The sequence below is a fragment of the Orycteropus afer genome, unplaced genomic scaffold (assembly GCF_000298275.1).
Source record: "Orycteropus afer afer isolate SDZICR_OR568_19922 unplaced genomic scaffold, OryAfe1.0 scaffold00420, whole genome shotgun sequence".
NCBI lineage: Eukaryota > Metazoa > Chordata > Mammalia > Tubulidentata > Orycteropodidae > Orycteropus > Orycteropus afer.
The window spans coordinates 1,056,938-1,111,922 of NW_006922007.1; the positions used below are offsets into that span (position 1 = coordinate 1,056,938).

The 54,985-nt window shown below is 53.3% G+C and overlaps 2 protein-coding genes across 2 annotated transcripts; one reads left to right on the top strand and one right to left on the bottom strand.

Moving 5' to 3' along the window:
* Nucleotides 1–21,692: 21,692 nt before the first annotated feature.
* On the top strand, nt 21,693–46,258 carry SMTN (smoothelin). The gene is made up of 20 exons (XM_007953927.1): nt 21,693–21,743; nt 26,711–26,859; nt 27,139–27,232; nt 27,313–27,391; nt 27,469–27,566; nt 28,583–28,934; nt 29,001–29,042; nt 29,638–29,709; nt 29,795–30,316; nt 30,510–30,682; nt 35,259–35,411; nt 35,499–35,574; nt 38,094–38,258; nt 38,374–38,436; nt 38,683–38,749; nt 40,505–40,678; nt 40,879–40,996; nt 41,461–41,612; nt 42,574–42,642; nt 46,108–46,258. The coding sequence occupies exons 1-20, from the start codon at nt 21,693–21,695 to the stop codon at nt 46,256–46,258; spliced, it is 2,820 nt and encodes a 939-aa protein (XP_007952118.1).
* Nucleotides 46,259–46,776: 518 nt separating this feature from the next.
* Nucleotides 46,777–49,260, bottom strand: SELENOM (selenoprotein M). The gene is made up of 5 exons (XM_007953931.1): nt 49,141–49,260; nt 47,731–47,766; nt 47,496–47,530; nt 47,036–47,114; nt 46,777–46,935 (listed from the first exon to the last, which is right to left on the bottom strand). Exons 1-5 carry the CDS (start codon nt 49,258–49,260, stop codon nt 46,777–46,779), a joined length of 429 nt encoding a protein of 142 aa, XP_007952122.2.
* Nucleotides 49,261–54,985: the final 5,725 nt, after the last annotated feature.

Genomic DNA, 54,985 nt, shown 5'->3' on the forward strand with positions numbered 1-54,985 from the left:
CTATGAGTCGGAAATGACTCGACAGCACTTAACAACAACAACAACAACAAAATACTTCGTACATTCCACATTCATATTATTAATGGATATTTGCACCTATTTCTTTCCATTTTGAGTCATGCCCCAAAAGCAGATGAAGGTCCCAAAAGCTTTACTTCATCCGTGTCTTTAAAGTCAACTCTACTTTGAGGAGGCAACTCTTGCCCAGTCGTATTCTGAGTGCTTTACAATCTGAGAGGTTCATGTTCTCATACTATATCAGTGTTTCACTGCTTTTCATAGCAGCCAACTTTTTCAGAAGTGGACGATCCTGTCCTTCTTCCCAGTCTCTTAGTCTGGAAGCTCCACTGAAACAAACCTGTCCATCATGGGTAACCTGCTGGTACTTGAAATGCTGGTGGCATAGCTTCCAGCCCCACAGCAACATGCAAGCCACACAGTATGACAAACTGACAGACAAGTGGTGGAGTCCTTTTAGGAGAAGGTAATCCAGAGAAGTTTCTGATATTTGCAAAGGGATTTTTCCTAATACCCATGGACTCCCAAGAGTAGGAAAGGGTTCTGGAATTGAACTCATTCCTGTGGCTTCCAGCCAAAAAATAGACAGGCATATAGGGTGAACATTTACATCAGGTAGATACATTCCTTGGAACAATTGATTGAGGGAACAGAAGGGCAGTGTTTGCACAGGGAGATCAGTCAGGCAGCAGGAATGCATAGGAAAGGACACAGGGAAGAAGTAACTACAGAGAGGAAGTGGGAAGAGAGCTGTTACATTGTGGGGGAATTGCAGTCAATGTCATGAAACAAAATGTGTATGAACTGCTGCATGGAAAACAGCAAATTTTCTCTGTGAACTTTCACCCAAATCACAATTTAAAAAAAAAAAGAGTAGGAAAGGGTGACTCCTCCACAATCCCACCCCCCACCATCCGTCCAAGCCACCAAAGCCTGGTTAGACCCACCTGCTTTTGAAAGAGAGCAAGCCTCTTTTGGAGGGCCTCTGAGCATTTAAATCTCTTTCCATGGACACAGAAGACAGTGTTTTCAAACAGCACCCTGAGATTGCTCATGTGTCCTGCTCAGCATTTTCCCATGAGACCTGAGGCTCTTTTCTGAGCTTTAACCTCTTGCTCGCCTCCCAGCCCCTCAGCTGTGTTGTATATCAATTAGCGGGTGACTAATTGCTGCTTAATTGCAAACCGGCTAACCCACTACCAGCTCCCACCCACATGGCCCATATGGATCACACGCATCCTCCAAGGGAAGGTTTTTGTCAATCTCATGGTTCATTAATTCCATAAATGTGTGTTGAACCCCTCTTTGGGGCCAGACCATGTTCCAGGTGCTGGGGACTCGAAAGCTGTGTGCATGGAGGCCACAATCTGTTGTTGTTGTTGTGTTCTGGCTCATAGTGACCTAATATGTACAACAGAATGAAATTCTGCCTAGTTCTGCATAATCCTCACAATCGTTGCTATGTTTGAGCCCGTTGTTGTAGCCACTGTAGCAATCCATCTCATTGAGGGTCTTCCTTTTTTTTTTTGATGACCCTCTACTATACCAAGCATGATATCTGTTCTGGTTACCTAATACTTCTCTAACAGAAATACCACAAATGGGATGGCCTTAACAAACAGGAGTTTATTTTCTCATAGTTTGGAGGTTTTAAGTCCAAGTTCAAAGTGCCAGGCTCTAGGAGCTGTGTGAAAGCCCCTCAACCGTGGGCTTCAGCTCTGCCTCTTGCTCTGAGCCTGCTGAAGCTACAGGCATCTCTTCACCCAGGCAGCTACTGGCTGCTGAGGGTAACAAGCCCAAGGCCGACAAATAAAATGGCATAGTTTCAATGTTACCAAACCACACGGCAGGCCATCAGTTCAAGTCCATTGTAAGCCCCAAGGTTGACAAAGCATGGCAGGCTGCTGAACAATGACACAGCTACATGCAGGGCCCAAGTGTGCCATAAGCTAGAGACTATCCCCAAGGCTTCTCCTTATATACAGGAAGCAGACCATATCCCAAAGGCAGCTACTCAGCTGTTTGTGGTAGATCCCACCATGGAGTTGATTGCCAGTCTCATCATGGGGAATAATTACCACCAGCTGCCCAGCCACTCAACCAGGCCCAGCCAAGCTGACATACAAATTTAGCTACCACAATTCCACCCCTTGTCAACTTGGCACCTGTACAGACCTTCGTTGGGTGGCATCTGTACAGATCTTTCTCACTAGGTGGCTCCAGTCCCCTAGTTCCTCTAAATGGAGACCTTACCACCCTGGCCTGGCAGGCCGCATTCCTCTGCCTCCTGGGCATGGCAGCCCTGCCCCCTCACTCTTGGGCAGCAGCTATGACTCCATCCCACTGGCTCACATGAAGAAGCAGCCCCACACTCCAGAACCGAGTTGGTGATGGTCTAACTCTTCGCAACCTAGGGGGCTATGGTGGTTCCACCCCCAGATGCCATGGTCCTACCCTTTTAGGCTGAGGCAGTTCTGCTTCCCCATTCCTTAGTCTCTCCGCTTCTGCCAATTAATGCCAGAGGGCAACCCACTCCTCTGGAAATCTTTTTGCCCAAACAACACTTAGCTTTCTTGCTCCGTGGGCTGGCCAACCAGCTACTCTATTTTATGCTGGTGTCTTCACCAATTAATGCCTGAAGGCAACCCACTCTGCCAGGAAGCCACCTACCAGTTGGCACCCAGCTTTCTTCTCCATGAGCCAGTAAGCCTGTTGATGTTTAATGCTGGTCTCTGGGCTCTGCTACTGCCATCTTACATGCTGGTCTCTCTGCCAGTATCTCTCTGCCAGTCTCTTGGCTCTGCTTCTGTCATTTCTCATGCCACATGCCAGGTTCTCTCTGCCAGGGTCTCAGGTGAAGGACACATTCCACTCCTGTTTCCACATTTTAAGTATCTGTCAGAGCAGCACCCCACTCCTGGTACCAAATGTGTTAGGCTGGGTTCTCTAGAGAAGCAAAACCAGTAAAGCTTATATATACATATAGAGAAAGAGAAATTTATCTTAGGAAAATGGCTCACACAATTATAGAAGTCAGCAAGTCCCAAGTTCTTGGATCAAACATCAAGCTGGAGGGTCTTTCTGACTCATGCAGCTTCAGGGGCTGACAAGCTCAAGGTTGGCAGGCAGTGTACTGGCTGTTGACTCCAATGAATGATGAATCCAAGATCTCCAGGCCGAGTGTGTGGATTGTTCGCTCACGGATAGTTATAGCTAGCACAACAGGATCCCAATCCACAGAAGAGTGTCTGTTTTCTAGCATGTTCCTAAATATATTGGAAGCAGGCCATACCCCTAGGGAAACTCCCTTTCAATGGATTGGCTGCTCAAAACATACACATCGGATCCCATCATGGGAATAACCCACATCACAACTGCTTAAACCACACAGAATTGTGGTCCAGCCAAGTTGACACACAGCTCCAACCATTACAGTGTCCTTCTCCAGGGATTGGTCCCTCCTGATAATATGCCCAAAGTATGAGAGATGAAGTCTCACCATCCTAGCTTCTATGAGCAGCCTGGCTGTACTTCTTCCAAGACTCAATCTAGAGGGAGACAAACAGCAATAAATAAATTATTTCAGATAAATGCTACGATTGAAAAAAAAGAAGAAAATACAATTCAGAATAATGGGGGAAGCTTCAGATGGGTGTTTGAAGAAGGACTTTCTATAGCATTGATGACGTTTGAGTTGAGAGAGTAGTGGTTAGAACCCAGCCAGTGGAAATGAGGAGAAAGCTGTCCAGGCAGAAAGAATGGCAAGGACTAAGGCTAGTAGGGAGGAACCAAGATGGCTTGTCTGAGTAGTACATATCAACTTAGCACAGATCAGGGCATGCTGCAGGAGGTGCTCACTCATGGGGCACATCTCTGCCAGGGCAGGAGTGTCCCTGGATCCAGTTAGCATCCTGACTCCTCCCCTCCCTCATCCCTACCTGCAGGCATTCACTAAGCCCCACAGCACTGTGGGCCAGGTCCTGTCTACAGACATGTTGTTGGGTTTGGTCTGCACAGTGTTTTGACTTTTGTTTTTAAATTCATTCTTAACATTTAAAATTCAGGATATTTCAAGTGGCAATCTGTGTTTTCATTTTTCTGCAAACCTCAAGCCTGGGTCTGGATTCCCTACCCCCCTCCCCAGATTCAGGCTGTCTTGGAGTTTCACTACTTCCTCTACTTCATTTCCTGTCTGGTTCCCAGCTGAGGGGTGGAGGTTGAGTTTGGACCTTGTGAAAAGAGAGCCCTTGTTACCACCAACGACCAATCAGGTTCCTGAACTCTGACCAATGAGATGATTAGCCCCTCTTTCTGGGCACAGGGACAGAAGGAAACCCTGCCCTAGTGCCTAAGGCATTTTACTGCTAACCAGAAGGCTGGCAGTTCAAACACACCATCCACTCCTCAGACACAAAACACATCGTAGGACTGTGCCTTCCTCCTCCAGGGCTGGGGTGGGCCAGCCTCTAGAGAACTGGGTTCCTGTCCTGGCTTGCCCTGCTGTCATAACTGTGGGTTCTTGGGTTGGTTCATCATCTGTCTGTTGACATTAGGTTAACTAAATGTAGTGAGGACAGATTTTGAAGAGCTTTGAGTGACCGGGCAGGGAGTTTGCTCTGGATTGTAGGGAGTGGGAGCCACTACAGGTTCTTGAGCAGGGGAGTGACAAGCTGAATAAAATATTTTATAAAATATATTTCCTGTGTGCAGAGAAAAAAGGTCTGGTGTAGTGAGGGCAGGAAGTAAGGCTTATGCAAATTAAATCTTGTCACTCCTTGGCTCAAAAACCTCCCATGGCTCCCTGCAGCCTTCACAGTGAATTTCTTCCAATGCTTGCTTCAATGCTCCATGGTCATGGTCTTGAAATTCTTGATAATTTTTTTTTTTTTAATTTTTTTTGTGATTTGGGTGAAAGTTTACAGAGCAAATTCATTTTCCATACAGTAGTTCATACACATTTTGTCTCATGACATTGACTGCAATTCCCCACAATGTAACAGTTCTCCTCCCACTTCTTCTCCGTAGTTAACCTCTTCCCTGTACCCTTCCCTCCCATGCACTCCACATCACCCCCCAAGTTGTCTTCCTGGGCAAACACTGCTCTTCTGTTCTCCCACGATTGATCCTAAGGAGTGTATCTACCTGATGTAAACCCCATATGCCTGTCTACTGTTTGGCTGGATGCCACAGGAGTGAGTTCAGTTCCAGATCTGAAAGATAACTAGTCTTAATAATTTTTGAACAAAGGGCCAGTGTTTTCATTTTGCACCTGACCCCACAAATTATGTAACCAGTCCTGCCCATAGGGAACCCTTAGTGTGGCCCCTGCTCTTCCTTCTCATCTGCACCTCACTCTACCTTGTCCTTCAACCTCCACTCACACTGTCCTCTATTAGTTCCTGGAGCTTGGTCCTGCCTCAGCACATTCACACAGTCTGTTCCCCCTGCCTGGAACACCACCTCCTACCCCAAGACCAACGCAATTCTCTTCTTATCAAATACCTTCTTATCCTCCAGACTTAAACTCCATTATCTTCTCTTCAGAGAAACATCTCTCACCTTCCAGGATTACCCATTCAAAATAAAACAAAATATAATAATAACTTAAAGCAGGCCCTCAGTTACATACTCCACAGCACCACGCAGCTCCTCCTTACAGAACTCCCCACAATCTACAATGATAACTTTATACGGGGGTCTGCTCACTGAGTCTGTCTCCCTCCCAGACTGTGAGCTCTATAGCACTTGTGAACCTCAGTTTGACTATGACAAGAGGATCAGAGAACAGGGGAAGGGGGCATGAAGCCACTTCTCACCCATCTTGGACTTTCCCTTCTGGGTGGGTGGGAAATTTTCAGAATGCCCAGACCACACACTCAGCAGGGTCTGCTCTGACCCTGGCCTTTCCCCAGCTGGAGCCCATCATTTCCAGACCCTCCTGACCTGCCCCTTCTCAGGGGTGGGACAATCCAAGAGGTGGGGTGGAAAGGGGATGCATTTTAGAGAGTCAAGCCTTAAGCTAAAGAAGGCAATAAAGCAGGCATTTCCGACTTCTGATAGCAGAAAAATGGTGGGTGTTTGGGGGCTTTGTGCTTATAAAGGTTTCTGAGTGACTCATATCCAACTCGGAAGAAAGATCTGGCAATCCGCTTCCAAAATATCAGCAATTGTGAGTAACAACTGGCATCTTGGGAGCTTGCAAGCAGCCATCTAGATGCAAGGATGGGTCTCTCCTCAGATCCAGAGCAAAGGAGAATGAAGAAAACCAAAGATTCATGGAAACAATGAGTCCTAGCGACTGGTACACTATGCAATCCACAGCCTATATGACTATGACGCCAGAAGAACTAAATGGTGCCCGGGTACCTCTGTCAACCACTTAGAAGGGGATCTATGTAGGAGATCCTGGATAAGAGGGAGAACAATGTGGAACAAAATTCACAATCATTTGGGGAAAAAAAAGGAGTGGGGGACCAGATTTGCTGGTCTAATAGAGCCTGGTGGAACCACTGAAACTATGGCCCTTAGCTGCCCTTCAGGTCTGGAATTGAATCCACACCTGTGGCTTCCAGCCAAACAAAAGACAGGCATATGAGTTAAACATTTACCTGAGGTAGATACACTCCTTGGAGAGAACATCATGGGAGAAAGAAGGGCTGTTTATGCACAGGGAGACAGTTCAGGGGGCAGGAGTGTATGGAGGGATGGACACTGGGAAGAGGTAACTATGGGAAGGAGGTGGCAGGGGAGCTGTTGCTTTGTGATAAACTGTAGTCCATGTCATGAGACAAAGTGTATGTGAACTGCTGTATGGAAAGTGTATTTGCTCTGTAAATTTTCACCCAAATCACAAATAAATAAATAAATAAGAACATTTAAAAAAAAAAAAAAATCAGCCATTGAAAATCCTATGGAGCACAGTTCCTCTCTAGCACTTATGGAGTCGCCGTGAGTCGGAACTGACTTGCTGGCAAGTGGTGGTTGTTGCTGTTTTTAATATCCCACTGGGACAAACATGTCCTTTTCTTAACTAAGTAAATAAAGCAATTCCTATCACAAGTGGTAAGGAGCTCTGGTAGCACAGTCCCTAAGGCATTTGACTGCTAACTGGAAGGTTGGCAGAAGGGAGATGGGGCAATCTACCACCTGGAAACCCAATGGGGGTCGCTGTGAGTTCGAATTGACTCGATGGCAGTGGGTTTGGTTTTCTTTTCTTTTTTGGTATCACAAGAGGTAGGGGGTAGAGACAGGATTTGCACAGAATATTATAAAGTTCATTGGCCACATTTGTCAACCCTGGAGAGATCAGATCGGAAATAGCATCACCTCCATCCAGGGGTTCCACGTTTCTTAAGTAGATCCTATATACCAGGATCTGAGCTAAACTCCTAACACATACAAGCTCATGGAATGCTCACTCTAACCCTATGAGATTGGAATTAGTCCTCTCCCCATTTTGTGGATGAGGAAACTGAGGCTCAGAAAGGTTGAGTAACTTGACCATTGTCACACAGCAAGGAAGGGGCAGAGTTAGAATTTATGCCCAGATCTGTCCTGATTCCTTCACCTCCACAAAACATCTGCTTAATTATCTTGCTGTGTGATCTGAGGCAAGTTCCGCAAACTCTCTGAGCCTCAGATTCTTCATCTATAAATATCCCTTTATTTAAGCAACCGTGTGCCAGGTGCTGGAATTGGTTCTTTATAGATATTCATTTTCCACTTGATTCCTATAACAGCTCTGCAAGGGAGGGAGTGTGGCAGAGCCAATGTTTTGTGTTCTCCAACCTGTTTTCTCTTCCTCAGCACAAAGGAAGGACACATTTCTCACCTTCCTCCATAGTTAGCAAAGTCATGTGACTACATTCTGACCAATGAAATCACACATGTCACCCAGGCCAAAGCAGTTCAAGTTGAGTAAGCATCTCTGCCTTTCTAGCTTCTTTTTCACATTCAGTGGATCTAGAAATGGAATCCAGGAATGACCTGGGGGAGTCACCACTTGGAAAACAGCTGCCAGGGCTGAGCCCCACCAACATCAGACTTTGCATGAGTGAGAAATAAACTCTGATTGATTTAAGTCACTGAGATTTTTTGGTTTGTTATAGCAGCTACCATTAGTTATACTGACTAAAATTGTGTATCTGTCATCAATTGCCACAACAATGCTGCATAAAAAACTACCCCAAACCTTAGAGCCTTAAAACAGCAACCATTTATTTAGTTCATGATGTTGTGAATTGATTGGAAATTTGGGCTTAGCTGGGGCTCAAATAGAAGGTTCTTCTGGTCTCAGATGGACTTATTTATTCATCTGTGGTCAGCTATTAGATCAGCTGTAGGCTGATCAGGATGGCCTTAGGTAGGCCAAGTCATCCCTGTGCCCATGGTCTTTCACCCTCCCACAAGGAGGATTTGTTCACACGGCTGGGAGGGTTGCAAGGGAGAGTGGAAGTTCAAGGCCTCTTAAAGCCCAGACAGAGTGTTCCCTTGCTGTAGACTATTGGCTAAAACAGATCACATGACTGAGCCCAGCTTCAAGGGATGAAGAAATAGACTCCACCTCCTGATGGGCTTGCATACGGGGAGGAGAATCATTGAAGTCATTTTTGGCAAACAATCTACTACAGGAGGTATTTGTTAATGTCAGCTCTCATCAAGTTGCCCCCACCACCACCATTCCTAGTGACCCCATGCAGAACGAGTTTTTCACTGGCTGATTTTCAGATTGCCAGGTCTTTCTTCCTGGGCCATCTTAGTCTGGAAACTCCACTGAAACCTGTTCAGCATCTTAGCAACATTCACACCTCCACTGAAGATGGGTGATGGCTGTGCGTGAGGTTCAATGGTGTGATGGTTATGTTTGTGTGTCAACTTGGCTGGGCCTGGTTGAGTGGCTGGGCAGCTGGATGTAGTATTCCCCATGATGAGATTGGTAATCAACTCCATGGTGGAATCTACTGGGAGCAGCTGAGTAGCTGCCTTAGGGAATGTGGTCTGCTTCCTGTATTTAAGCAGAAGCCTTGGGAATGGTCTCTAGCCTATGGCACGCTTGGACCCTGCATGCAGCCGTGTCGTTGCTCAGCAGCCTGCTATGCTGACCTTGGGACTTACAATGGACTTAAGTTAATGGCCTGCCATGTGGTTTGGTAACATCAGGATTGTGCCTTTTGACTTGTCAACCTTGGGGCTTCTCAGCCTCAGCAGCCAGCAGCTGTCTGAGTGAAGAAACGCCTCTAGCTCCAGTGGACTGGGAGCAGGCGGCAGAGCTGGACCCCAAGGTTGAGGGGCTTTCACACAGCCCCTAGAGCCTGGCACTTTGAACTTGGACTTAAAGCCTCCAAATTGTAAGAATAAACTCCTGTTTGTTAAGACCATCCCATTTATGGTATAATTCTTGTCAGAGTGGCACTGAGTAACCAGAACAAATGGCCAGGAATCGAACCCAGGTTTCCCATATGGAAGGTGAGAATTCTACCACTGAACCACCACTGCCCTCATTACAAGAGGTAGTAGCAACCTCATTAGTGCTTCCTGAGGCTCAGGGAGATGACATGCCTTCCCAGCAGGCACAGTGGCAAGTGAATGGACAAATCGGGATTTAAGCAAAATCTGATGCTCTATTCATGCCCCAAGTTTCCCTGGTAACCAACCCCACGGACTGTTCCTCTGGCTAGGAGAGACCCTCCACTCCCTCCCAGCTGAACCTCGAATCCAAGGCCCAGGGTGCAAAAATCTGGGTCTTAATCCAGCCTGTTGAAAAACAGTGTATCTTTTCAGAAACTTAGAACTAAAGAACCTCTTGGACTCTGAGCCCAAAGAGGTGCTGATTGCAGTGACCTGGGGCTGGCAGACAAGCCCTCCCCTCCTGTCTTTGCACTGCGGGTGGCCCCAGAGACCTGCCTTGCTGTGTGACCCAGAAGCATCCCACTCCCCTTCTGTGCCTCAGTGTCAAGCTGTGCTAAGAGTGCAAAGAACAAAGAGCCCAGGTTCTGGAATTGCAGTTCTAGATTCAGGTCCTGACTCACCTGCTGTTGATCCTGCACAAGTTCCTTCCATGCTCTGAGCCTCACATTTCTCTTCTATAAAACAGGTACAAACCTCAGCCTATATGACCGTGAGACCGGAGGAACTAGATGGTGCCCGGCTACCACTGTCAATCACTGGGAAAGGGATCAGCGCAGAAGATCCTGGATGGAGTGGGAGAACAATGTGGAACAAAACTCAAAATCATTAAAAAAAAAAAAAAAAAAAAAAAAACCTTTGCTGGTCTGATAAGACCCCTGAGACTATGGCCCCTAGTTACCCTTCAGGTCTGGAACTGAACTCACTCCTGTGGCTTCCAGCCAAACAATAGACAGGCATATGGCATGAACATTTACATCAGGCAGACACACTCCTTGGAACAATCAATCATGGGAGAATAGAAGGGCAGTATTTGCACAGGGAGACAGCTTGGGGGCAGGAATGCATAGGAAAGGACCCCAGGAAGAAGTAACTACAGGGAGGAAGTAGGAAGAGAGCTGTTACATTGTGGGGAATTGCAGTCAGTGTCATGAAACAGAATGTGTATGAATTTGCTCTAAACCTTCACCCAAATCACAATTTGAAAGAAAAAAAAAAAAAAAAGGTACAAGAGATGTCCCCACCTAGGGGGCTGTTGTGGGAATCAACTCAAAACGCACAGTGGAAAGTACCGACCCTACTCCAGATGGGCTCAGTAGCTAGTAGGCGGTGTCAGTATCATTCTGCCCACATTTTACAGAGGAGAAAACCGAGGCTCAGGGAGGCGACATGACTAGCCAAGGCCACGCAGCCAAGGAGCAGTGATGGCAACACTGTACCCCAGTTCTGTCCAGCTCCAGAGGCTGAGGTCTTAACCTCTCTAGGGTTAGAGTCCTGGGTTTGAACCCAACTCTGTCCCTCAGAGCTGTGTGACCTTGGACAAGTCACTTCTCTCTCTGTGCCTCATCTTCCTCATCGAAACAAATTAGAATCTGCTTCACAAGGCTGTGGGGATTCATTGGGATAAAACATGACAAGACCTTACCACAGTAGCCAGGAGGGGCAGCATACTTGTTTAGTTATTGGAAGCTCCCATATTCCTATTTTTATTCACATGCTCTGTGCTTCAGTTTCCCCATCCATCAAACGGGGCTAATGATTGTGAGGGATAAATAAGTTACCGTGGGTTAAGCCTTAGCACAGTGCCTGGTGTGTAGCATGTGCTTGATAAGCGTTTACTGTTATTTTCAGGGTTCAGAAGCTTGTCCCAGCCAGCAGGAGACCATGCAGGACCTCAGTCCCCCCACTGGCTGGCTACAGCTCCCAAAGCTGCCTCAGCTGCCATTGGGCTATTATTAGGTCCAGCGTCCTCATCTCAAATCCAGATGAGGAGCAAAGAGGGTGAGCAGGGCTAGGCCTGGCGGGCAGGCGGGGTGGCTGGGAACAGGGCTGGAAGGCTGGATTAGGCTCCGGGCCCCACCCGCCTGCCCTCCCTCCCCTGCAGCTGGTCCAGCGGCCACGTCTACACTTGGCTCTGAGGAGCCAGCCGAGCACAGCACGCCTTCCCGCCCGTGGCCGCCTCCTCTGGGAGGGCTCGGAGCGTTTCCACAGCCTCAGCACTTTTCCGGCAGCCCCAGGGAGGCCAGGCCTGCGTGGAAACTTTGAGCCCGACACGCCTGCCTCCTGAGCCTGCATTTTAGGGCTGTTCATCCTCCTCTCCACCGATCTTCATGCCTCTGATGAGGCCCACTGAGTCTACTGGGGGAACATCCCATATGCGTGGGTTCAAATCCCAGCCCTACCGCCAGCAGGCGTTATAAAGCCGGACAAGTGACTTCACCTCTCTGAGCCTCGTCTTCCTTATTTGTAATTTGTAAAATGGACCTCATCTAAGCAATTCCCTCCCAGGGCTGTGCTGAGGATTAAACAACGAATGGTTCAGAGGAGGTACACAATATTTGCCAGTTGTTATTGTTATCTCCTGCTTGGATGTACCAAGCCCTGAGGGGGAACAGGGTGGGGGGAGGTGGGGAATCCAGGTGTGAGTGTCGTTCTTTTGCTGGGTGACCTGAAGCTTGTCCCTTGCCTGTCTGGGACTCAGATTACCCACATGGAGCACGAGGAAGGATTTCAGGACTCTGGGATGCCTAGATTCAACTGCAACCCTCATAAATAGGACTAATTAGGAAATATGACAAGGTCTCAGGTGAGCAGAGCTCCAAATGGTATGGATGGCGCGGTACGATGGTTAAGAACAAGGCCTGGACACCAACCATATGACTGACCCATTCATTCCACTGCTAGAAATTTATCCAAAAGAATTAAAGCTCATGTCTATAGAAAGGCTTGAACTGGAATGTTCATAACAGCATTATTTGTAATAGCCCCAAACTGGGAAAAAAAATCCAAATATCCATTAAAAGGTTAATGGATAAACAAAGAGTGGTGTAGCCATACAAAACAAACAAACAAACTCATAGAGACCCTAGAGGACGGAGTGGAAATGGCCCATAGGGTTTCCAAGACTGAAATTGTTACTGAAGCAGACTGCCTCATCTTTCTCCCACAGAGCAGCTGGTGGGTTTGAGCCACTGACCTTTTCAATTAATAGCTGAATGCTTTAACCAGTGCGCCACCAGGGCTCCTTTAATAAAATCCTACTGAGCCATAAAAAGGAGTGAATTACTGACACATGAAGGAATCTGATTCCATTTATGTAAAACCCTAGAAAATGCATACCAATCTATAGTGACAGAGAGTAGACTGATAGTTACTTAGAAGGGGGACGGGGGGAAGGGGACTGGCAGGATAGAGAGCCATGAGAAAACTTTTGGGGGATGATGACTATGTTAACTATCTTGATTGTGGGGATGGTTTCATGGTATATATGTGTGGTAGTTGTGTTTGTATGTCAACTTGGCTGGGCCTGGTTGAGGGGCTGGGCAGGTGGTGGTAGTTATTCCCCATGATGAGACTGGCAGTCAACTCCATGGTGGGATCTACCACAAGCAGCTGACTAGCTGCCGTTGGGTATGTGGTCTGCTTCCCGTATATAAGCAGCAGCCTTGGGAATGGTCTCTAGCCTATGCCACGCTTGGACCCTGCATGTAGCCATGTCATTGCTCAGCAGCCTGTTATGCTCTGCCGACCTTGGGACTTATGATGGACTTAAGTTAATGGCCTGCCATGTGGTTTGGTAACATCGGGACTGTGTCTTTTTACTTGTCAGCCTTGGAGCTTCTCAGTCTCAGCAGCCAGCAGCTGTCTGAGTGAAGAAATGCCTTTAGCTCCAGTGGGCCGGGAGCAGGAGGCAGAGCTGGACCCCAAGGTTGAGGGGCTCTCACCCAGCCCCTAGAGCCTGGCACTTTGAACTTGGACTTAAAGCCTCCAAATTGTAAGAATAAACTCCTTTTTGTTAAGGCCATCCCATTTGTGGTATATTCCTGTCAGAGCAGCACTAGGGAACCAGAACAATATGTATGTCAAAACTTACCAAATTATGGTACAAACGGTTTCCAATAGGGTGCTGACTCAAAGGTTGGTGGTTTGAATCCACCCACTGGCTCCATGAAATAAAGTCCTGGCCAACTGCATCTGTAAAAGATTACAAGCCAAGCAAACCAGTTCTACTCTGTAACACACGGGGTTCCCATGAGTCGTGTGGACCGGCAATTGACAACAACAACAACAACTATGTATCAAGTATACTTCAATAAAACAGATTTTAAATCAAAAGATGAACAAGAACAAGGGCTCTGGGTTTGAATCCTGTGTGAGGTGCTGGTGCAGCCTGGCCACCCTGAGTCTGTTTCCTCATCTGTAAAATGGTGATCCTACCTCACAGGGCTCCTAAGTGTTCATGGTGATGATGAAATTCCCACACACGTTGCAAGGATGACCTGTAGCCAAGGCCCAACCCACCAAGTAGCAATAACACAGTACCCACCATGACCCAGACCATGTCGGACACCAGGGACCTCCCACAAGTCACGGGAGGTCCAGGCCAGCCCACCCAGAATCTTCTCACCCAACCATGGGGCTGGTTTCCTGGGGCTTACTACTGTCTGGTGGGCGTCTCAGCCCCCCTTCTCCCTCCTAGGGCCCAGACTCCAAGTGTCCTACATTGAAGAGTTACTTTTCTGTCTCTCGGCACCTGAGGGCGGCCCCTTTCTCCTCCTCCAAGGCCGGAAGTTTATCTGGCACTCTCACCCAGAGATCACAGCATTTGGATGACATCATGGAGGAGGTGGCCTGGCCAAACTGGTTTGCCAAACAGATGCCCAGCCCCCTTCCTGAAGCCACAGGCCGTTCCCTTGGGGGCCTCCAGTTCTGCACAGTAGTTGGAGGGTCACAACCCCTGGAGAAGTTGAAGTCTTTGGATCCAGCCAACCCTAGCAAGAGGCAGCCTCCTCTAGGGTCCCATGCCGCAGCCTGGCCCGCCTGACTTTGCCCCAGGCCCGCCTTCACCCCTTTGCTTATGCTGTTCCCTTCTCCAGGTTGCCTTTCCCTGTCCCCTCAGTAGGTCCAGATCCCTGGTGCCAATCACTCCCAGGAAGCATTCCCAAACAGCAAGTAAAGGCTCCGGTGTCCAAAACTTCGAGCGCCCAGAGACCACCATTCCCGCTTCTCTGCAAGGGATCTGTGTCTCTTCCCACCCCAGCCTTTCTTTCCCAGTGCTGATATAACAGGAACACCACAAGAGGGTGGTTTTAATGCACAGAAATTTATTTTCTCACAGTTTAGGAGGCTAGAAGCCTGAACTCAGGACACTGGCTCTAGGAGATGGCTTGCTCTCTCTGTCAGCTCCGGAGGAACTGGCTTTTGTTTCTGTAGACCTGCCATTGCTTGATTCCCTGGCCAGCTCCACACGGTATGGATCTTCTCAGTTTGGGCTTCCTTCTCTGGGCCTAATCGGTGCTTTCTATAGTATCTCAAATGTAAGTATGTTTAGCACACACCCTGTACTGATATGGCCTCATGAACATAACAAAGGAAGGACTGTATCCACCGGTAGTTGATTCCCACTCATAAAAAACTAGCAATCAAATACATTGTCATCCAGTCAATTCCGACTCATTCCAGCCCTGGAGGACAGAGTAGAACTGCCCCATAGGGTTTCCTAGGCTGTCATCTTCACAGGAAAAAAAAGGTGGGGGGGGGGAGAATTGGGGGCACAGTGCCTAAGGTTTTTGACTCCTAACCTGAAAGTTAAACCCACCAGCTGCTCCAGGGAAGGAAGATGGGGCAATTTACTTCTGGAAAGATTTACTATCTCAGAAACCCAATGGGGGTCACTATGAGTTGAATTGAGTGGATGGCAGTGAGTTTGGTTTCTGTCTGTTTGTTTGGCATCAACTTGACAGCACCTCTGGTAGCATAGTGGCTAAGGCACACAACAACAACAACAACAATATAACAACAGGAGCTCTGATAGCATAGTGCCTAAGGCACATGACTGCTAACCAGAAGGCTGGCGGTTCAAACCCACCAGCCACTCCTCGGAAGGAAGGTTAGGCAATGTACTTTCATAGTAATACCACCTCGGAAACCCAAGGAGAGGTCGCTATAAATCGGTTCCGACTCGATGGCACATAACAACAATAACAACAACAACGACAGCAATAATCTTTACAGGGCAGGGAGGCAGTGGTGCAGTGGTGAAGCACTCAGCTGCTAACTGAAAGGTCAGTGGTTCGAACCCACCAACCACTCCACAGGAGAAAGATGAGGCAGTCTGCTTCCATAAAGATGACAACCTTGGAAACCCCATAGGGCAGTTCTAGTCCGTCCTCTAGGGTCACTAGGAGCTGGAATTGACACAATAGCAAGGGTTGGTTTGGTTAATCTGTACAGGAGCAGATCAGCAGGTCTCTTCTGCAGAGCAGCTGGTTGGTTCAAATTCACTGACCTTTCAGTTAGCAGCCAAGAGTTTAACCATTGTGCCATCAGGGCCCGTAGATATAGGGATTAGGATTTCAGCACATATTTAGGGGGCACACAATTCAACCCATAACATCCCTTACACCCCCTAGGCTATGACACCCCAATAGCATGCCCACTAGGCCTATGGCCCTCACAGCCACTTGCTGACACATTTCTCCCTGAAAGGCTTGGAATTTTATGTTCTCCATTTTGGGAGCAGGGGGATGGGGGTTGCTTAGGGTGCTTAAGGCACAACTCCTCCATTGTACAGATAGGGAAATCGAGGCTCTGAGAGGACCAAGGCCTTCCTGGGGTGAGGCCAAGACTAAGACACATCACCCCTCTTGCTTCTTGACCCCAAGGTCTGGTCTCTCTCTGCTGGGTTCTGGCTGTGGAGAGCGGACGTGGCAATGACTGAAGGGCTAGCATCACCAGCTTGGTAAAATGTCCATTCTTCAACTCATGCACTAAAATACCCTGCTTGGCCCCCAAGCTGCTCTGTGTGTCTCCCTGCCCTGCTTGTCCCAGGTCGGGCCTGGAGGGGCTTGGACAGCCCGTTGCCCTGGAAGGGCCTGAAGCGGTACTAAGCCAATCCCCGCATTTTACAGCTGGGCAGACTGAGGCACAGGCCTCTGCAGAGCCCACAGGATACATTCTCAATAAACCAAACCAAACCAAACTCACTGCCGTCCTGTCAATTTGACTCATGGCGACCCCTCCTTGGGTTTCTGAGGCAGTATCTCCATGGAAGTAGATTGGCCAATCTTCCTTCCAAGGAGTGGCTGGTGGGTTTGAACCGCCAGCCTTCTGGTTAGCAGTCAGATGCCCTAGGCACTACACCACCAGAGCTCCCACATTCTCAATGCTCACTCAAATTCAGGGCTCTTCACAGGTGAGACCTCCCCCTTCCACCTCATTCCCTGCTCCACCCACAGCCGATCTCTCTTCTTCTTCCCACTTACAAGCTTCCTGGCCTTTGTGCACACAGTTCCTGGGTCACAAATGTCTTTCCATGCCTCTCCCCCTCTTCTCTGTGGAGTGCATTTCTTTGCAGCCCTTGTCAAGGATCACCTCCTCTGAGAAGTCTTCCAGGATTGTCCCACCCTCAGCAAGGCAGAGGGAAGAGGCTGCAGAGTCTGGCAGAATTCCAACCAAGTATGAACCCTATTACCAGCCCAGAGGCCTTCACTTCACTTCTCTGAGCCTCACCTTGGTCCTCTGAAAAATCAGGGTAATACCTATCTTGTGCAGTGGACAACTTGCAAGAGTGCGCCGGTACCTGGCATGCAACAGGTAATAAGTGCATAAGTTTACTCCTTTCTCCCTGCAGCTGCAAGCTTCCCCAGCACGACTGTCCTTTGATCTCTATACCACCACCTGCCCCGCCCCTTGCAGGGAGGAAAGGAACAAGACAGGCTGGTAGGCCTGGAAAACGACTGGGACGCCAAGGGCTTGGCGGCGGGACCAGACTTGCGCGTCCTTTCCGTGCGGCGGGGGGCGCGTGAACACGTGCACAAGTGCGCGGGACATTAAGTTCAGACACCCAGAAACTCAGCGGTGCCATTTTGCCCAACCTGCCCCGGCAGAGGTAGCAGATAGCAGACTAGCCAGTTATTGGGGCCGACAGCCGCCACTCCTCAGGCCTTGCGGAACCTAAGGAGGCCTGGGTGAGTCCCGCCCAAGGAGAGGTCGCAAGGGGCGCGAGAGGGTTGAAGTGTGAACGAATTGGACCTGAAGCGCGCTGACCCTCGACCCTCCTTATGGAGAACGAGAGGTGAAGGTGGGCAAAACCGGGGTCTGCCCAGTGAAAGGAGACTTAAAACCATATCCTCTAACCTGGACTGTTTCACCCTGCCTCCCACGTGACCTCGGCAAGTCGTTTTCCTCTCTGCTCCTTGGTTTTTCCACATGTAAAATGGGACTGCCTGTCGGGGTGGATGTTGGGATGAAATGAGTCTAGCTCACCGGAAAGAGTCTAGCTCAGACCGGGTTCTGGGCCTCTCTTTAGATGGGGAGGTCACAGAGGATCTGGACGGTGGGTTGAAGGCACTCCTGGGGCAACAGATGAAAGACATCTGCCAGCAACCCGCATCATAGTGACTAACAGCACAGATTCAGGACTCAAAGGCTCTGTATATGAATCACAGCCCGATGACTGATCAGCTGTTGTTCTCATCTGCAAAATGGGGCAATATCCTTGGTTTAATATGATTGTTATGGGGATTATAATTCTGTACATAAAATTCACAGCCATCCTTTTGATTCCAACTCATAGTGACCCCGCAGGACAGACTGGAACTAGCCAGTTCTACTAGCTCCATCGGGTTTCCAAGGTTGTCATCTTTATAGAAGCAGATTGTCTCATCTTCCTCTCACGGAGCAGCTGGTGGGTTTAGAACCATCGACCTTCTGGTTAACAACCAAATGCCTTACCCACTACTCCACCAAAAAAAAAAGAAAAAAGAAAAAAACAAACTCACTGCCTTGGAGTCATTTCTGACTCTCCTTGGGTTTCCGAGGCAATCTCTCTACGGAAGTAGATTGCCCAATGTTCCTTTCAAGGAGTGGCTGGTGGGTTTGAACTGCCAGCCTTCTGGTTAGCAGTCAAATGCCTTAGGCATTACACCACCAGAGCTCTTTAATCTTTGCAAGTGCCACATCTTTCTCCTTCCGAGTTTCTGGTGGATTTGAACTGCTGACATTTCTGTTAACAGCTGAGCACTTAACAACTCTTGTCACCAGAACTCCTTCTTCTGGACCATGTTGTTGTTGTTATTTGCCGTCGAGTCGGCCCCGACTCATAGCGACCCCTCCTTGGGTTTCCGAGGCAGTATCACTACGGAAGTAGGATTGCCCAACCTTCCTTCCGAGGAGTGGCTGGTGGGTTTGAACCGCCAGCCTTCTGGTTAGCAGACAAGTACTTTAGCCACTATGCTACCAGAGCCAAATGGAAATTCAATGAGTTGATATTTATTATTGTTTTTATTTGATAGATGGGACTCCAGACCCCATCCTCCCAGATTCCACTACATTTGGTCTCCATGGAGACTTGTGGGCGGCTTTGCCCAAAGGGGCTGAGTTCTTGGTTCCCCTGGCTGGCTCCTGTGTGGCCATGGGCATGTCAGCTCTCTCTGGGCCTCAGTTGCCTCCTATGCTGAATGAGAGTCTGGACTCCATATTCTCTATTTAAGACTCCAGAGTTCCAAGAAGCAAACTCTGAAGGGTTAGGAAGAGAGAACCACGCCAGGTGAGGGCAGTATCTGTGCAAAGGTGTGTAGGCTTGGAAAATAGTGCTGTGTGGTCAATGCTACTGCATCTAAGATGGTCCTGACACTCCAGCACAGGACCAAGATGTTACCAGTCACTCTGTTCCTGCTCTGAGGGGGCCTCGGACCAGGTGTCAGGGAAACTGCCTGGGACCGCCGAACCCCGGCACTGACGTGAAGAAGGCGGAGTCGAGGGAGGGGACTTGGTCTCCCGAACAAAGAGGAGGGCGGGGAGGGTTTGTGCTGAAGGCTCCGCGGCTCGGACGACCCGAGTCGCTTAACCCCGGCTTGGGGCGCCCCCCCCCCGACTTTGGCACGGACCCTGTGTCCACCTTTCTGCGCCCACAGGACCAGCCCAGGCCACGGCTGCAGCGGTCCCAAGACTGCACGCCCCAACATCCTCGGGCCGCAAAGGAGCAGAGCCTTGGGGGGCGTGGCCATGAAATTGAATTCACCCAATGGAGCGCGATGGTGGGCGTGACCCGTCCGAGCATTGGCTGGAGCTGCGGCGCGGGGCGGAGCCAGTAGGGCTGCTGGCAAGGCTGGACGGGCAGCGATCGCAGAGCCCCGGGGACGGTTGCTGAGGGGGCCTGGGATTCTGGGTCGCCGCGCCTCCCGCCTGCCCGCCCCTCGTCCATCTGTCTGGTCCCAAGCGAACTAACCCAAGACCGCGCCAGAGGTGGGTTTGAGGGCCTCGGGGCGGCACCGGGAACCCGACGGGTTCGAGGGGTGGAACCCGGATATCTGGACAGGGCTTCTGGGACTCCCAGACCTGAAAGCCCTCATCCACTTCCCGGGCTCTAAGCCATAGAATAAAGTTTTGAGACCGCGGGGGAGGACGCCCATGGACCTCCAAGAGGTTCCACAACCCTTAGGGGTGCTAGTCAGTGGGGCAGATGTCCTGAGCAAGTGCCCACAGACCCCCGAGGTATCTGAGAACTGCAAATTGCGAGAAGGTTCCTCTTCGAGGAAGAAGAGACTTCCTACTGTCCCCTAGACGTCCCAGATTAGGCATTAGGGACCCCTGCCCCTCAGAAGATGTGGGAGAACCCAGAGTGTTCAAAGGCCCTAAGGTAACTGGTGACCACTAAGCAACATCCTTGGAGGTTACACCAGACAAAGTGGATAGATAAGAGGCAGAGACCACAAGGGACAGAGGTGGTTGACACCCTTCTGAGCTGATGGAGATGGAAGGATTTATCCGTGGCTCGAACCAGTAGGGTCACCAGACCCTAGCTGTGTGGACCAGGATTCCCTATAGACCCATGCACCGAATGGGATGACTCACCAAGTGACTGTTCTCAACGGGGGTGACTGAGGGATGAGTCAACGGGAATGGGGGAGCCATCCTGGGGCCATTTCAGCCACCAGATAGTAATAAGCATCTATGATGTAGTAGGCCGCAGGCCCCCAGATTCTGGAAAGACATCAGGGCTATAGGAGGAAGGAGAGAGGTGTGTCAGGGACTGGGTCAGGATTTAGGGGTCCACTTTGATGGGCAGTGATGAGGCCAGAGGGGTTTACTGGACCCTGAGTGCTCTTTGGACGGGGCTTTCAGAAGCCAGAGGTGGCCAAGGTTTCCTTTAAATCTCTTCCTGCCCTCTGGAGATACCTGAGTGAGTGGGAATGGACTCGGTGGCAGTGGGTTTGGTTTTGGTTTCCCTTGTGACAAATCCCTGACACTCGCTGAGCCTCTTGGTTTGTCTGAAATTCAAGGATTGGACATGTCAGCTTCTGAGAACCCTTCCAGCTGGGGAATTGAATTCTAAGTGTATGAACTGTCAAGAGGAACTGGGTGCCTGGACGACTGGCTTTATGGAGTCAGAATGGATGGAGTGTATATGCGGGAGGAGGGGAGGCAGGGAGAAGGGAAAGGGGCATGAGCAGAGGGCTGGTGGCAGACTTAGAAGACAGGGTGTCACCTCCAGTGGCTTAAGCCACCTGGGGACATGGGAGTGGCAAAGTCAGCACTGGTTGGACATAGACTCAGCTTTCAGGATGGGAGGGGGCTGGGCAGGTCCAAGGGATGGGTGGGGGGGCAGGAAAACTATAGAGACTGGTGGGCACCCCCTGGTGGTAAGGACAGATTGCGTGGGCCATGTTGGGCCCCAACTTCTCAGTACAGGTCCCTGCCCTTGTCTGATGCTTAGACAGATGAGAGGCCAGCCCAAGCCACACAGGCTGGCAGTAGGGACACCCCACCACCAACAACTCTTGGTCTGGTGAGTTTTCCGGCAAACCACATACACTAGGCCAAAGGGCAGCTCCCAGCCAGGTGCCACACACAGGAGCAGGTAGGTTGGGTAACAACAGATGCATACGGGCCGTAGAGGGAAACTGAGCCTAAGTGCCTGTGACTTCTAGAGGCACCAGCAAGCCTGACCTCTGTCTGTGTCAACAGAATCCCCTGAGCTGTTATCAAGTGCCACAAGCACCGGAGAGCTCGCTGGAAGGGGACAGACGGAGCTAGAGGCCAGTGAGATGGCGGATGATGCCTTGGCTGGGCTGGACGAGGGAGCCCTTCGGAAGCTGGTAAGTGGCCCTGTCTTCTTCCCCACCGTAGCACAGGGCAAGCCAGGCAGAGCCTGTCCAGGCCACCTCAAGCTGACCGGAGGAGGTAATAGGGACCGGAGGGAGAGGAAGAGGACAGCAGTAGGCCCGTTCTGCCTGGCCAACGTGGAGGCCTCTGTGGTATGTGCCTGCCTGTGCCAGGTGCTAAGGCCCAGCTCCCCGCCCCCCCAGCCCCTATGCCACCATCTGTTTAAACAGTAACTGCTGGGGACCAGCCCACGTACAGCCACAGGTGTGGGGAGGTCAGCGTTGCCTCTCCTAGGTAACAGCCTGGGTAATGCAAGGATAATGGCAGCAGCAAGGGTTTATAATGCCATGGCATGGCAGGGGGCAGGTCCGATTATGAATGAACCACCCCACAAAACGCTGGACACAGCAGCTTCCAAAACCTGGAGGACACTGTGCTCACAGGTGAAATCACTTGCCCAAGGGCACCGCTAGGAAGAGGCTACAGCAGCAGCCAAACCCAGAGCCCTTGCTCCTTTGGGCTACAAGGCTTAGGCCGTGGAAGAAGGCTGAGAAGGAAAGGACAGGCTGGGTCAGCACAAGCTGGTCCTGTGCCCGTGGTGGGAAAAGCAGCTCACAGGCTAGCCAGGGCGCCCAGCTCAGAACCCACGATGGGGCAGCAGAGAGACAGCGTTTGGAGGCCCTTCTGAGCTTGATGACCTAAGGCCTGCCATTTTCCCCACTCTGAGCCTCGGTTTCTCTGCCTGCAAAATGAGGGAGAGGGGGTTTGTGAGCACATCGGCTAGGTTCTAGGGTTGGCCTAGGGATGAAATAAGGCATGGGCCCCTTAAGGGGAAGAAGGATGGGTCTACCCTTCTTCCAGCTTCTGTTCAGTGGCTAGACCGGCAGGGAGGATGGGGCAGTGAAGTAGGGCACCACCTCTGTCCATACTGTTAGCAGTAGGGCAGGAAGCCCAGGGGCACCATGAGCAAACACTCCTCTAAGCATAGGGCCTAGGCTTAGGCCCTTGTGGGTGGTCACAGTGCATGTCCTATCTACCCCCAGGCACAGAGAGGCTGTGGGGCAACAAGGTCCAACAATAGGGCAAGGATGTGCCTACCAACCAGGCCAAGTAGCAGTTGAACTGGGGGAGGGGGAGGCAGAGCACCCCCACAAACAACCCCCCCCCCAGCCCCAGCCCCTTGCCCAGGAGAGAAATTAAAGATTTCCCTTCTGCCCCACCTCCATGCCACTCCCCTGGGGGCAAAGGCTGGACCCAGGGTCAGCTGGTGCTCTGACCTGAAGGACTCACCCGTGTGTCCTCAGACCAGTGTCTTGGACTCTCTGGGTGTCTGTCTCGGCTGGCTGTACAACTTGGAGGGGATGGAGGTCAGTGCCACCTCCCCTCAGGAAGTTGAAGTTCCTATGGGGGTGTTAGAACAGAGGGAGAGCGGGCCTGACCCCATTCATCCTTATCTCATGGGCTCCACGCTGAGGCTGGGGTTCACCTGCCTGGGCTTGGGCGCTGGAAAAGCGTTTCAGAGAAGCCGGGAGGTGCCCCTCTCTGACGTATGCCCACCACCATTCCTTCACCCCCTCCCCAGGAAGGGCAAGCAAGACTCCACTCCCCACGGAGCAAGTCTCGAGGCCACCCTAGGGCTTCCCACCTGAGACCCTGCCCCTCCTCTGCTGGGTGTCAGCCATTGCTGTGCCCCTGAGTCCGCCGAGGGTCCCGCCCCGCCCGTCGGCCCGGCCCCCGCCAGCCTCGTGGCAGGGACTGGCGCGTCCCTCCCTGCAGGGCCAGGCCTTATTAGGGAAAGCTGGGCCCGTTCCGCCGAACCCGCACCCTCGCGCGGGGACGATTCGGGGACCCTGGCGGCCGCTCCCGGCCTCTGCTCCCGCACTGCCTAGAGACTGGGCTGAGGGCTGCGCGGAACGAGGACGCTGGAAACACCTCCGCGCGCCGAGACACCTACCCCCGCCACCCCCCACACACACACACGCTTCCGCCCCGGGCTTCAGTGCCGCCATTCATTACCAGGGTGACCTGCGGAAACCCCTTAACTTCCCTGAACCTCAGTGTCTTCTCCGTAGACGAGGACATTAAACCACACGGTAGTGTGGCTGGATGCCCCCTCCGCGCTTAGCGCGGGCCGGGTGGGCGAGGCTCGGGCCGCGCTGGGGGAAGAGGGGCGTCTAGGAGCTGCAAGCCTTCAGCGCCCCCTGGCGAAGCTTTGCCACATCGCCAGCGGGTGCCTCAGGAGTAATTAGGGAGTCGGGGCTGAGGGAACGCCTGGACAGTCCCCTCCCGTTGTGCTGGTGGGAAGCCTGAGGCCCAGAGAGGCCCACCCGTCCGTGGGACACCACCCCCACCCCACCTCCGTCCAGCAGCACGCGCAGAAAAGTACCCGCAGGCTCGGCCCTCCGGGGAAGGAAGCGCCTTCCCGGGAGAATTTCACTGGGCAGTTTCGGAAACCGCCCCTTCCCTTTCCCCTTACCCCTTGTGGACAATGGCGCTTTGTACTTCCTCCCCCGGCCCCACCCCCAGCCCCCCCCCCAACACACACCGAGGTGGGACCAAGAGGGAGGAGATAGAGGAACACAGTGGGGGGCACTGTGGGTGGACCTTTGCCTCCGGGCCCACAGGGAGGGTCAGTGGGAGGGTGGTCAGTGGAGGTTGTCCACCCCCACCCCAACCCCCAGCCCGGACCCACCTCCTTGGGGGAGCCGATGCAGGATGCAACTTCCCATATGGAGACACTGAGGCTCTCAGGGGTTGTAGAGATGGCCAGGTCCCCTTAACAGCCTATTTTCAGAGGCAAGGACCCCATCTCTGGAGGCGCCCTGGGTGTTGGAAAAGGCGACCAAGGAGGCAAAGGGCTAGTCATTAAACTTCTGGCCCTCATTTTACCCTGTGCCCAGGAAAGGCTAGACCAGCTGTTCCCTCAAGGCCCACAGGGGGCTCTGGATTTGAGGCAAGGCCAGCACTGAGGGGTAAATGAGTCTCCTAGTGGCCCAATCTCATGTTCCCAAGTCCCTTCCCTCTGCTATAATAGCCCCTTAGGCTCCAGGGCACCTCCAGTGCAGGCTAGAGGGGCCCTCAAGACAGGCTCCCACCATGGCAGACAAACCTGTCCTCAGCCCAGGGATGACCCTGAAACCTGGTTCAAGTCCTGACTCCAGTGTTTCCCAACCATGTGTCCCTCGGCAAATCACTTCTCCTTACGCATCAGGTCCCTCATCTGTCAGATGGGAGTAATAAAGTACCCCCTCCTAGGAATTTTTGTGAGGTTAGGACATGTGAGGGGCTTGGCACAGGGTCTGCCCCCTGCCATGAACCAAAGCCAAACTTAATGTCATCGAGTCAATTCTGAGGCTATAAATTTTTACAGAAACAGACTGCCTCATCTTTCTTCCACAGAGCGGCTGGTGGGTTCGAACCACCGACCTTTTGATTAGCAGCCAAATGCCTTAACCATTGTACCACCAGAGCTCCTAGCCCCTCTATTAGGTGATCAATAAATGGTACTGATCCCTCTAGGTATCCCATCCTTCCTAGTTGACCTCTCTCCTGTCTGGAACCAAGTGCAGAGGTGGTGCTTACTGCATCCCAGCTGTGCAGGGGACCCTGAGTCACTACCCCTACCCCCACCCACTGCCCCAAGGTGAGGGTCATTGTCCCATCTGGCAAATGAGAAACCCAAGGCACAGAGAAGTTAAGGGATGTGCCCCTCCTAGCCAGGACTGGACTGGGGCTGGAGTCAGCTGGGCTTCTGACCCCACCCCCAAGCAGCCCCTCCTGGCTTGAACCTCAGGGAACCTCCCCGTGGCTCCTCAGGAATGCAGAGCCAAAAGCAACTCAGGGAGGGCTCTGCCCCCCTAGGATTCACCCTACTCTCTTCCAACTGGGATGTCACCTCATAGCTGGATCGGGCCAAGCTTCCTGCCGAAACCCATCTCTCCCCTTCCCTCTCCAGCCCCCAGCCCCCTCTCCCCAACACACACACTGAGCAAGAAGCAATGTCCCTGGGTGGGGGTGGGGGGAATTGGGCAGGGAGAGGACTGCTAGGCCCTGGCTATTGAATGGCCATCTGCCTGTTAGACCCATACCGGAGGCTTATCTCTGTCACCCTGTTGGGGGCCCCTGGGCCATTCCTCTCTCCCTTGAGCCACAGAGGCTCCCTGGGGGGTGGCCCTGGCAGGTGGAAGTATGGTGAAGGCAATGGGATTAGCTGAACATGCCCTTTCCCAGACCTGGTTGGACCAGCCACTCCCAATTTCCCAGGGAAAGAGGGGCTGAGAAGCTGATAAGAACACCTATCCCACATGGACATCCTTTCCAGTGTCCAGGGTGGCCCCTAAAAGCGACTACCTCATTTGTTTCAGGGGCCCAGCCCCTTTGATGATGGCTAGCTTTGAGCCAGTGCAGGCGGTGGGGGTGGGGTGGGGGGAAGGAATAGCCCCTAGCCGGGCTAGGAACCAGGATTCCTAAGCTGCTCCTTCAGCTTAACTACATCCTGCTGTGCCTCAGTTCCCCAGGTAACCAATGTAGATGAACAAGGTGGTGGTACCTTGAGACTGGGGCTGTGGACGTTTTTCTTGATCACAGGGTGTATTCCTGCTGCCCACACCACCCTTCCCTCCCTAGGGAGACTGTTCGGGGCTCACAGGATGACATACCCTCCAGCTGAGTCTCCCTGGTTCTCGGGGGTTTGATAGAGAAGGGCTGTGAGGGACAGGAGGAACTGGAAGGAGTGCCCAGTCACAGTAGGTGCACTGTGGGGTCTCTGGGCATCCGTGGTGCAGTGGACTGGGTCTCCCCGAGAACCCTGGGTGGGCGAGCAGGCATGTGAAGAGCCCCGGGCAGAGGGAGTGGAGACAGACCACTCATTGTGCCCTGGGCAAAGTCGTGGGCAGCTGGTACCCGCCCTCTGCCCTTGGCAACCAAAATGACCTACCCGTCGCCCCCGCCCGCCCCGCAGCTGGAGGTCACAGCGGATCTGGCCGAGCGGCGGCGCATCCGCTCAGCCATCCGGGAGCTGCAGCGACAGGAGCTGGAGCGCGAGGAGGAAGCACTGGCCTCCAAGCGCTTCCGTGCCGAGCGGCAGGACAACAAGGAGAACTGGCTGCAGTGAGTGCCGGGGCACTGGACGTGCCTGTGGGAGGGAGGCAGTGTGTGTGCCAGGGCTCAGCTCGCGTGCACACAGGCAGGACCACATCCTTGCCCAGCTGTGTGTGCGCACGGCAATACACTGATACGTTCGGAATATACTGGCACGTGTATGGGTCTGGACCCCGGATAGCACCTCTAAATGGGTGGTGTCAGTGCTCAGGGTCACCGCCCCAGCCTCCCTCCGGCCTCCGTGCCCCAGCCATGGCCAGGGTGGTCACAGTGGTGATGTCCCCGCAGCTCACAGCAGCGGGAAGCAGAGCAGCGGGCCGCCCTGACGCGCCTGGCACAGCAGCTGGAGTCCGTGAGCGATGTGGAGGAGCTGACTGCGCTGGTGAGGCCCAGGCGGGGGCAGAGGATGGTGGACAGGGCTGGCCCCCAGCCCTGCCCCCATGGCCTACCTCTCACCCACAGCTGCGAGGTGCTGGCGAGTATGAGGAGCGCAAGCTGATCCGAGCCGCCATCCGCCGCGTGCGGGCCCAGGAGATTGAGGGTACGTGGCCTGGCCCCCTGCCCGGCTGCCCACAGCACCTCCCAGCCACTCGCCTGACACTTGCTCCTTCCTTCCAGCTGCCACCTTGGCCGGGAGGCTGTGTAGCGGGCGTCCCATTGGTGGTTCAAGAGAGGACAGCAAGGGGCGGGCAGCACATAGGCTGGAACGGCGTGAGGTAAGGGGCATGGGCGGGGTGGGGTGGTGGCCCTAGCATCCTGTGCCCACAGATTCCAGCAACAGAGCACCTGTGTGTCTTTCCTTGACTGAGAGGGGCCCTCAGCCTGGCTTGAAGGGCTTTAGAACTCCTTGTCAGGTCTCTGCCCACTTTTCCAGGCAACCTCTTGCCACACCTCCCCTGCTCCAGGCTCTTTGCCCCTCTTAGGCCTTCCCCTCCACGCCAGCCTGTCTACACTGCTCCCAAATTCCTGTCCTGCACCCTTTCACCACGCTTGTTGAAACACAGGCATTTCTCTCAGAAATGGCACCCTGCTGACCTCCCTGCCACCGCCTTTCCTCCCACCACCACCATCCGAACCTCCACTCAGCAGCCAGAGGGATCTCCCTGAAATGCAAATCTGACCTTGGTACCATCCCTGCTTACACTGCACTCTCTAGACACAGCCCCACATCCTTACCTTGGCTTACCTGGGTCTATGCTGGAGCAATTTTCACAGAGACCTCTCTGTTCTCCAGGGAGAAGTCAGGCTGAGCAGGGGAGTGGCAGGCTAGTCTGAGCCTTGAGTGGCCCAAGCCATTACCTAAGTGGCCAGCAGAGGCCCCTGGGTCCCTGATTCTGACAAAACCCCTTCTGCACTCCAGTTGACCAGGCTGAGGCCAATGCTCTATTAAGGCTGGGAGCCTCCAGTAGGTCTCTTGCTCTTCCCAACCCTTGAACCCCAGAGGCCTCCTCAGGTCCAGGCAGTCCCCGACACTCCCTCCACTGCCCCTGAGCCACTCCTGCCCTCTCTGAGCCACTACTGGCTAGGCAATGCCAAGAGGTTGGGAAGTGGGGCTCAGAGACTGCCCACAGCACGCCAGTGCCCATACTCGTACAGGTGTGCCTACTGGAAGCTGTGCCCAGCCCCTCTGCTTTGCATGCCCTGCCCTGGGCACCTGCCAGCCTGGCCCTCAGTGAGCAGGGGTAGCACTTGCGGCCTGGAGCTTTGGTTACATGCTGTGGACCCCATGCAGGTGCCGGAGCCAGAGGAACAGAAGCAGCAGGCAGGGGCCCCTGAGCTAGCCCCAACTCCTGAGGGCACCAGCCAGGATGTAACCACAGTGACACTCCTGCTGCGGGCCCCTCCCGGGGACACACCCAGCTCGCCAACCTTACTCAACAGTTCGCCCACCACTGCCTCCCCTGAGCCTCCACTGGAGCCTGCCGAGGCCCCGTGCCCTGCTTCCGAGGCTCCGGGCAGCCCTGAGCCCCCTAGCCCACCTGAGGACACCAGCCCTGCGCCCCAGGAGCCACCAGCCTCATGCAGCACTGAGAGGCGGAGAGTCAACAGGGTGAGTCTGGATGAGGCGCAGGGATACCAGGCAGGTGAGCTTCTTGGTGTGGGAGTCAGGCCCTGCTTATGCTGTGTTTCCCCTCAGCTCCCGTCTGAAGCCCAGGGTCCCACCAGAAGTGCCTCCAACACAAAGAGAACAGGTGAGGGTCCTGCCAGGCGTAGCATGCACCTGCCTTCCCTCCCCTGGCCTCCATGGCCCTGCCTGGAGAATGGGCTCGTGGGCAGCTCTAGCCTCCTCAGGTCCAGGCAGTCCCCGACACTCCCTCCACTGCCCCTGAGGTGTCCCTGGCCAGGCTTACCGCCCCCACCCAGGGCCAGAGGCCTCCCCACAGCCTTGAAAGGCAACGGGCCTCAGGCACATTCTTTTCCCCAATAAGGGAGTGCACCCATCTCCTGGCTGGAGCTGTGGGCAGCACTGGCCAGGGAGGTGTCCCCCATTCCCACCCTCCCTCCAGCCCAAACCTTGCCCTGGCCCCAGATGGTGCCCAAGTCATCCTGGGATCAGTGTGTGTGGGAGGGGAGGAACTGTACGAGATGCAGGCCGGGTGAGGAGGTTGGGAGGTGGAGGGGTGCGGGAGGACTTGGGAGGCTGGAAGGGTTGGGGAGATGTAGGAAGGGTCAAGTAGGCTAGGGGGGTAGGGCTGGGGACATGAGGCACCCACCTCAGGTGAGCCCTCCCTTCTGCTCTCCTTTTTCTTCCCCCACGTGGCCACTACCCACTCCCCAACCTGCCAGACCTGGCCGGACCCCGTCCATGCCAACGCTCCCTGTCCGTGCTCAGCCCCCGCCAGCCAGCCCAGAACCGAGGTACTACCTGTTCGCACTCCTCTTCCCCAGGCCCTGGGCAGTTCCTGGTCCACCCAACCACTGACAGCCCTCCTGTCCGTTTCAGAGCCTACCCCCCTAGCCAGTGGACCTTCCCCGTTCCAGCGGGCTGGCTCTGTGCGGGACCGCGTCCGCAAGTTCACATCTGATTCTCCCATGGCTTCTGGGCTCCAGGACGGCCCACCCCGGGTGGCCCTCAGCACCCCGGGCCCTGAGAGGATCCTGGGCCCCTCCCTCCCCAGCACCACCCCTGCTTCCTCCTCCAGCGGCTCCTCCTCAAGGGGCCCCAGTGATACCTCCTCCCGGCTCATTAAGGAGCAGCCAAGAACAGCCCAGCCCCTGGCCCAGCTTCGGAGCTGCCCTCCGGAGGAGGGCCCCAGGGGGCGGGGCTTGCCTGCCAGGCCCCTTGAAAACAGAGCAGGGGGGCCCGCCACCCGCTCAGAGGAGCCCAGTGCCCTGCTGCCCGTGGCCACCGGCACTGCCGAGCCAGGGGGCAGCATGAAGACCACTTTCACCATCGAGATCAAGGATGGCCGTGGCCAGGCCTCCACAGGCCGGGTGCTGCTGCCCGCCAGCAGCCAGAGGGCAGGTAGGCCTCCCCACTGCCTCCCACTGCTGGGCAGAGTGCCCACGGCCACTCTACTCTGCATGGAGAACAGGGACTGCAGCTGAGGCTCAGGGTATCTGCAAAGGTTACACGGGGTGCGGCGGGGGGAGCATCAACTCGGGCTGGCCCTGCCCTCACACGGCCTGATCCTTACAGCAGCTCTTCTCTCCCCCAGAGGTGACACTGGGGCTGCGGGCACCACCCACTCTCCTCAGCACCAGCCGAGGGGGCACAAGCACCATCACCCATGTCAGCAGCCCTGGGACCCTGGCCCGGCTGGGCAGCGTTACTCATGTCACCAGCTTCAGCCATGCCTCCCCTGCTAACCGGGGAGGCTACAGCATTAAGGTGAGCCCCTTTTACCCTACGAGTCCTACCATCTGCTAACTTCACACACACAGACTGCTCAGAGGTGTAAGGGGCAGGATTCTCCCGCTCCTTTCTTCCCCCAGTGCACAGATAGGGAAACAGAGGCCCAGAACGGAAAGGTGGCTGCCTGTGGTCCATAGCCAGTTGGTGGCCAGGCTCTGGCATTCAGCCACTAGGCATGTCAGTAGCTCACTCTGTTAATGGTCTTCAGCTTCTCACACACTAATCTCTCTGATCCTTACTCCAGAACTGGTTGGTTCATTCCTACTAAACAGATCAGAAAACAGGCTGAGAGAGAGCAGTACGGGCTTGCCCCTCTTTCTGTGCTTGCCTCATGGCTCCCTGCTCCTGCTCCACACTGGACATCAGCCCTGAGGCTCAGAGCTGCCTATCTGCTCATCCAAGACCAGCCTGGCCCTTTAGGAGATGGGAGATTCATGATTAGCATCAGCGTCAATATCCCGGTGGCAGGGGTTGGGCAGAAGCATTGATGGGGGACAGACAGGCAGGGGGGCACCGGTCAGGTGAGGCAGCAGGCTAGCAGGTGCCTCAGGAACTGAATACGAGGCACCCTTCCATTATTCATTCCCAAGCCTGGGATCAGCTGGCTGGAAGCTCAGGTGGGGAAGGGATCGCCAGCAGCCACCCAGGTAATAACCTCTTATGCTGCATCTAGGACTGAATGGGACTTAGGCTTCGGTGGGTTGGCTGGAGTTTGGGGCTTTCTCAGGGATGGCAGGGGGAAGGAGGGAGCAAGAAGGCACCCTGTCTCCCAGAAAGCAGATGACTGAGGCCCTTGGGCGTTGGAGTGGGAGGTGCCACAGTAAGCCCTGCGTCGGACACCACTAACTTGCCTCAGTTTCCCCCTCTGAGAGCCAAAGGGGAGCGGAAGAGATGCCTGTAAGGTTCTTGCTCAAAGTCTGTGGTTGGTTGTGAGCCCCACAGGCAGGCCAGAGGATGGTGACCTCAGGGACAAGATGCTTATTATAGCAGATGGCTCTAAGGCCCGCCACCATGTCCCCCACCGGGTCAATGCCTTCTAAAGCAGTGAGAAATGAGGGCAAAACAGTATAGGCTCTGAAGTCTGGTCCTCACAGCTCATGTACACACGGCTCAGGCAGGCCCTGGTCCACTCCCTGCCTCAATCTCCCCATCTGCGGGTATGGGGTGCTGGCCTTGGTCATCCTTCAGAACGCTTGAAGCCTTGCTGTGCCACGGGTCTGTCACCTCTGCAGGGCCAGGCCTGGCTGTCCGCCCACTTGGGCTGATCACCCCTCCCCCACTGCTCCTCCACAGGGGAGCCCAGAATAGGTTTCTATTTGGGCCAAAGCCCCAGCTGGCTGGTGGGTGGCTGACTGGGAGGCCAGCAGGGGCGGGGCAGGCCCAGCTGCCCTTGCCTTCGCCCTCCGGCCAGCTGCAAAGACTCCGACACTGCCAGCCGGCGGCAGCAGCCCCTGCCACTGTCCCTACCATCACCTCCGTACGGCCCCCTCCAGCACCATGCCCGGGGTTCCGGGGCCTCAACCTGAGTTGAGTGTGGCCCTCGAGGACCGGCTGGGCCGGGCACTGGAGGAGCTGCGGGCGGTGGCTGAGGCCGGCCGGGCGGCAGTGATCCAGGCAGCCGAGGCAGCTGCCACAGCCGTGGAGCCAGTGGCCCGGGCAGCCGAAGGCCTGCGGGCAGATACAGCGGCGCTGGGCCGGAGGCTTGACGCGCTGGTCAGGCAGGTGGAGGTGCTGAGCCTGCGGCTGGGGGTCCCGCTGGTTCCCGACCTCGAGCCTGAGCTGGAACCTAGCGAGCTGCTCCTGGCAGCTGCTGACCCCGAAGCCCTCTTCCAGGCGGCTGAGGATGCCGGGACCCCCGTGGCCCACCCACCTGCCTTCAGCTCCTGCCGCCGCTCCTCAGCCAGCCCTGCCCGCAGCGGCAGTGTCGTAAGTCTCTAGAGATTGGGGGAGGGGTAGTATGGGGCCAGGCTCTGCCCCTGCTGAGTGACCTCAGGTGTGCCACCACCTTCTCTGAGCCTCTGGTTACTTATTAGTACAGAGGACTGGGGCACCAGTGCTCCAAGACCAGGGCAAGAGAGAGCCAAGCTCTTGGCCCTTGGGCACGAGTGCCAACTGCCCTGGCAGCCCCTACCCGTGGCCCAGCCCCCAGCCCCACCCCCACCTCAGCCAGGCCAGGCCTCCCAGACAGCTGCCATCTCAGCTCTTCTTACTGTAGAGGTGGGTGGGTGGGCAGAGAGGCCCTGCCAGGAGGGGTGGGGCTGTGAGAGGTGGGCCAGGGGCTTGTCTACAAGGGGCTGGGGCCTGCCCTGGGTGGGGTCTGAGCTAGGCTGGAGCTGGAGGCCCCTTAGAGGGTGCTTCCTGGCCAGGAGGGGCCCAGGAGGAGCTTCAGAGAGGACTTGGCTCTGGACAGCCCCAGTCAGACACCTGGTCAGGAGCCTACAGGCCCTGGTCCAGCCCCCTTGGAGGTGGCAGTGATGGGGGAACGTGTGCTGCCTGGGCGCTGGCCCAGGAGGACCCAGGCTTAGGAACTGGCAGGACAGACAAGAGCCTGCCTGGGAGGGACTGGGAGTAAAACAACAAAGAGCTTCGGCTCAGGAGTTAGACCATCTTCAGCTCAGACCCTAGGCTGCCTCACACTTAAAGAGAGACTGTGGGCAAGTCACTCAGCTGCCCCAAACCTCCATCTTCCCTTCTGTTAAATATTGTTAAGTGCTGTCGAGTCGGTTCCAACTCACAGCAACCCTATGTACAACAGAATGAAACACTGCCCAGTCATTGCTTTGTTTGAGCCCATTGTTGCAGCCGCTGTGTCAGTCCATCTTCTTGAAGGTCTTCGTCTTTTTCAAGCTGACCTTGCCAAGCATGATGTCCTTCTCCAGCGACTGATAACATGTCCAAAGTGCGTGAGACAAAGTCTCACAGTCCTCCCTTCTCAAGAGCACTCTACTCTGGCTGTACTTCTTCCAAGACAGATTTGTTCATTCTTCTGGCAGTCCATTCAATATTCTGTGCCAACACCATAGTTCAAAGCATCAGTTCTTCTTGGGTCTTCCTTATTCACTGTCCAATTCTCACATGCCTATGAGGCAACTGAAAATACCATGGGTCAGATGCACCTTAGTCTTCAAAGTGACATCTTTGTCCTTCACTTTAAGGAGGTCTTTGGCAGCAGATTTGCCCACTATAACGCATCGTTTAATTTCTTGACTGCTGCTTCCATGGGAGTTGATTGTGGATGCCAAGTAAAATGAAATCCTTGGCAACTTCAGTCTTTTCTCCATTTATCATGTTGTTTATTGGTCCAGTTGTAGGGATTTTTTGGTTTCTTTATATTGAGGTGTAATCCATACTGAAGGCTGAAGTCTTTGATCTTTATCAGTAAGTGTTTCAGCTCTCCTTAGCTTTCAGGAAACAATGAGACTTCCTTCAATCCTGATGCCATTTTCTTCTTCATGTAGTCCAGCTTCTTGTATTATTTGCTCAGCATACGTACTGAATACGTATGGTGAAAGGATACAACCCTGACACACCTATCTTGATTTAAAACCATGCAGTATCCCCTTGTTCTGTTCAAATGACTGCCTGTTGATCTAGTTACAGGTTCCTCATGAGTACAATAAAGTGTTCTGGAATTCCCATTCTTAGCAATGTTATCTATAATTTGTTATGATCCACACAGTTGAATGCCTCTGCGTAGTCAATAAAATGCAGGTAAACATCTTTCTGGTATTCTCTGCTTTCAGCCAAGATCCATCTGACAACAGCAATAATATCCCTCATTCCTCTTCTGAATCTGGCTTGAATTTCTGGCAGCTCCCATCAATGTACTCTTGCAACTGGTTTTGAATTTTGTTCACCCAAATTTTACTTGTGTGTGATATTAATGGTATTGTTCTATAATTTTCACATTCTGTTGGATCCCCTTTCTTTGGAATGTTAAAGAGAGACAGTAAAACTCCTAATGCATCCACAATGCTTACTACTGAATGGTGGTTGTTGTGTGCTGTGAAGTCAATTCCTACTCACACCGACCCTATCGGATAGGGTAGAACTGGCAAATAGGGTTTCGAAGGCTTTACAGAAGCAGACTGTCACATCTTTCTCCCATGGAATGACTGGTGGGTTCGAACCAACAACCTTTTGGTTAGCAGCCAAGCATTGCACTGCCAGGGCTCTTTACTGAACGGTAGTTATTATTATTGCTGCTGTTAATTATATTAATATGATTGTAGATGTCAGGGAGACCCTACAACAAGGCTACCAGTTCCTCATGAGTGCAATAAAGTGTTCTGGAATTCTCATTCTTAGCAATGTTATCTATAATTTGTTATGATCCACACAGTTGAATGCCTTTGCATAGTCAATACAATGCAGGTAAACATCTTTCGGAGCCTGACAACATGGCCATCCCTGAACAGGCAGACTGGAAAGCACGTGGTTATTTCCAAGGCTATGCCAGCAGCCCCAGGGCCTGGTCTCCCATCCGCTAGGGACATAGTTAGGATTCACCCATGTCCCTGTTCCAAACCCATACCCTCCCCTCACCCCACAGATGGAACCAGAGCCAGCAGAGCCCCCCTCTGCAACAGTGGAAGTGGCCAATGGCGCTGAGCAGGCCCGAGTGGACAAAGCCCCAGAGCAGCGAAGCCCCCTGAGTGCTGAGGAACTGCTGGCCATAGAGGACGAGGGTGTCCTGGATAAGATGGTATGGCCAGAGCTCATGGGCTGAGGGTTGCCCGGGGCAGGGACCAGCAGGCCACCAGGGGAGCAATGACAAGACCTCTGTCTGCAGCTGGATCAGACCACAGACTTTGAGGAACGGAGGCTCATCCGGGCTGCACTACGTGAGCTCCGACAAAGGAAGAGAGGTAGAGTGCCAGCTGCCCCCCACCCTCGGGCAGATTCAGCCGCTCCTTTCCCCAGCTGTCCCCCTCCCCCTGGGGTCCATTCATGGCCAGTCCAGCTCAACAACTGCCCCAACTACTTCTTCCCTAGACCCAGCTGTTCCTTTGCCTAGCTACTTTCTAGATGGACCCAGGTACCCTTTGTACACAGCTACTCCTTCCCCCTGGATTCAGCTGCCCCCTTCCCTAGCTGATTCTCTCCCTCTGGGTCTATTCATGGCCACCCCAGTTACTACCCCCACCCAACTTCTCGTCTCCTTCCTAGACCTTCCTCCAGCTACTCTCTCCTTGGATTCAACTGCTTCTCCAAGTACTCTCAACTATTTTTTTCTGAGTCCAGATGTCTGAGGTCCACTGATGGCCACCTTGATCTCTGCCCTCAACCCAGCTTCTTTCATGACTATAGCTACCTACTCTCCCCAGAAACTTCCTACCTGGACCCAACTCTTCTTTCTTCCAGATTGTAGACTTATTTGCTTCTCAAAAAAAAAAAAAAAAAAAAAAACAAAAATCAAACCCATTGTCACTGAGTGGATTTCAACTCATAGCAACTTGTTAGGAGTAGAACTGCCTCATAGGGTTTCCAAGGCTGTAAATCTTTATGGAAGCAGACTGCCACGTCTTTCTCCCACAGAGCAGCTGATGGGTTTGAACCACCAACCTTTGGGTTAGCACTGCAAGGCTTCACCCACAGCGCCACCAGAGCATCTATTTGCTTCTCTAAAACCAAACCAAACTCACTGCCATTGAGTCAGTTTTGAATCATAGGGACCCCTTGCTTCCAAGGCTGTAAATTTTGACTGAAGCAGACTGCCCCATCTTTCTCCCATGGTGGTGGGTTTGAACCAACAACCTTTTGATTAGCAATGCCTTAACCACTGTGTTAGACTGGGTTCTCTAGAGAAAGAAAACCAGTAAAGCTTATATATATATATATATGTATATATAGAGAAATTTATCTTAGGAAAATGGCTCACACACTTATGTTGTTGTTGTTGTTATATGCCATCGAGTCGGACGCAACTCATAGCGACCCCTCCTTGGGTTTCCGAGGCAGTATCACTACGGAAGTAGATTGCCTCATCTTCCTTATGAGGAGTGGCTGATGGGTTTGAACTGCCAGCCTTCTGGTTAGCAGTCATGTGCCTTAGGCACTACGCTACCAGAGCTCCCACACACTTATGTTGTTGTTGTTGTACCTGGCAATTCCAAAGTTCCTGGATCAAACATCAAGCTGGAGGCTTTTCCTGACTCCTGCAGCCCCAGGGGCTGAGGAGCTCAAGGCTGGCAGGCAGTACACCGGCTGTTGACTCCAACGAATGACGAATCCAAGATCTCCAGGTCGAATGGTGGACTGTTCACTCACGGACAGTTGTAGGTAGCACACATCCGATCCACAGAAGAATGAATGTCTCTTTTCCCAGGATGTCCTTGGATATACTGGAAGCAGGCCACACCCCTAGGGAAACTCCCTTTCAACAGATTGCCTGCTCAAACATAATCATCTGATCCCATCATGGGAATAACCACATCACAACAGCTTAAACCACACAGAACTGTGGTCCAGCCAAGTTGACACACAGCTCTATCACAACCACTACACCACCAGAGCTCCTTAGCTGTTTCTCCAGATACTGTCAATTCTCACCTCTCTGGATTCAATTCTCTGAATCCAGCTTCTTCCTCCAGATCCTACTGATGGCCACCCCAGCTTCTATCCCCATCCTATTCTGTTTTCTTTAGGCTCTGTTCTTTCCCAACTTTTTTTTTTTTTTCCCCTCCTGGATCTGATTGCTTCTCAGGCACCTCCAATTTTTCCCTTTCTTCTTCCTGGATCTAGATATTCCTTCCTTCAGCTGCTCTTCTCCCTGTACAGCCCATTTGATGGCCCATTCAGCTACTGCCTTTACACAGCTTCTCTGTCTTTGAACTCGGCTACTCCTTCCCTAGATCTAGATACTCCCTCTTGACTCAGCTACTTATTCCCATAGAAACTCCCACCTTGGATCCAAATACTACTCCTTTGAGTTCAGCTACTCCATGTTTCCTTATTTCCGCCTGAGTCCAACATCACTGCCTCATTCCCTGCCAAGTTATAGCTCTCCCTGCACCCCCAGCTGATCCTAAACCAAAACCAAACCAAACCCACTGCCATCAGGTCGATTCCAATTCATAGCAAACCCCGTTGGGTTTCCAAGGCTGTAAATCTGTATGGAAGTAGATAGCTTTATCTTCCTCCTGGGGAGCAACTGGTGGGTTTGAACCCCCAGCCTTCTGGTTAACAGCCAAAGGCTTTACCCACTACGCCACTAGAGCTCCTTCCAGCTGATCCTAGAGGGGCCTTTATCACCTAGGTCAGTTGTGTTTCTAACAAGCTGCCCTTCCCCCCATCTGTGTGCCCTATGTGCTTGTGTGTGTGCGCGTGTGTGTGCTGTGTGGCATCGGGCGGCCCTTCTGGACATGCGTGGGGCATCCCTGCCCAGACCAGCGGGACAAGGAGCGGGAACGGCGGCTACAGGAGGCACGGGCCCGGCCAGGGGAGGGCCGGGGCAACACAGCCACTGAGACCACCACACGGCACAGTCAGCGGGCAGCAGATGGCTCAGCTGTTAGCACAGTCACCAAGACCGAGCGGCTCGTCCACTCCAGTAAGAACCCAAGCGGGGCACACGGCTGGAGGCTCAGGGCTCAGGGTGGGACTGCGTCCTCCCAGCTAGCCCCCAGTGCCTCTCACACCCTCCCTTCCATCACCTGCCCCTCCAGATGATGGCACCCGGATGGCCCGCACTACCACCGTGGAGTCAAGTTTTGTGAGGCGCTCGGAGAGTAAGGCCCCCTGGCGTCGCCCTGTGCCAGCCTGCCCGCCGCCTCGGGCTCTCTCTGAGCCCTCGTCTACCTGTCTGTCTACAGCCGTCGTCATCTCTTCTCCACTTGTCTGCCTGTCTCTCTCTTCAGCCATCATCTTCTCTTCTCCGCCTGTGCTAGCACCCCCCCAACCCCCCACAGTCTCCCAATCCATTTCCTGATGCCAAGCCTGGGCCCTCACCCTGTTCCCCTGCCCCCTCTCTACAGATGGCAGCGGCAGCACCATGACACAAACCAAGACCTTCTCCTCTTCCTCGTCCAAGAAGATGGGCAGGTGAGCACAGGCATCTCCTCCCCCTGACCACAGAGGACTTGGTGGTGCACGCGTTCCGCAGAGGGTGGAGGTGCTGGGGGGTGGCAGGCACCCAGCCACGGAGGGACAGGGTCCGAGTCAGACCACTCCCGCTTGCTCTGTGATTTTGCCCATCCCATAGGGGAAGGGGGAGCTCTGGTGGCATAGTGCCTAAGGCATTTGACTGCTAACTAGAAGGTTGGTGGTTCAAACCCACCAGCCACTCCTCAGAAGGAAGGTGGTTGTTGTTACATGATGTCGAGTCAGATCCGACTCATTGCGACCCCTCCTTGAGTTTCTGAGGTGGTATCACTATGGAATTAGATTCCCCAACCTTCCTTCTGAGGAGAGGCTGGTAGGTTTGAACCACCAACCTTATGGTTAGCAGTCAAGTGCCAATTTATTTCCATAGTGATACTGCCTCAGAAACCCAAGGAGGGGTCGCTATGGGTCAGACCCATCTCCACGGCAGTGAGTTTGGTTTGGGTTTTATAGGGAAGGGGAGGCTCAGAGAGGCCAGAGACTTGCTCAGGATCTCACAGCTCTGAGTGGAAGCAATAGCACTAAATCTTTACAGAGGTCCAAGTACCACACTGGGCTGCCTGGTGGCGTAGACCTCCTGATGTCTACAAGCCACGTCCAAGGTCACAGACACGTTTACACCTTAGCCCCATGAGGGAGGGGTACACCCCATGTTATAGGGGATATCAGGGCTAGGAGAAAGCAGGGAAAGATCCGAATCCAGGCTGGCAACCAGACGGATCCAGGGACTCTGAGTTAGAGAGACTTGAGTTCAAGTCCCAGCTTTGCACCTCATGCCCTCTGAAATCTTAGGCAAGTTACTGCCAAAGGCCTCAGTTTCTTCATGGAAATGGTGTAAGTCCCTCCCTCCTCTTGGGAAGTTTAAAATGACACCCAGACGTGAACTATTATAACCCTGGTAATACAACGGTTAAGTGCCTACCTGGTAGCCAAAAGGTTGGCAGTTTAAACCACAGGAAAAAGACGTGGCAATCTGCTCCCACAAAAACTGCTCCCACAAAGTTTATGGCCTTTACAGCCTAGAAAACGCTTTGGAGCAGTTCTGTGGATCGGAATAGACTCCAGGGCAGGTAAGAACAACAATACTGTGCTGGTCATTGTTAATAGTAGTTGATAGGGCTCAGAATCTGAACTCACCTGGAACTTGACCATAGTCAACCTTATCAGAGACCTTCTCGGGATCCTGTTTTTGTCAGCTCCCTTACAGAGCTAAAAGGAGCTGGTGGCACAGTGCCTGTGGCATTTGACTGCTAACCAGAAGGATGGCGGTTTAAACCCGCCAGCTACTCTACTGAAGGAAGACCAGCAATCTACTTCCGTAAACATTTACCACCTCAGAAACCCAGTGGAGGGTGGCTGTGAGTCAATCCACTCGGTGGCAGTGGGTTTGGTTTGGTTTTGGTTTCACAGAGTGAAAGGTGCCCTGTGACCTGGGATGTGGTCTGAAAACATTGGGAAGTAGCAGTGTCACCGGGCACCTTGGGCTTGATATAAAGTCTTGGCTTCCATTTTCCTGTGTCTGAGCCTCACTATATTTCTATAAAATGGGTGTGATGAGGCCACCACCCTCACTGGCCAGTCTTGCTGGTCTTGCAGGTGTCGCAGGTTTAGGGGGCCTGTCGTGCCCCCTAAATGAGAGCTGAGGCTTTGGAGCAGGCCTCCTTCACCCACCTAATCATAGCCCCTATCCCCCAGCATCTTCGACCGCGAGGACCAAGCCAGCCCACGGCCCGGCAGCCTGGCAGCTCTGGAAAAACGGCAGGCGGAGAAGAAAAAGGAACTGATGAAAGCACAGAGTCTGCCCAAAACGTCAGCCTCCCAGGCGCGCAAGGCCATGATTGAGAAGCTGGAGAAGGAGGGTGCCACAGGGTGAGCATGACCGCCCCGCCCCCGCAGCAGGGCAGTAGTGGGCGGAGCAGCAATGGGCGGGGCTAAGAACCCAGGGGCTGGAGCTGTGGTGGGTGGGGCCTGGGGTCTTGGAAGGCGGGGCCTGGAGATCCGTGGGATGGGCCCACTGAGGCGGTGCCCCCAGGACGCCAGTGACCCGGCTACCCGAACCGCCCCAGCAGCAGCCCTGGCGGTCCCCGCACAGCGGTGCAGCGCTCCACGAGCTTCGGTGTCCCCAACGCCAGCAGCATCAAGCAGATGTTGCTGGACTGGTGCCGAGCCAAGACGCGCGGTTACGAGGTGAGCCCAGGAGGCCAGGTCACCCAGCAGACCTCCAGCCCCTAGCTGGCACCTCCCTGCTACCAAAGCATCTTCTCACTTCTCTGTGCACCCTCACAGCCACCATGTGGCAGAGAAGTCTTCTTCAGGGATGAGAAAATTGAGGCTTAGGTAGGATACATGGTGGCTCAGGGTCAGACACCACCCTTTGCCCCCTGCTCATTGCTCTGTGGGAGGGCTGGGTAAATTCCTTTGAGTGAGGGAAAGAGTGGTAGAGGGCATGACTGTGGCCTTAGCTGGGTGGTGCCAGGCTTCTCCATCACTCTGTCCTCAAATAACAGACAGACTCAGGAGTTGACAGACCAAGTTGGGCTAGCTAGCCACAGGCCCCTCTGAGCCCAGTTGCCCTAAGTCTAGAATGTCAAATGCCAGGGGAAACGGGGCAGTTGGCTTCAGGGCCCTGACCAGCCCTCCTGCACCCCTAGCATGTAGACATCCAAAACTTCTCCTCAAGCTGGAGCGACGGGATGGCCTTCTGTGCCCTGGTGCACAACTTCTTCCCTGAGGCCTTTGACTACGGGCAGCTCAGCCCACAGAATCGGCGCCAGAACTTTGAGGTTGCCTTCTCATCTGCTGAGTAAGTGTGGGCCCCAGCCTGCTGCTGTCAGCCAGGCATCTAGGACTGGGCATCTGGGGCTGGACATCTGAGCTGGGCCCAGCCACCCTGAAGCCTCTGGAGCCGGCCAGCCACACTGTCAGACAGCAACTGAGAACCCCCCCCCTTCCCCAGTGAGCCCCCATCCTCCTCCGCCCTGCTCGCCCGCTGCTGAGGGTACCAGATGCCCACCGGAAACGAAGGAGTCACAGGCCCACCCACCAGCCCGGGCCAAGGCCTACCAGGTGGCCCTGTCCAATCCCTCCTTCCTTCCTCTGCCCCCTCTCCCTTTCTCTGTCCTGGTCTCCTCCTCTTGTCACCAGAGCTTCCTGCTCCCACGGGATCCCGGCTGGAGATTCCAAAAGGAGGCTCCTGGCCCGGGCACCGTGCCCGCACAGCCTATATAGGTGCTGTCAGAGGCTTATATAGGACATCCATAAGCCCTCCACTTTGGAATCGGTGCCCCTTCTGCTCACCTCACCCTTAGCACCCTCCTCTGTCTTTCCTTCTCCCCCCTTCTCTTTCTGGTTTCCCCCAGACTCCTCCCTCTTTCTCCTCCCCCCACCTCCTGTCACGCCTCCCTCACCTCCCTCCCAGGGGCACAGCCCTCCTCTCCAACCTTGGTGCCAGTGCCATCGCCCCTCCCCCACCCCGTGTTCCTGCTTGCCCCGAGAGTTCTCTGCACCTGTGACTGGTCTGGCCCCCCCACCCTTGTCTGCATCGCACACCATTAGTGATGGGTAGTGAGCGGCACGCCCACCATGGGGAGGGGGCATGCAGGGGACTGGCTGACCGCAGCACCGAGTATGTAACTGAATCTCATGTCTCTGTGTATGTGTATGTGTGTGTCTCTGTTTCTCGTCCCCTTCCTCTTCTCGGCTTCTTCCCCCTCCTCCCACCTGGGTCCCGCCCCTGCCCCTGCCCGGCCCCCTCCCCTCCCCAGGACCCATGCAGACTGCCCGCAGCTCCTGGACACAGAGGACATGGTGCGGCTTCGAGAGCCTGACTGGAAGTGCGTGTACACGTACATCCAGGAGTTCTACCGCTGTCTGGTCCAGAAGGGGCTGGTAAAAACCAAAAAGTCCTAACCCCTGTTCGGGGCTCCACGGTGAGAAACGCTGCCTTGCCCCCCCCACACACATACACACCCAGTTACACCAGAATCTGCTCGAGGGGGGGGCACAGAGAGGGACCCCAGAGATGGGGAGGGAAGCAGGGGCCCCTGTCTTCAGTAGCTCGGGGCCTGGCAGGTGAGACCATTCTCCTAACAGGAGTCAGTGATGAGCCAGGTGAGCAGGACTGTGATGGGGAATCCCGGGAGGCTGTGGGAGCCCAGGGGAGACACCTGTCTCAGCCTACAGGTGGGCACGGCTGTCTGAAAAATGTAGGCCCTAAGCGGGGATCTAGGAGCTCTGGTAGCATAGTGGCTAAAGCACTTGACTGCTCACCAGAAGGCTGGCGGTTCAAACCCACCAGCCACTCCTCGGAAGGAAGGTTGGGCAATCCTACTTCCGTAGCGATACTGCCTCGGAAACCCAAGGAGGGGTCGCTATGAGTCGGGGCCAACTCGACGGCACATAACAACAACAACAACAAGCTGGGATCTAAGGAGCTCTGGTGGTGCAGTGCCTAAGGCAACTGACTGCTAACCAGAAGGTTGGTGGGTCGAACCCACCAGCCACTCTGCAGAAGGGAGACAGGGCAATCTATTTCCATAAAGATTTACCGCCTTGGAAACCCAACGGGGGTCGCTATGAGTCAGAATCAACTCAATGGCAGTGGGTTTGGCTTTTTGGGTTTAAGCTGGGATCTGAGCTACAAGTTCAGGCTAACGGAGGGAGAGGGGGTTTCTGGCAGAGGGCTGGGGGGTGGGAGAAAACGTGGCAGCATGGAACACCTAGGAAGGAAAGGAAGGGGGTGAGGAGAGGAGAAGGGGCTACTGTCAGCAGTTTGGACTGCTCCTGAGAATAACAGGGACCATAAAAGGTTTCCAAACAGAGAAGGGCTGATCTCAGGTTGGCATTCTCAAACAATCTCCTGATGAGACCTGGATAAGGGGGCACAGAAGGCAGACAATGACTGGAGCAGCTTAAGGGACAGGGTTAGGAGAAGGAGAGACAGTCAATGAAGCCTCTTAGGCTTCCAGCTTGGGCACTGGGGACTTTGCAGTGTCACGCTCCTGGGGGAGCTCAGAAGCAGGGCTGGTTCAGCAAAAAGGCATTTTCTCTCTGGTCCCCTTCACCTTGGGGCCACAATAGAGAGAGAATTAGATCCTGGACTAACTTGTCTGTTACAGACAAGGTGCTAGAGGGGTCGGGTTGAGGGGCACAGAGTATATCACAGATTTTAGGGCAGAACTGGGGCCAGACACTGGGGCTCCAGACTCCACACTCAGTGGTTCTTTTCTTTGTCCCATCATTGCATTTCCACCCAACTTGTAGAGAAAAGAAAAAAACAAAAGGCCTAAGGGTGCACGGGGATTGCTTGAGGCAGTATGAGTCAGAGAGAGCTAAGGATGCACTCAGATGCCCCTTGGGGCCCAGAGCCATTGTAGGGGGGCAGCCCCCAAGTGCACAGATATACTCAGAAGAGCGATGCAGGTGAAAGGAGGATGGGTTTGGTGCCGTCTCCGGGTCATATATGGACTTTGGAGCTGCCGCCCAGCAGGACGGTCTGGAGGGAGAGGGGCCCGGCCAGACCCTGATCCAGTTGGAAAGTGTGACTCAGCTGTGCTATTACCCGAGTTGCCTAGTGTTTGGCCTGTCGCTGGGGCAGCCTGAGTCCTGAGCTGTGAGCCCCAGTATAAACAATGGCTTTATAAGGTCCCCCGGGAAGGCATCGGGGTGGGAAGGAGTTCCAGGTTGGGGGAGGGGAGCCAGGCTCCTGGGGACATAGTCACAGCTGGAGAGAGCTGCGGGGAGAGGCCGGCTGTCAACCACGGACAGCTGGAAAGGGGGCCTAGCCTGGGTCAGTGACAACCCCAAGAGTACCCAGCATATCAGCAGCAGAGCTGCCCAAGGGAGGCAGGAAACGATTAGTGTTGTAAAGATGGAGAAACTGAGTCACAGAACAGGGCCTTACCTAGCAGTCACAGCTGGGCAGAGGGAGAACCTCGACTGGAACTGAGATCTTCTGCCTCCCAGACTTACTCCTTGGAGGAGTCCAGCTGAGCCTGGAGGAGGCTCTAGGCCTACCACACTGTTGTGTGCCGTCGAGTCGGCCCCAACGCATAGCGACCCTCCTTGGGTTTCCGAGGCAGTATCACTATGGAAGTAGTTTGCCCAACCTTCCGAGGAGTGGCTGGTGAGTTTGAACCGCCAGCCTTCTGGTTAGCAGTCAGGTGCCTTAGGCACTGTGCTACCAGAGCTCCACCACCAGGCTCAATCAGGAAGGCACACGATGATGGGAGGTGCCCTGGGCCCAGGGCTGCCTTGGGAGCAACTCCTGCACTTAAGCCTAGAGCTGCAAGAAACTCATTTAACACCACTGACTGACTGGTTACTATGGGCTAGCCACAGCAGATGCAGCAGGGAGATAGGCAGAGGGCAGACCAGGTCTTGCTCTCAAAGAGGAGAGGAAACTGGAACCAGGGAGCAAACTCCGGCTTCAGAGCTCTGGGGCTGTCGGTTGCTAGGCAGCCGCAACCGCTGACTTGGGGAGAGGGCTCCTGGAGTAGGAAGAAGGGGATTCAGGATGCAAAAGACACCCCGGCTCTGTAACTCGGTTTCCCACTATCGGCAAAATTCAGCTGTCACTCTGGAGAGTAGACAGGAGGGTGGGTGGCCCACATCTGAGCTTGGTGTCAATGGTCTGGATTGGTTAGGACCCTCCTCTGCCTCCCCTGGTCTACTCCAGGGTGGTGATAAGGACTGAGGACCTACCACCACCACCCACACACTCTTTGGCCCTGGGCCTCCACGTCAGGCAACACGAAAAGTCCCAGGGCCAGGGACAGGGGTTCCTAGGGCTCTTTAAAGGCGCCACCAGGCCAGATAGCCTGCTGATACTCTTCAGGGGTCCAGAGAGTCAGTGAGACTGTCCTGGCACCGGAGAAAGATTTGCCCGTGGTGTGGCTCCTACTGGATGCAGTGACTTCGATGAGAGGCCTGTATAGGCTGGAGTGTGCCAGGGAGGGAGAAGCTGGAAAAGAGAGGGGAGGTGGGGTTTAGAACCTGGACCTCCCCCAGGGCTGGGGAAACTTTAGACCAGACCCAGCCCTGCCTGAGAGGGGCATCTCTCCCTGGCCTCCAACTCTGCCGCCACTGGCCTGGTCTCTCCCAGCAGTGGGGTGCCTCCAGGTTTGGGTTGGTGGCGTCTGGGGCTTCCTGCCTTTTGGGCAGGCTTTACCCCCATTCCATTAATGGAGTATGGAGTTTATGGAAGACCAGCAGGCAACGGCAATGAAAGAACCTCAGGGTAGAGGACCAAAGCCAGTGACGGGGCCAGCACTGACCGCCCTCGCGGCCCCTCCCCGCAGGATGCTGGTGGACTGCGTGCCCCTGGTGGAGGTAGAGGACATGATGATCATGGGCAAGAAGCCCGACCCTAAGTGCGTCTTCACCTACGTGCAGTCGCTCTACAACCACCTGCGACGCCACGAGTTGCGCCTGCGCGGCAAGAATGTCTAGGCCTCCTGCTCCTGCGTGGCCCGCCACCGCCCCCACTCAACGGCACAGCCCCTGCCCTACGCGCCTGCCCACCGCTGCTCTGTCGCGACACCTACACCCTCACCCCCAACACACGCAGCGTTTTGATAAATTATTGATTTACAAAGACCCTGAATCCTCTCTTTTCTCTTGAGCGGGTTGATAGAGGGTGGGTCGGTAAGACATGCCCATGTACCCATTCCAGTGGTCCGAGCCCTAACGGGGTGCAGGATATCCCGGGAGTTACTGGGGGGGGGGGGGGGGCCTTCTAGGGGAGCTTCCTGTCCCACCTGCCCGCAGCAAGGAAGGAATCGAGCCATAGTTTAGGCTGAAAAGAATTTAGTGGAGTTGAGGTGGGAAGAGCCTCCCATTCCCAACCCCCGCCGGCCCGGGGACGGGGCGTCGGCCCTCAGCGAGGAAGATGCTCCCGGGACGCTGAGCGCTTCATTCTGTCCCCGGGGATCGGGCAGGCTGGCCCCAGCTCCGCCGCGCCTCGGGCCCTACAGGTCGGCGCGGTCCGCGTCGCTCTCGGCTGGTCTCGCGGGCGCCTGCAGGTACTCCGGGGGCACGGGCGCGTCGGGCGCCGCCTTGCGATAGAAACCGAGGTCCTGCACAAGCGCGTTGATCTCCTCGCGGGTCATGTCGCTAAGAGGGATGCGCTGAAAGGGAGGGGGCGGGGGCGATGCTCTAGGTCCCGCCTCTCGCCACGCCCCCCGCCCCCCCCCCTCTAGCTGCGCCGCCCGCCGCCCAGAGCCACACCTCCAGTTCCTGGTAGCGTTGGTCTAGCAACACAAGTTCCGGATCGGCTCCTGGGAGGTGTTTCATCACCAGGTTGTGGCTGGAGGAGGTGTTAAGGAGGATAGTGGTGGGCAGAGACAGATGGCAGCTCCTGGGGTTTTGTCAGTATAAACACCACGGCCACTTTGCTGAGCGCTTAATCTCTGTGCCCAGATAGGGCAGAGATCCCCATTTACACGTGAGGAAATTAGAGTTCAAAGAAGTAAAGGGCCCTCCTGTCCATTCCAGTGTCTATGGCAGACATCACTAATCGGTCTTTCTTGCCTACCCAACTCAGATTCATCTGGGTAGTCACTACCAATCAATTGCACTTGTCAGATGAAAACCATCTGCCATCCATTCCTCTGAAATTAAACTGGGAGGAGATTGTCCCAGTCCCCCTCTCCATTCACCTTGCCCCAGGACAAGGGAGGAAGGATACTAGAGTGGGATATCCTGGGTGACGAAGGCCTTCACCTGGGGAGAAAGCAGCGCGTCAGAGAGCATGACCCCAACTCCCTCCAGATACAGATGGGAAACTGAAGCCCAATGAGGCCACACAGCAAGCTCCTGACTCCAAAACCGAAGGTCCTCCCGCTCCCAATCATTGGGACTTGGTTGTCCAACCCCAGGAGAGGTTCATGCAGCCCAGGGCCAGGAAACTCCTTCAGACCCACCTCCTTCAGGCGATTCAGTTGTCATCCCCCACAGGTCTGGAAGGGGACAAAATGGAAGAGGTCAGGAGCTGCCACATCTGCTCCTGCCACACCCCCAGACTACTTCACCCTCATCCCCAAGTTGGCCAGGCCATGGGTTAACCCTGAAGCAACCATTCCAAGAATGTCTGAAGGGGATGGAGGCCGTTTGTGGTGTATATGGGGCACTGTGCTGCAGGTGGGGAAACGAGGCCTAGGGGCCTTCAGGGAAAAGGAGGACCAAGGCTAGAGACCCCAAGGGGCCTTGCAGCCATTAGCTCTTGCCTGCACTTCCTACTGACTGTTGACTCCCTGAAGTCTCAATCTCAAATTCACTGTCATCAAGTCGGATCTGACTCATAGTGACCCCTCCTTGGGTTTCCGAGGCAGCATCACTACGGAAGTAGATTGCCCAACCTTCCTTCCAAGGAGTGGCTGGCTGGTGGGTTTGAACCACCAGCCTTCTGGTTAGCAGTCAAATGCCTAGGGCACTACACCACCAGAGCTCCGAAGTCTCAAGACCCAGGAGAAATATCACTCTGCCCCTCTCAGGCAGTAGACACCTAGGTCTGGCCTTTGGCTCAGGGTGAAAGCAGGCCAGAAGGAGACAGCTCAGAATTGCCCTGGGGACCTCCAGCAGTGACGTGTGCCATCTGGTCCCCACCCTACCCCACACAGAGCTGGCCCTCCCTGTCACCTGCAGCCAGCCCTACGGACCATCTGGTTCCTTCCCAACATGGGGAGGGCTCCTTCCTGCACTCTCTGCAGTGGCCCATTCATTCCAATTCCCCTATGTCTTCCCCACTTTTGTCAGACAGAAAAATAAGGCCCAGAGAAGGGCTGAGATGGTTCCAGTCACACAGAAAGACAAGGACTCAGGCGGGGGATTTCCCAGGGCGCAAGGGAGGGAGCTGCTGTTGGCTACCAGGTTCCTGCCCCTTTCTGGCTCCTGCATGGAGGAGGAGGCCCAGAGTCTTCCCTCCCCGGAACCAGGAAAGAGACACCCTCCAGAGCCCCAAGTCGTGGAACTGGAGTGGGGGAGGAATTCCAGGAAAAAGTGGAGTGATGCGGTGGGAATGGGGCTCCAGAGGGCAGATTTGGGAGACTCACAGGCCGGGAGAAGAAGAGAGTCAATGTATCTTCAAGCTAGCTGGCTGTCAGGCTGGAGGGGCTAGAGAGGGGTTCGGAGATCCAGGCCGCAAAGTCGAGTATATTGGGCTTCCAAGGTGAGTACTGGGGCTCCCTCGGGCTAGGGAGAGGGAGGGATGGTCCAGGCGGCGGGGACACTCGGGGATCAGGGTGATCGTGGGGCCAGGGTGGCCAGTGGTCCCCGGACTAAGGGGCCGCAGAATTGGGAGCTGTGGTCCCGGGGCTGAGGGTCGGTGCGCTCACCTCTACCCGGGCCCGGGCCAGGCCGCGCAGACGGTTCCAGTCCGGCTGGAAGGTGGTGGTGGCGTGGGCCTCAAGCGCCGCGAGAAGCAGCAGCAGCGGCGGAGGCAGCGGGAGGCGCATCGGGACAGGGTCCGGATCCGGATCCAGATCCGGGTTGGAGACGATCCGCAGGATGGAGGCGAACCTCACAGCTGCAGCGCCACGTCTGGTTTCGAGGGCTGGCTCAGCCCGGGTTGAGGCCCCGCCCCCAGGCGCCACGCCCCCAAGTCTCCGCCTCTATCCCGGAGCTTCCCAGGGCCCTTGTAGGGTCCTCCTACAAGCTTCTGGCAGGGTCGGCTTCCTTTTGGCCCCTACAACCCTTACTCTCCTGTCCTGAGGTTGTTCACGCTCCCTCTGCTGGTGGGAAGTGTGGACACTCCCCCAGGCTACGACCGGACAGCGCCACAACACGCCTGCAGGGGGCGCGGGCGGGACGCGGATGGACGCAGAAGTTTATAGGGCAAATCCTCGACTTGCAGAGGGGGGAGACTGAGGCCAGGGGCAATCCTTGTTTGTGCGTTCTATTTCTCTGGAAGAAATTCCGATTAGGGTTTTGATTCCCAGGAGCACACATCGCGGTGACAGGAATATTAGCAAGGAGCTCTAGTGGCGTAGTGGTGAGGCATTTGCCTGCTAACCAAAAGATGTTGGTTTGAACCCACCAGCACTCAGCGGAAGAAAGGGCGGTCTGAATCAGAATGGACTCATGGCAGTGAGTTTGAGTTTTGTGGGGTTTTTGTTGTTGTTGTTATGGTTTTTTTTTGGGGGGGGGTGAATATTATCTTACCCGGTGGGATTTGAGAGGATAAAAGGGATTAATACACATAACGTTCTTTCAAACTGCCTGAAAGTCTTAGTTCACTATCATTTCCTTCCTTAGCTAACACAGACAACATGAGCTGCATTCTGCATGTTACAAAACAGGCTCAGAAATAAGAAATTATTCAATTGGTGGGCCTGGGATTCACAAAAGTCGCTCTCACCAGACCAAAGATGAAAATCAGTGCCACTTTCCCTGTTCACACCTAAGGCAAACATAGCAAATTGATCACAGTGGTCTTTCTCCCTGAACTTAGACTCAGATTTAGAATCCTTCTTAACGGAGAGCCAAGTCTGCATTATGAGGTTTGTGGGACCTACGTATTTTTGTCTTTCCCCATTTAAAGGATAAAACAAATTTTAATTAGATTTTACAACTAACTCTCTCTTTTTTTTTTTTTTACAAAAGTTTATTTTTAAATGTACGACAGCTTCCAAGACAACACTTCATTCTAACTGCAGGTGGCAACAGATGTTACAGCAGGGAATCCAGATGTTTAAACGGAATGGATTTGAGGGTCACCATAGCCTCAGTCACAAAGAACGGCTTATTTTTTGCCAGATTTCTTTATTCCACCTGTGCCCAGGGGCCTTCCCCACAGCTTTGGCTTTTAGCTCCTTGACTATTTTTTGTTCTTCTTTTTGTTTCTGCTTGAAAGCTTTATCTTCCTCGTCCATTTCCTCGCTCTGCTTCTTGGGTTGTTTCAGCAGCTTCTTCTTGCCACCTTTGTGGCGCGTCATCGTGCCTGCTGCCTCTTCCCCAAACCTGCCGCCGAAAGCCCTAACTCTGTCTTTAAGTCGAATTTGTATGTAAGTTGAAAGAACTAGGTATGGTTTGTATCTAACGTCAAATATTTGTCTTAGTGTGTAGTATATAGTGTACTTTTCTATTCATAAAAAAACGTTCAAGAAATACTTCTAGATAACACTAAAACAGGCAAGAATGGCCAGCTTCGTCTCGCCTACTTTGGCCTTGTCGTGTTGTCACAAGGGACCATTCCCTGGAGAAGGCTATCATGCTTGGTAAAGTGGAGGGTGGGCGGCAAAGGGGAAGGCTCCCAACAAGACAGATTGACACAGTGGCTGCAACAGTGGGCTCCGGTGTCCCAAGGCCGCTGAGGATGAGACAGGACCGGGCAGTGTTTCGTTCTGTTGTACATAGTCGTTACGTCAGAGGTGACCCGACAGCACCTAACCAACGACAGCCCTGAAACATCATCGACAGAATGTTGTTGTGTTGTTAGTTGCCATCCAGTCACGTACGACTCATTTGTTGTTGTCATGAGCTGTTGAGTCAGAGACCCAACTCACAGTGACCCCTCCTTGGGTTTCCGAGGCGGTATCACTACGGAAGTAGATTGCCCAACCTTCCTTCCGAGGAGTGGCTGGTGGGTTTGAACCACCAGCCTTCTGGTTAGCAGTCAAGTGCCCTAGGCACTATGCCACCAGAGCTCCTTTACGATTCATAGCGACCCCACGTAGAACAGAATGAAACACTGCCTGGTGCCGCTCCATCTTCACAATCATCACGATGCTTGAGCCCATGGTTGGAGCCGCTGTGTCAATCCATCTCATTGAGGGTCTTCGCCTTTTGTGAGGATCCTCCACTCAATGTAGTAGTTATTATGTTAATACCATTATTAACACAGTATATAGACACAGAGTAGAGCTCAAATTTTTAAAATACACAAGCAGCCTCCAGATTACCAACATCTGACCTACGTGCAACCAGGAGTTAAGAACCAACCCCTGTAAAGCATCCAGTAGCAATTCCTGGATCATTAAATGAACTAGTACTAGAATTCTACTAAGAACAAGGTAGATATCTAAATCTGTCTGTTAATTTCCACTACCCAGGTCTAATGCACTTCCCTCAGGCTACAATCCCTTGAGAAAATGGTAAGACAGGAGAAAGGAAAGAAGGGAAGTGGCATTTACTGCCTGCCAGACGTTGTAAACATAGCAAGAACAAAGACAAGAACTCAGGGGAGGCAGCCAGACAGGCAGTAGCGGAAGGAAATTTGAACCCAGCCTGAGTTCTCTCCCCATTAGCTGGCTAGTCACAGCTGCTCCACAGTATCTGAAGTCCAGGCTGTGTCCCGCCACCCCCCATCTGTAGAAAGTCTGCATGGGGCTGTACTTGGACAGCATGACCATACAGCACAGGTCAGCCTCAGTGCAAGCCTCCTCGAAGTCACCACAGCACAGCAGCAGGTCCGCTGGCGCCATCAGCATTGGCCTCTCAGAGATCCTGTTCAGCTCACCGCGACAGCAGCTGGCCACAGCCAGCCACGTCCTGTCGGCCAGAGGTCCCTAGGCACTCTTAACTAAGATGCGCCTAACCCAAACCATGGTGTTTTCATGGCTTTTCTCATAAGCATGGGAGAGCTGGACAATGAGTAAGGCAAACCAAAGAAGAGTTGATGCTTTTGAGTTTTGGTATTGGTGAAGAATACTGAAAGTACCGTGGACTGCCGGAAGAACAGATCTGTCCTCGAAGAAGTGCAGCTGGCAAGCTCCTTGGAAGCGAGAATGGCCAGACTTTGTCTCACCTACTTTGGTCATCTCAGAAGGGTCCATTCCCTGGAGAAAGATATCGTGCTTGGTGAAGTGGAGAGTCAGCGAAAAAGGGGAAGGCCCTCAACGAGATGGATTGACACAGTGGGTACAATAATGGGCTCAGGTACAGCGAGGACTGTGAGGCTGGTGTGGACCACGCACTGTTGTGTTGTGTTGTACATAGTGTGCCTCTGACTTGGAGCCAACTCGACAGCACCTAAGAACAACAACGGCAATAACAAATGGGTGCTACTTTGCAACGTGCACCAAAACGTTGTTGTTCTTGTTGCTGACTCATAGCAACCCTGTGCACAGCAGAACGAAACACTTCCCAGTCCTGTGCCAGCCTCATGATCCTTACTGTACCCGAGCTCATCGTTGTAGCCATTGTGTCTGTCCACCTCCTTGAGGGCTTTCGCCTTCTTTGTTGACCCTCCACCCTACCAAGCATGACATCCTTCTCCAGGGAATGGTTCCTTCTGACAATATAACCAAAGTAGGTGAGACAAAGTCTGGCCATTCTACCTTCCAAGGAGCATTCTGGCTGCACTTCGTCTAGGACAGATTTGTTAGTCCTTTTAGCAGTCCATGGTACTCTTAGCATTCTTCTCCAACACCACAATTCAAAAGCGTCAAGTCTTCTTCAGTCTTCCTTATTCATTCATTGTCCAGCTCTCACATGCATAAGAGGCAATTGAAACGACCATGGCTTGGGTTAGATACACCTCAGTCTTCAAAGAAGCACTTTGTTCTTCATCACTTGAAAGAGATCCTTTCCAGCAGATTTACCCAATGCAATATGTCGTCTGATGTCTTGGCTGCTGTTTCCATTGGTGTTGATTGTAGGGCCAAGTGATATGAAATCCTTGGCAACTTCAATCTTTTCTCCATCCACCATGAAGCTGTTTATTGGAGCAGTTATGAGGATTTTTGTTTTCTTTATATTGAGATGTAATCCATACTGCAGACTGTAGTCTTTAATCTTCATCAGTAAGTGCTTTGAATCATCCTCACTTGCAGTAAGCAAAGTTGTGTCATCTGCATGTTGTTGTTGTTGTTATTTTGCCGTCGGGTTTCTGAGGCAGTATCACTATGGAAGTAGATTGCCCCATCTTCCTTCCTAGGAGTGGCTGGTGGGTTTGAACTGCCAGACTTCTGGTTAGCAGTCAAGTGCCTTAGGCACTATGCTACTAGACCTCCCGTGTCATCTGCATACTGGAGGTTATTAATGAGTCTTCTTCCAAGCCTGATGACATGTTCTTCTTCATAGAATCCACCTTCTCAGATTATTTGCTCAGCATACAAGTTGAATAAGTATGATAAAGGAAACAACCTTGACACACTCCCTTCTTGATTTTGAACCATGCAATATCCCCTTGTTCTGTTCAAATGACAGCCTTCTGATCTATGTACAGGTTCCTCATGAATACAATCAACTGTTCTGGAATTCTCATTCTTCTCAATTTATCCATAATTCATTGTGATCCACACAATTGAATGTTTTTGCATAGTCCATGAAACATAAGTAAACATCTTTTTGGTATTCATTGCTTTCAGCTAAGATCCATCTGATCAGCAGTGATATATCTACCTCATACCACGTCCTCTTCTGAATCCAGCTTGCATTTCTGGAAGCTCTCTGTCAATATACTGCTGCAAACATTTTGTTAATTATCTTCAGTAAGATTTTACTTGCTTGTGATATTAATGATATTGTTTAATAATTTCCACATTCTGTTGGATTACCTTTCTTTGGAATGGGTACAAATATGGATCTCTTCCAGTCAGTTAGCCAGGTAGCTGTCTTCCAAATCTCTTGGCATAACTGAATGACTGCCTCCAGTGGGGCATCCGTTTGTTGAAATGTCTCAATCAGTATTCCATCAATTCCTGGAGCCTTATTCTTTGCCAATTCCTTCAGTGCACCTTTGACTTCTTCCTTCAGTGCCATTGGTTCTTGATCATATGCCACCTCCTGAAATGGATGAACATTGACCAATTCTTTTCAATACAGTGACTCTGTGTATTCCTTCCATATTCTTTTGATGCTTCCTGTATCACTCAATATTTTGCCCGTAGAATTTTAATATTGCAACTCAGGGCTTAAGTTTTTTCCTCAGTTCTTTCAGCTTGAGAAATGCCAAGTGTTTTCTTCCCTTTTGGTTTTCTAACTCCAGGTCTTTGAACCTTTCATTATAGTACTTGGCTTTGTCTGCTCGAGCTGCTCTTTGAAATCTTTTGTTCAGTTCTTTTATCTTGTCATTTTTTCCATTTGCTTTAGCTACTCTCCACTCAAGGGCAAGTTTCCCTTCTGACATCCATTTTGGTCTTTTCTTCCTTTCTTGTCTTTTTAACCTCTTGCTTTCTTCATGGATGGTGTTCTTGATATCATCCCACAATTCCTCTGGTTTTTGGCCATTGGTGTTCA

Excerpts from the sequence above, each read along its gene's own strand:
- SMTN (XM_007953927.1), top strand. The coding sequence starts at position 21,693 with ATGGCGGATGATGCCTTGGCTGGGCTGGACGAGGGAGCCCTTCGGAAG. Across the intron at positions 27,392-27,468 it reads GCGGGCCCAGGAGATTGAGG|CTGCCACCTTGGCCGGGAGG; the intron begins GTACGTGGCCTG and ends CCTTCCTTCCAG. Across the intron at positions 40,679-40,878 it reads GAGAAGGAGGGTGCCACAGG|CAGCCCTGGCGGTCCCCGCA; the intron begins GTGAGCATGACC and ends CCGCCCCAGCAG.